Source organism: Neophocaena asiaeorientalis, unplaced genomic scaffold, assembly GCF_003031525.2.
Source record: "Neophocaena asiaeorientalis asiaeorientalis breed wild unplaced genomic scaffold, Neophocaena_asiaeorientalis_V1.1 scaffold47, whole genome shotgun sequence".
Lineage (NCBI taxonomy): Eukaryota > Metazoa > Chordata > Mammalia > Artiodactyla > Phocoenidae > Neophocaena > Neophocaena asiaeorientalis.
This window is the reverse complement of record NW_020175399.1, coordinates 392,476-464,564: the sequence shown is the minus strand read 5'-3', so window position 1 is coordinate 464,564 and position 72,089 is coordinate 392,476. Positions and strand designations below refer to the sequence as shown.

Below are 72,089 nucleotides of genomic sequence, written 5' to 3'. Positions count from 1 at the left end.
CCTCATTCATCATTTGTCCTGAAGCCAATTTGGAATGCTTCTTTCATGCCAGTAGCTCAGGTCGTGTTTAGAAAAGGACTTTGGAGAAAAAGACTCTCAGGGTAGGTCTGATGTTTGAGAGGGAAAGGCACTGCCATTTGGGCTGTAGTTTTTCAAACCCTTGACACCAAGGGACAAAGGTCACCCTACAGAAATCAGAGCTCGAATGAAAAGGAACCAGAAAAATGTATACAAGTGTGACAATTAGAATTTTTAAAAAGCTTGGGGTAGGGATAAGATAACCTAAGATGATTGGATACATCGGATACTTGGGCACGTGCATGTGTGTGTGTGTGTGTGTGTTTGTACTTGGTTAAAATGTAAAATGTATTTCCTGTTGTGTGTTGCAGTCTGTATTAGTTTTCTATTGCTATCTAAAAAGTATCACAAACTTAGTGGCTTAAAACAAAACACACATTTATTATTTTATAGTATCTGTGGATCAGAAGTCCAGGTGTAGCTCAGTTAGGTCCTATTCTTAGGGTCTCAAAAGGCTTCACTCAAAGCATTGGCTAGGGCTGCAGTTTCATCTGAGGCTGAACTGGGGTAGTATCCATTCTCAAGTTCACTCACGTTGTTGTCAGAATTACTTTCTTACAGCTGAAGGACTGATGCCTTCTGTTTCTTGTTAACTGTAGTCCAGAGATCACTCTTACCCCATAAAGGCCACCCTCAGTTCCTTGCTGTGTGGGAGTCACCAACATGCCCACTTGCTTCCTCAAAGCAGTAGAGACTCCAGCAAGATAAGTGCTACAATTTTACATAGGTAATGACATTAATCCCATGACCTTTGCTGTACTCAATTGTTTAAAATCACAGATCCCGTCCACACTCAAGTGAAGGGGACTACAAAAACGTCTGAAAATCAGCAGGTGGAGACCATGGGTGGGCTATCCTAGAGTTTGTCCACCACATAGTCAGAAAAGTTTGAAACGATTCCCCAGAGAAACTCTTGGACATATGTACTAAGAGAAATGGAACATCACTATTTGTAAAAGCTAAAACTTTTAAAAAACTCAACTGCTCACTGAAGGACTGAATATAAAAATGTATTCATAGATTGGGATATTTTTCAGCAGTGAAAATGAATGAACTACAGTTACAAGAAACAATATAAATAAATCTTTGGGGCATGATATTGAGCAAGAAAAGCAGCTCTCCCAAAATATCTATACCATGATTCCATTTATATAAAGTTTGTAAACATGCGAAAACAAAAATTGTATGCTTTAAATATACTATAAATGTGGGGGAAAACATAAAGGAAAGCAAGGAAATGATAAGCACAAAATTCAGGCTATTGGTTACCTCTGAGGAGGGAAGAAGGGAATGAAATCTGTCAGAGACTCCTGAGTTTTAAAGTGGGTAGAGAAAATGAGGGTATTTGAGGGGTATGTGATTCTTTCTTTCTTACATATATTTTATTTTAAAACTTATGTAACTATTCAATATTTAATGAAAACAATTTTTAGAACCCAAGTTCCAATTTGTTAACACAGCTGACAATTTTTTCTGGTAAAGTTTCTTTTTTGCTTTGAATGTAAGAGGATTAAAATTTTTCACAGAATGTTTTTTATTATTTCTTTTTGCGCATTTTCTACAACTCCATCTAAGAAAGACCAAAGAAACATACCTTTTTGTCACTATCTAAGGTTGACATTTAAGTATTTCAATCCTAGAATAAAGAGAAATAAAAACTGCATTTCTGGAGTATAAAGAAAATCTCTCCTGTTCTTTTCTTAAATCTCTACGTTCTCTGTATTTCCTGAGGTTATCAACAAGGCCCTTCTTGAGCTGCTCATGTTTTAGACAGTTTTGCTAACAGTTACATGAAATGGCTTAGCGGCATAAGTAGAATAATCATATATGTAAAATTTCATCAGCTCTGTGCTCATAGGAGATTTGTGCAATGGCAGAGAAGTACTTGAAATATATGTGAATTGAAATCCAGAGATTTACATATAAAATAACAAGATCATGAAAATGCACCAATCTGGAAGGTTAACATTATGCTTTACAATGAAAGCAAAAGTATCACGAATATTATGTGTATTATCAGCTGGGTACTCAAAACTGTGGTCAATCAGAGCATGAAAATGGAGAAAGCATTTTCCTGTTGAGTAGTCTTGAAATTGATTTTTGATCATTTCATTCTATGCTTCAGATAATGAAATAATCCTGTTTATTAGTGTTAGCTATAGTATTGTAAAAATATAGAATGGTCCTTGGAAAGAGAATTGAATCATGGAATCTTTTATCGAATGAAAAAGCAAACAAATAATTTTGTCCAAAAGCTATTTTTGCGATTCCAGTATACCGTCTGTGGAGGAAAGAGTTGACATAGCAGGCCTGAGACTGCTATCTTTAGAAAAGCCTAGTTGCAAGATTGGACCTTGGCTTGTGTCTGGGAACTTGGATCTGGGACCACTACTCCCTAACTGATAAGGGTGGCTTATTGTGCCTAAACTGTACAATGGGCTGAATCCTGCTTTCCTTCTGGCGGTGGGAAATCTTCGTACATGCTAGACAGTGGGTGACTACATGACCAGCCCCAATAGAAAACTGTGGCACTGAATCTTTAATGAGTTTCCATGGTACCTCACATGTGTTGTCACATTCAATGCTAGGGGAATCAAGCACCTCCTGTGTGACTCCACTTAGAACTCTTGGAAGTTTGTGCCTGGTTTCCTCTGGATTTTGCCCCATGCACTTTTCCCCTTTGCTGATTTTGTTTTTTATGATTTTGCTGTGATAAATCTCAGCCATGAATACGATTATATTTTGAGTCTTGAGTCCTTCTAGCTAATAACTTAAACCTGAGGGTGGTTTTCCAGACCCCCTACCCAATATGCTATTTTTATATTCTGAAACCCTGGTGTTTTTGTTAGCATGTTAAAAATATATGAGTTTTGGGGCTTCCCTGGTGGTGCAGTGGTTGGGGTCCGCCTGTTGATGCAGGGGACACGGGTTCGTGCCCTGGTCCGGGAGGATCCCACATGCCGTGGAGCGGCTGGGCCCGTGAGCCATGGCCACTGAGCCTGCGCGTCCGGAGCCTGTGCTCCGCAACGGGAGAGGCCACAGCAGTGAGAGGCCCTCATACCACAAGAAAACAACAAAACAACAACAACAAAAATATGAGTTTTGAATCATTTACATATTGCGATGTATCCAGAGAGATAATTATATGCTATATTAATATTTTGAATCAAACAAAAGTGAACTGAATTAGGAAGTGTTCAGCCATATTTCTCCCTTTTTAAAAGCTTTACAAAATATTTTGTTTTAAATTCCCATTTCCCTGGTTACTAAAGAGGCTGACAATCTTATGTTTATTAGCTATTTATATTTCCCCAGAGCTCAGAAATTGGGGTGGTGGTGGTGAAAAGACTTAGGTACACGAAAACAGGAGGAGGATGTGGTAAAGAGTTTAGGACAAAAAGATCAGAAAAGTTCCCAGGCTCAAACACCAAGACTTATCTTAAAGCCTAATCACTACATTTTTACCCTCAGACCCAGAATCTCTTGGTTTTCTAGCCTCCTTATCTCTGAAGTAGGAATAAGAATGGTACTAATCTTATAAGATTTTTAAGGTGCTTAAATAAATTAACACATGTAAAGTGCTCAGCATATAAGCACTGGCCTATAAGTTCTTAGTAAATGGTTATTATTATCATTATTACTGTTACTTCTCTCTATTTCTGACGCCTCTAACTAAGGCTAGACCCTCATCATCTTATGTTTGGATTACTGCAACAGCCTCCTTCTGACTTTCACCTCTTTTGTCCATCACTGCCACAATAATCATTCTCACTTCCTTTTTTCAGAACACCCAGTAACTCATTTCCTACTACATCAAGTGAAACAACCATCTGCCTGGCTTTCAAGGCACCTATTCTACCTTACAATCTTATTTCTCTCCATTTTTCAACATCAGTGATTCTGTATTCCTCTACATTAATGGTTCTCAAACTTGAGCATGCGTCAAAATCAATGGGATGGCTTGTTAATATGCAGATTTTGGGGAGCCCCACCCCTAGAGTTTCTGATTAAGTAAGTCTGAGTAGGGCTCAATATATGCATTTCTAACAAGTTCCCAGGCGATGCTGATGCTGCTGGTTTGGGGACCACTGTTTGAGAACCACTGCCTTACATGATCTCTCTACTTAGTTTTCAGTCTTTTTGCATTTTGTCAGTCCCATTAATTTATTCTTTTCTTCTTATGTCCATCCATTCTATTTTCCTTGCCTGGAATGTTCTCTCCTCCACTCTCATCCTGGTCTTAAGAGCTTATCCAGTCCAGTTCAAGACTCCATTGATCTCTCTGTTCTTTGGACTAGTATTGCTCAGTATAATCCATATTACACAGTTTTAATCCTTTATCTTATGCTAGTTGCTCTTATTTCATTCCTGTGACCATTATGTCCAATAATGTAAATATTTTATGGCAGGAATTATACTGTTTTTCTGCATCTCCCAAAGACAGAGCCTAGCACAAGACTAAACACATATAAGGTGTTTAATAATTACTTAACTGATTGATTTTTGTGGTCGGTTCATAAATTCTGATTCTGAGATCATATGCTTTTCATTATATCCATAACTAGGCACCAATGAAGGTAAATACCTCAGAGGTCCAATTTCTGCTTGCAGCCTTACATGCAGAAACCCAAAACAACTCTCACACCTGCAGAGTGAATTTTGCCTGTCACATCTTCCCAACTTTGTGTCTGTCTTAATGCACTCAGAACTACAGGGCAATGATTATTACAGAGACATTATATAGAAAAATGTGCATGATTGCACTCTTATACTTAATGGCAAATGGTAGCTGATTGTTTCATTCTGCCTTAGAGTGAGGAAGCATGCAGTAAAAAACAATTTGATGCTGGTTGCCACTTCTGAAGGCTTCAAATGCTTCCAATGTTTATGACTCTGGCAGACAGTCAAGAGACACAGCATTTTATTTTTCTCCATATAAGATGGGTTGCAGGGGCTTCCCTGGTGGCGCAGTGGTTGAGAGTCCGCCTGCCGATGCAGGGGACACGAGTTTGTGCCCTGGTCTGGGAATATCCCACATGCAGCGGAGTGGCTAGGCCCGTGAGCCATGGCCACTGAGCCTGTGCATCTGGAGCCTGTGCTCCGCAACAGGAGAGGCCACAGTGAGAGGCTCGCGTACCGTAAAAAAAAAAAAAAAAAGGGATGGGTTGCAAATTTATTTCCTTAGTCTATGTTGCTTTATTGAGCAGAAGATATGGCTACCTTTTCAGGTTCAGACAAAAAATAGACCTTGCTGAAGTTTATAGTTGCTTGGGGCTGTGGTTTTTACAAAATGTCATTCAATGTAAAATTAAAAAATATGTAAGTCAGTCATGAAGCTCAACAGTTTGCTTTTATATTTGACTGTCAGAAATGTTATAATACTCAACAGTGACTAAAGAAGGTGTAGCAATACCCCCATTCAATGCGTTCTCAATGGTTTCTGGATTATTTCCATACAATAATGTGGTTCCCCATTATCACAATGAGCCAGTGAAGCAATACCACTTTATCCCTCTGTTTTAGATACTAGAAAATTATGAATTTCAATGGCATTTATTTACTTGTTAAGTTTCAAAACATCAGGTATAAAAAATGCCTTGGAGTATATTACATATATAAGTAATTTCAATATCTTTAAAAACAACAGTAGCATGAAAATAGGAACCACTGCTGCTTTGTTTGTTCTTCTTAAAACTTTGGCTTTGTAGTAACTTAAAATAAGGGCTTTCTTCTACACTGTTCCCTAAAAACCTGATTATCAGCTCATGGGTCAAGGGATTGCAAAAGGCAGTGCTACAATATAAATAGTTCGCAACAAATATTTATATTTGTCAATGCAATCGTGCCCAACAGGTCATCTGGAACCCCAGTCCATGAATACAGTACTAAAATATTCTAGTATTGCTCTGTGGCTGCCTGTCTGGAACTGGAAGAATTGAGGAAGAGGGTTCTCCTCAGTTTGAAGCCACCTTAGAAGATTCAGTCCGGTACCATAGCTCAGAAAATCATATGGATTTATGAGTTATGTGTCCAAGTATACCTAGGTAAACTTAAATGTAGTCTTACAATCTGTCAAATAATATTTATAATATAAATTTGATATCTTATAAGAAGAAAGAGGAGAGATTGGTTCAAGATGGTGGAGTAGGACATGTGTTCACTCCCTCTTAAGAGAACATCAGAATCACAGCTAACTGCTGAACAACCATTGACAGGAAAACACTGGAACTCACCAAAGAAAGATATCCCACATCCAAAGACAAACGAGAAACTGCAGTGAGATGGACTTTGACAAGACTGGGGGAAACAGAGACTCCACAGTTGGAGGGCACACACAAAGTAGTGTGCACATCAGGACCCAGGGGAAAGGAGATGTGACCCCATAGGAGACTGAACCAGACTTACCTGTTAATCTTGGAGGATCTCCTGCAGCGGCAGGGGGGCTGTGGCTTGCTGTGGGGACAAGGGCACTGGTGGCAGAAGTTCTGGGAAGTACTCTTTGGCATGAGTCCTCCCAGAGTCCACCATTAGCCCTGCCAAAGAGTCTGTAGCCTCCAGTGCTGGGTCTCATCAGGCAGAACAACCAACAGGGAGGGAACTCAGCCCCACCCATCAGCAGACAAGCAGATTAGAGTTTTACTGAGCTCTGCCCACCAGAGTGACACCCAGCTCTACCCACCACCAGTCCCTCTGATCAGGAAGCTTGCACAAGCCTCTTAGATAACTTCATCCACCAGAGGGCAGACGGCAGAAGCAAGAAGTACAATCCTGCAGCCTGTGGAAAGAAAACCACATTCACAGAAAGACAGACAAAATAAAAAGGCAGAGAACTCTGTCCCAGATAAATGAACAAGATAAAACCCCCAAAAAACAATTAAATGAGGTGGAGATAGGCAACCTTCCAAAAAAAATTGAGAATAATGATAGTGGGATGATCCAGGACCCCAGAAAAAGAATGGAGGAAAGATTGAGAAGATGCAAGAAATGTTTAACAAAGACCTAGAAGAATTCAAGAACAAACACCTAGAAGAATTCAAGAACAAACAAACAGAGGTGAACAATACAATAACTGAAATGAAAAATACACTAGAAGGAATCAATAGCACAATAACTGAGGCAGAAGAATGGATAAGTGACCTGGAAGACAGAATGGTGGAATTCACTGCTATGGGACAGAGTAAAGAAAAAGAATGCAAATAAATGAAGATAGCCTAAGACACCTCTGGGACAACATTAAATGCACCAACATTCGTATTATAGGGGTCACAGAAGGAGAAGAGAGAGAAAAAGGACCCGAGAAAATATGTGAAGAGATTACAGTTGAAAACTTCCCTAACATGGGAAAGAAAATAGTCACCCAAGTCCAGAAAGTGCAGAGAGTCCCAACAGGATAAACCCAAGGAGAAACATGGCGAGACACATAGTAATCAAACTGACAAAAATTAAAGACAAAGAAAAATTACTAAAAGCAACAAGGGAAAAATGACCAATAACATACAGGGGAACTCCCATAAGGTAAAGAGCTGATTTCTCAGCAGAAACTCTACAAGCCAGAAGGGAGTGGCACAATATATTTAAAGTGATGAAAAGGAAGAACCTACAACCAAGATTACTCTACCGTGCAAGGATCTCATTCAGATTCGATGGAGAAATCAAAAGCTTTACAGACAAGCAAAAGATAACACAATTCAGCACCACCAGACCAGCTTTACAACAAATGCCAAAGGAATGTCTCTAAGTGGGAAACACAAGAGAAGAAAAGGACCTACAAAAACAAACCCATAAAAATTAAGAAAATGGTAATAGGAACATACATATTGATAATTACCTTAAATGTGAATGGATTAAATGCCCCAACCAAAAGACACAGGATTGCTGAATGGACACAGAAACAAGACTCATATACATGCTGTCTACAAGAGACCCACTTCAGACCTAGGGACACATACAGACTGAAAGTGAGGGGATGGAACAAATTATATCATGCAACTGGAAATCAAAAGAAAGCTGGAGTAGCAACACTCCTACCAGATAAAATAGACTTTAAAACAAAGAATGTTACAAAAGACAAGGAGGACACTACATAATGATCACGGGATCATTCCAAGAAGAAGATATAACAATTATAAATATATATGCACCCAACATAGGCGCACATCAATACATAAGGAAAATGCTAACAGCTATAAAAGAGGAAATCGACAGTAAGACAGAAATAATGGATGACATTAAAACCAATGGACAGATCATTCAGACAGAAAATTGATAAAGAAACACAACCTTTAAATGACACAATAGACCAGAGAGATTTCACTTATATTTATAGGACATTCCATCCGAAAACAGCAGGTTACACTTTCTTCTCAAGTGCACATGGAACATTCTCCAGTATAGATCACATCATGGGTCTCAAATCAAGCCTCGGTAAATTTAAGAAAATTGAAATCATACCAGGCATCTTTTCTGATCACAACACTATGAGATTCAAAATAAATTACAGGGGAAAAAACATAAAACACATGGAGGCTAAACAATACATTATGAAATAGCCAAGAGTTCACTGAAGAAATCAAGCAAGAAATCAAAAAAATACCTAGGAAAACATGACAATGAAAACACGATGACCCAAAACCTATGGGATGCAGCAAAAGCAGTTCTAAGAGGAAAGTTTATAGCAACACAATCCTACCTCAAGAGACAAGAAACATCTCAAATAAACAATCTAACCTTACACCTAAAGCAATTAGGGAAAGAAGAATTAAAGGAAACCCAAAGGTAGCAGAATGAAAGAAATCATAAAGGTCATAACAGAAACAAATGAAAAAGAAATGAAGGAAATGACAGCAAAGATCAATAAAACTAAAAGCTGGTTCTCTGAGAAGTTAAACAAAATTGATAGACCATTAGCCAGAATCATCAAGAAAAAAAGGGAGAAGACTCAAATCAAGAGAATTAGACATGAAAAAGGAGAGGCAACAACGGACACTGCAGAAATACAAAGGATAATGAGAGATTACTACAAGCAACTGTATGCAAATAAAACGGACAACCTGGAAGAAATGGAGAAATTCTTAGAAATGCACAACCTTCTGAGACTGAATCAGGAAGAAATAGAAAATATAAACAGACCAATCACAAACACTGATATTGAGACTGTGATTAAAAATCTTCCAACAAACAAAAGCCCAGGACCAGATGGCTTCACAGCAAATTCTATTAAACATTTAGAGAAGAGCTAACACCTATCTTTCTCAAACTCTTCCAAAATATGGCAGAGGGAGGAACACTCGCAAACTTATTCTATGAGGTCACCATCACCCTGATACCAAAACCAGACAGAAAGGTCACAAAAAAAGGAAACTACAGGTCAAAATCACGGATGAACATAGATAAAAATCCTCAAATAAATACTAGCAAACAGAATCCAGGAGCACATTAAAAGGATCATACACCATGATCAAGTGGGGTTTATCCCACGAATGCAAGAATTCCTCAATATACAAAAACCAATCAATGTGATACATCATATTAACACACTGAAGGATAAAAACCATATGATCATCGCAATAGATGCAGAAAATGCTTTCAAAAAATTCAAATCCCATTTATTATAAAAACTCTCCAGAATGTAGACATAGAGGGAACTTAGCTCAGCATAATAAAGGTCATATGTGACAAACCGACAGCCAACATCGTTCTCAATGGTGCAAAAGAGAAACCATTTCCACTAAGATCAGGAACAAGACAAGGTTGCCCACGCTCAACACTATAATTCAACATAGTTTTGGAAGTTTTAGCCACAGCAATCAGAGATGAAAAAGAAATCCAAATCAGAAAAGAAGTAAAGCTGTCACTGTTTGCAGATGATATGATACTGTACATAGAGAATCCTAAAGATGGTACCAGAAAACTACTGGAGCTAATCAATGAATTTGGTAAAGTAACAGGACACAAAATTAATGCACAGAAATCTCTTGCATTCCTATACACTAATGTTGAAAAATCTGAAAGAGAAATTAAGGAAACACTACCATTTATCATTGCCACAAAAAGAATAAAATACCTAGGAATAAACCTACCTAAGGAGACAAAAGACCTGTATGCAGAAAATATAAGACACTGATGAAAGAAATTAAAATGATACAAACAGATGGACAGCTATACCATGTTCTTGATTGGAAGAATCAACATTGTGAAAATGACTCTACTACCCAAAGCAATCTACAGATTCAATGCAATCCCTGTCAAACTACCACTGGCATTTTTCACAGAACTACAACAAAAATTTCACAATTAGTATGGAAACACAAAAGACCCCAAATAGCCAAAGCAATCTTGAGAAAGGAAAACAGAGCTGGAGGAATCAGGCTCCCTGACTTCAGACTATACTACAAAGCTACAGCAATAAAGGCAGTATGGTACTGGCACAAAAACATAAATACAGATCAATGGAACAGAATAGAAACCCCAGAGCCAAACCCATGCACATATGGTCCCCTTATTTTTGATAAAGCAAGCAAGAATATACAATGGAGAAAAGTCATCCTCTTCAATAAGTGTTGCTGGAAAACTGCACAACTACATGTAAAGGAATGAAATTAGAACACTCCCTAAAACCATACACAAAAATAAACTCAGAATGGATTAACGACCTAACTGTAAGGCCAACAAATCTTAGGAGACAACATAGAGAGAAGACTCTATGACATAAATCACAGCAAGATCCTTTTTGTCCTACCTCCTAGAGAAAAGGAAATAAAAAGTAAACAAATGGGACCTAATGAAACTTAAATGCTTTTGCACAGCAAAGAAAACCATAAATAAGATGAAAAGACAACACTCAGAATGGGAGAAAATATTTGCAAATGAAGCAACTGACAGAGGATTAATCTCCAAAACATACAAGCAGCCCATGAAGCTCAATATCAAAAAAACAAACAAACTCAATCCACAAATGGGCAGAAGACCTAAATAGACATTTCACTGATGAAGATATACAGATTGTCAACAAACACATTAAAGAATGCTTAACATCACTAATCATTAGAGAAATGCAAATCAAAACTACAAAGAAGTATCCTCGCACACTGGTCAGAATGGCCATCATCAAAAAATCTACAAGCAATAAATGCTGGAGAGGGTGTGGAGAAAAGGGAACCCTTTTGCACTGTTGCTGGGAATGTAAATTGATGCAACCACTATGGAGAACAGTATGGACACTCCTTAAAACCTAAAAATACAACTACCATATGATCTAGCAATCCCACTACTGGGCATATATCCTGAGAAAAACATAATTCAGAAAGAGTCATGTACCACAATATTCATTGCAGCACTATTTACAATAGCCAGGCCATGGAAGCAACTTAAGTGTCCATCAACAGATGAATGGAGAAAGAAGATGTGGCACATATATACAGTTGAATATTAGTCAGCCATAAAAAGAAACAAAACTGAGTTATTTGTAGTGAGGTGGATGGACCTAGAATCTGTCATACAGAGTGAAGTAAGTCAGAAAGAGAAAAACAAATATTGCCTGCTAACACGTATATATGGAATGTAAAAAAAAAAAAAGGTCTGAAGAACGTAGGGGCAAGACAGGAATAAAGACGTAGATATAGAGAATGGACTTGAGGACACGGGGATGGGGTAGGGTAAGCTGAGATGAAGTGAGAGAGTGGCATTGATATATATACACTACCAAATGTCAAATAGATAGCTAGTGGGAAGCAGCTGCATAGCACAGGGAGATCAGCTTGGTGCTTTGTGACCACCTAGAGGGATGGGATAGTGAGGGTGGGAGGGAGATGCAATAGGTAGGGGATATGGGGATATATGTATACGTATAGCTGATTCACTTTCTCATACAGCAGCAAATAACACAAGAATGAAAAGCAATTATACTCCAATAGAGATGTTAAGAAAATTAAAATATTAAAAAATCAAGGAAGCCACCACGATGAGAAGCCTGTGCACTGCAACGAAGAGTAGCCCACCCTCGCCACAACAATAGAAAGACGGTATACAGCAACAAAGAGCGAACACAGCATAAATAAATAAATTTGTAAAAAAAAACTTTTGCTTTTTAATCTGTAATCTAATCTGCAATCTTTTTTTCTGTGTTTAAAACAGTTTTAATTAAAGATAGCAATTCCACAAAAGGAGAGGATAAAGAAGGGGATGACAAGAAGTACTTGGTCTTAATAAAGCAATACAAGATAGATCCATTATCAAAGACCATTTAATTTTTAATTGAAATATGGTTGACATACAACATTATATTGGCTTCATATGTACAACATAATGATTTTATATTTGTATGTATTGTGAAATAATCACCCCAGTAAGTCTAGTTAACATCTTTCACCATACATAGTTATAGAATTCTTTGCTTGACATGAGAACTTTTAAGATTTACTCTCTTAGCAACTTTCAAATATGCAACACTATTATTAACCACAGTTACCATGATGTACATTACATCCCATGAGTTATTTATTTTACAACTGGAAGTTTATACTTTTTGACTCCTTTCACCCATTTTGCCCATCCCCCACCCCCTGCTTCTGGCAACCACAAATGTGTTCTCTGTATCTATGAACTTGTTTGATTTTTTTAAGATTCCACATTTAAGTAAGATCATAACAGTATTTGTCTTTCCCTGTCTGACTTATTACACTTAGCATAATGCTCTCAAGATCCATCCATATTGCCATAAATGGCAAGATTTCATTCTTTTTTATGGCTAAATAACCATTCATTGTACACATGTATTCTTTTAATGGCTGAATAACATTCCATTGTGTGTGTGTGTACATATATATGCATATATATACATATATATCACATTTTCTTTATCTATTTATCTGTTGATTGACACTTAGTTTTTCTTCTACATTTTGGCTGTTATAAATAATGCTGCAGTGAACATAGGGGTGCATATATCTTTTCGAGTTCGTGTTTTCATTTTCTTTGGGTAAATACCCAGAAGTGGAATTGCTGGATCATATGGTAATTCTATTTTTAATTTTTTGAGGCATCTCCATAGTGTTTTCCATAGTGGCTAAACCAGTTTATATTTCTACCCACAGTGCACAAGGGCTCCCTATTCTACACATTCTTGCCAACACTTGCCATTTCTCATCTTTTTGATATTAGTCATTCTCAGATGTGTGAGGTGATATCTCATTGTGGTTTTGGTTTGCATTTCCCTGATTATTAGTGATATTGAGCATCTTTTTATGTACCCCTTGGCCATTTGTATGTCTTCTTTAGAAAATATCTATTCATATCCTCTGTCCATTGTTTAATCGGATTGTTTGTGGGGTTTTGCTATTATGTTGTATGAGTTCTTTACATATTTTGGATATTAACCCCTTATCAGATATGTGATTTGCAATATTTTCTCCCATTCAGTAAGTTGCCTTTTCATTTTGTTGGTGGTTTCCTTTGCTGTGCAGAAGCTTTTTAGTTTGATGTAGTCCCATTTGTTTATTTTTGTGTTTGTTGCTTTGTCTGAGGACACAGATTCAAAATACTCTTGCTAAGACTGATGCTTTTGGTGTCAAATCCAAAAATTCATCACCAAGACCTATGTTAAGGAGCTTACCACCTATGTTTTCTTCTAGGAGTTTTATGGTTTCAAATCTTACATTCAAGTCTTTAATCTATTTTGAGTTAACTTTTGTGTATGGGTAAAACAATGGTCCAGTTTCATTATTTTGCATGTGGCTGTCCAGTTTTTACAACATCATTTATTTTAGAGACTGTCCTTCCTCCATTGTATATTCTTGGCTCCTGTGCTGTAAATTAATTGACCATGTATGCATGGATTTATTTCTGGGCTATCTATTCTATTCTATTGATCTGTGTGTCTGTTTTCTGTAACATAGCTTGAAATCAGGGAGCATGATGCCTCCAGCCTTGTTCCTTTTTCTCAAGATTGTTTTGGCTTTCAGGGAAAGGCCATTTAATTTTTAAAGATTCAAAATACCAAAAGCATAAATTGGAGTGTAAGAAAAAAATCTGTAAGCATGATTTAATTAAATATTTTACATTTATTTTCTCCCACAGTAATTAAGCATGAATTTTAAAAAGCATAAGAGCTGAGAAAAATAAGCACGTGCATCACACAGGGTTAGAGGAGCCAGCATGCAAAGTCTGTAAAAGGATGAAGTTCAAACAGGTCATGTCTAAAGTCCTTTCATGCTTTGACATTGTGTAGGGTGTGACAATGGTAATGAACCCAGCAAAGCAGTAGGTGCTCAACAAACTCTTATTGAACACATTGGGTAAAAATCATTAAGCGCTTGAGTTTGTAGCATAGGTTGTAAGTGCTGAAGAAATTCAGAGAGAAGGTTTGGAGAAGCAGAGAGTAAAGGGTTGGAATACCAAGAATATCTCTTCTGTGTTCAACTTTGAGTTTTGGGATAAATTCGTGAGATGGTTTCTAAAGGCCCAAAACATGGGTCATTATTTTATTACTTATTTTTGTGATTTTTATTCTTGGTATCTTTCTCCTCACTTGGTGAGAGGGATAAGGGAAAGGGAATGGAGGAAATATAACTTACATTTATGAAGAGGCTTCCATATGCTAGGAACTATACATATACTATCATATTTAACCTTCACAACAACCACCAGAAGTGGGTATTATTATTTCTGTTTTTACAGATGAAAAAAACCAAGCCACAGAGAGGTCTGGTAAATTCCTCAGGTTCATTTTCCTAGTATGAAAACAGTTCCAGGAATAAAAATCAGATCTTAGTAACTCCAAAACCGTTGTTCCTTCCACTACTATACCACTTCCAGTTAGCATGCTTTCTGAAGACATTCTTCTCACTTCATTTCAATGTGAATAACAACAAGGGTCCTCAGATAAAATTTTAGAGTTTAGGAAATAACCAACTCATTCACACGGATCTTTTATTCAATAAGCTTTATTCAAAACCTTTGGTGCCTTGAATATAATTCTTGAACCTCATCTTGAGCTCTGAAGATCCTTACATATAGAATAGATTCATTATCTGAGTTCCCCCAATACTATTTATCCAACTCCAAAGAAAAAATGGGGAATTCCCTGGCTCTCCAGTGGTTAGGACTCAGTGCTTCCACTGCAGGGGATCCTGGTTCCATCCCTGGTGGGGGAACTAAGATCCCACAAGCCACGCAGCGCAGCCAAAAAAAAAAAAAAATTAAAATGGCTTTCAAATCTAAGGGGAAAATAGAATCACTCATAATTGGATAAAATCAAACTAAAACCACACTGAGATACATTTTTCAACTCTCAGATTGGCAAAAATTAAAAAGTATGACAGGGGCTTCCCTGGTGGTGCAGTGGTTAAGAATCTGCCTGGCAATGCAGGGGACACAGGTTTGAGCCCCGGTCCGGGAAGATCCCACATGCCGCGGAGCAACTAAGCCCGTTCGCGACGACTGCTGAGCCTGCGCTCTAGAGCCCATGAGCCACAACTACTGAAGCCTGCATGCCTACAGCCCGTGCTCTGCAACAAGAGAAGCCACTGCAGTGAGAAGCCCTCACACCGGAAGGAAGAGCAGCTCCACTCGACGGAACTAGAGAAAGCCCACATGTAGCAACGAAGACCCAAAACAAACAAAAATAAATACATGTATAAAAAATAAAATGTATGACAACACATTCTGTTTGTTAGGTTGTGGGAAAACAGATATTCTGATATATCACTGGCGGGAATTCTAATTGGTACAACTCTTCTGGAATGAAATCTGACACAATATCTAACAAAACCATACATGCACTTTTAGTTTGACTGAGCAACCGTATTTCTAGGAATCTAATCTGAAGATACACCTCCAACAAAATGAAAATACGTATGTGCAAGATTGTTTATTGCAACACTTCTTTTGCAATTGCAAAATACTGGGAAACAACCTAAATGTTCACACATAGGAGAGTGGTCAAATAAACTATGGTATATCTAAACAATGAAGAACTGCATTAGTTATATATTTCAGTGAAATAAATTACCAAACTTAGTGGCTTTAAAACCACAAGTTTATTATTTCAAAGTTTCTCTGGGTCAGCAATCCTGGCATGTTTTAGCTGGGTCTTCTGCTTCAGAGACTCTTACAAGATGCAATAAAAGTGGGACTTACCTGAGGCTAAAGTGGGGAAAGATTCACTTCCAAGCTTATATGGTTGTCATCAGAATTCAGTTCCTTGTGGATTGTTAGACTGAGGGATTCACCTATTTGCTAGCTGTCAACTGGAAATTGTCCTCAGCAACTAGAGGCTTCCCACAGTTCCTTGCCTTGTGGGCCTCTCCATATGGTGGCTTCCCTCATTAAAGCCAACAAGGGAGAGACTCATTACAGTCTTCTAGAAAGACAGATGTTACAATCTTATTCAACATAATCATGGAAGCAACATCCCATCACCTTTGTCATATTCTATTGGTTAGAGGCAAGTCATAAATCATGTCCACATTCAAGAGAAGAGAATTACACAAGGACATGAGCATTAGGAGGCAGAGATCATGGAGTACCTTCAGAGTCTGTCTTGTTACAAATACTATGTAGCTGTAAACAAGTATGAGAAAGCTATGAATTGACTTGGCATGATTTCCAAGACATACTGTTAAGTGAATAAAGAAACGTATGAAAGAGTATCTATAGTATATTACCCTATGTGAAAGGAAATATAAGAAAGTCAATGTGCATTTGCTCACCTGTGCAAAAGAAATACAGGAAGAATAAACCAGAAACTAAATGGGGTTACTTACATGGGGTGGTTGTGAAAGGGGGGAACAGAATGGGGAAATGGGAATAAGGTAGTAAGGATGGGAGAAGTGACCCTTATCTGAGTATGCCTTTTATATAACTTTGACTCTTGGTACCATAGGAATGTTTCACATATCTCAAAAATAAATAAATAAATATTGAATAAAAACAATAACAAGTGTACATGACTATACTAAAATGCATGATATAATCACAATATAACTGAAGCAGGTGGGAAAAAAAGAACTAAGTATTATGGATTGAATTGTGTCTCTCCAAAAAGATATGTTGAAGCACTAACACCCAGTATCTTAGAATGTGACTTTATTTGGAAATAGGATCTTTAAACAGATAATCAAATTAAAATGAGGTCATTCCGTTGGGCTCTAATCCAATATGACTGATGTCCTTATAAAAAGGGGCAATTTGGACATAGAGACATATGCACAGAGGAAGACAATATGAAGAGATAAATGCAAAGGAAGAACACCATGTGAAGATAAAGGTAGAGATTGGAGTGATGCATCTAAAAGCCAAAGATTGCTAGCAAACCGTCAGAAGCTAAAAGAAAGCTATGGAACAGATTCTACTTCACACCCTTGAGAAGGAACCAACTCTGATGACACCTTGATTTTGGACTTCTAGCCTCTAGAACTGTGAAACAATAAATTTCTATTTTAAGCCACACAGTTTCTTGTACTTCGTTACAGCAGCCCTAGGAAACTAATACAGCAAGTAACTTTGTAAAACAGCATTTTGACTAGATGCTGTAAGGCTAAAGACAAAAAGAATTATATACAAATATTATAACCTACTTTGTAAATTTGTTTCTCACAGGGGAGAGATAATTATAGTTAGATTTCTTACAGCCAGAAGGAACAGTTAAAAATATAGATAGAGGGGAGGTTAGAATGAACAAAATATGTTGGATTGGAATCAGAGATGTCAGTATGAACTCATGTTTTTAAAGATAATAGATAGATAGCTAAATGCAGAAATAAATATAGATGTGTGTATTAGTATACATACATATATTTCCTATCTCTGTCCACTGAGAGGGCCCAGGAGTAATGAAATTCCATTAGCAGCAAGCACACCTAGAGCCCAAATCTTGCTTTCTAAATAACAGTCTCCCAAAGAAGGAACTGGACTTCTTAAGGAAGTGGTTGATTCCAGAATGGGAGCAGCAGAAGTATGAGATAAGCCTAGCACACTTTGGGTACCAGAAAATAAGGACATATTGAAATATAATGGGGGCCTATTGAAGGGGCAAGAAGCCAACATGAAGGAGTTCTTAAGGCCAAAGGTAGAACCATTTGAGCAACAAAATAAATAACGATAATATTGAATTATCAATCCATAAAATAGATATTAATGTATCCATACTGATATAAATAAACAATTGAATAATCAAATAAATAAATAAATGGGAGATGGGGAGAGCTCCTCCTTAGAGAAGAATTCCAATTAATAAACGTAGAAGAAATAAGAAAAATAGAAAATCACAATTAGACAAACATCACAGTAATAATTGTTGTACACAAGACACATTGATGCATGCTAAAATTAGCAGGTGAAAGTCTGAAGAAAAATAGGATATTTGTATAGTCTCAAGGTATCTGTACAATACACATACCACTTATATTTATTTCTATGGGGAAAATTAGTACATTTTCAGTGGAGAAACCCAGTAGATATCATCCTTACCAAGAGATCAAGGGTAACATCCCCAGCAAATAAAATGTGCCAACTTCATGTGGATATGATGTGATATGATGCATAACATCACTTCTGTGGTATACTTGCCAAAAATCTATAACTTTGATCTAATCAAAAGAAAATATCAGATGTGCTCAAATTGAGAGACATTCTGTGAAACAATTGACAAGTACTCATGAAAAGTGTCAAGGTCATGAAAGGAACTGCTGCAGATTGTAGCAGACTAAGGAGTATCAACAATTAAATTCAATGTGGGACCTTGACTTAGATACCAGAAAAGAAAAAGGGCATTCAAAGGAAAAAAATGTTATACCAAAGAAATTGGTATAACATCTGTAATTCAGTTAATAGCATCAAATTAACTATTAATTTCCTGATTTTGATAATTATGATCTGGTTATGTAAATTATTAATGTTGGAGGAACCTGGTGAAGGATATATGTGAATTCCTTGTACTATTCTTGCAACTTTTCTAGAAGTATAAAATTATTTTCAAATAAAAAGTTAAAAATTATTTTTTTCAGAAGATTTTCCCATTACTTAGCAGTGATACTGAGTGGGAACCATGTCAGTGGGAAAAAGGTTAATATATAATCATCTCTTCATATACATTAGCTCAACTTACCATTCCAACAATTGTGAAAATAATAGAACAAGGATTATTATTCACATTCTACAGATAATGAAATGAAGTCTCAGAGAGGTTAAGTGATTTAAAAGGTCATTCAGGAATTCTTCATCTAGCATGGCAGGGTATAATAGGCAGCATAATTCTTTACCTGATTACGACTAAAACTTCAGGATGAATGCATAAATCAGCTATCCAAGAACTCTGAGAAGAAAACAAAAGTAAACCAAAGTCAAAGAGATGCATGACAGAGCAGTGGCATGCACAGCTAAAATCTCAACTAAAAGCCCATATTTTGGGTCAGAGGAAATTGAAAAAAGGGACCTTGTGGGCCTGGAAGAGTTGAGATTCTGAGAAGGGAAAAACAAAAGACGAGAATCCTTTCATTCTGTACACAAACCTGTATAATCTTAGGCTTACTGTTAAACTGCACATAATTGGGACAGAACCAAAGCAGCTTAACAAAAGCCTTGAAAATAGAATAGTTTTAAACCATGGTCCAAGTCTCATCCTAACCCCTGAGTGATACATGCATGAGACAGAACCAAAGTAACATAGGAAAGGCCTTGACAATTGAACTGAGATTAGATCCATGCTCATAGAATGCAAGACAGAACTTGGAGTTTGAACATAACTGGGTTGATTGTCTATAAAAGAACAGCAAGAAAAATAACAATCTCCAGAGGATTAAAACATAATACAGAGTCTACACAACGTAATATTAAAAAGTTCAAGATATAATCCAAAATTATGCAACATAAAAAACCAGGAAAACATAACCAACTTTCAACATAAATTATAATCCAATAATGCCAATCCTGAGATGACCAAAATGTTGGAATAATCAGACAAAGACATTAAAGCAGATATTTTAACTATACTCTGTGAGATAAAGGTAAATACACATTTTTGGCAGAGAAATGGAAATTATAAAATAATAACCAAATGTAAATTTTAGAACTGAAAAATATAGTATCTGAAAAAAGAACTCACTAGGTGGACTCATTAGCATAATGGAAGTGACAGAGTAGAGAGTCAATGGTCTTGAATTTGTATCAAAAGAAATTAACCAATTTGAAGAAAAGAGGACAGTTTTGGGGAAAAATGAAGGCTTAGGGATCTATAAGACATATAAAAAGTTGAATATTTATGTCTTTGGGTCTCTGAGGTGAGGAGTAAGCAAGCAGAGAAAAAAATGTATGAAGAGATTATGGCTGAAAACTCCCTGAATTTTGTGAGTATATCTGTAGATTCAAGAAGCTCAAAAAACTCTAAACAGGATAAACTCAAAGAAAACCATGTCCACATCATAATCAAACTAGTGAAAACCACATATAAAAAGATATGGAAAGCAGCTAGTTAAAAAAGACACATTAGATGCAGTGGAACCATGATTTGAATAACTGGGCTTTTCATAGGGGCCACAAAAGAGTGGAACAATATTTTTAAAGTGCTGAAAGAAAAGAGCTGTCAATACAGAATTCCATATCCAGGGAAGATACTCAGAAATGAAGGTAAAATAAAGAAATTCTCAGGGGAAGAAAAACTAAGAGAAATCACTGATAACAGACCTGTTCCCAAAAATGCTAATGAAGATACTTGGGTTAAAGTGATATAAATGATACCAAAGGGATTTTGTTCTAAGACATCAAGGAAGAGCAAGGTAATAAATACCTAAGTAAATATTGAAACTATCTTTTCATTTTAAGATTTAAAAAATACACATGATGTTGAAAGCCATACTTATCATTTTATGGGGTTTTCAATGTATAATGATGTCAAACATATGACAACTATATATTTTTTAAAAGGTCAGTAATAGGTGGATGAAGTAATATGGCTGCAAGTGTTCTACATTTTACTAGAAGTGGTTAAATATTAACTCAATTTGACTATGTAAAGTTAGATATTGTAATCCTTAGGGAAATGATTAAAATACAAAGAGATAGAATTAAAAACACTAGCAATTTCCAGTCCAGCATGTAAGGAACTTGGAAGTAGTCACTCCATCCTAAAAACAAGTAAAATGCTGAATAAACTGAAAATTCAACAAGTCTTCTTAGATACTTTAGAGAAGTGAAGTCACAGGGCAAACCACTGCCCACCAAATTGGAGAGATGGATAGGTAAATCCAAAGAATCACAACTTAACCAGAGCAGAAACCCATGAGCAGAAAGCTATGCAAGAACCAGTACTGAGGTAGGAAAACCTGAACTATAATTGATGAACTGTTGGAGGCTCAATGTGGTTAAGTCTGATAGTTAAAAACTCCAGGGAGACACAGCCATGGGGTGGGAGGGCATGCTTTTGTGAGTTTTACCTCCAAAGGCCAAACCAAGTCCTCAAAATGAATACTGGAGAAAAATCCCCTCATAATTCCAGCAGGGGAAGGGAAAAGGTAAACATTTAAAAGTATGTCAGAGCATTCTGTTCTTCTTAACAAACTCTGCCCTCAAGAGAAACCTTTTTTTTTTTTTAACCATATTCTAAACTATTAAGGCTTTTTCAGAGACTAACTGACCTGAGGGAGAGAAAATACCCAACTTTAGCCCTCTCTAGCCTTCCATGTGGGGGAAGGGAAATACACAACTCCAGTCTACTTTAGCTATCCTGTCCCACCTAAGAGTAAGAGGACTGAGAAGCACTTGTGAAGTTAATTAACAGTGCACAGGCACAGGTTCACTAAATGACTGAGGCCTAATCATACGACTATAGATGCTTCCTCTCCCCCTACACCTCACAGCGCATTACTAACAGCCTATTTATAGCAGTTCCTTTTACCCACCACATCATGTTTGTCTATCAAGAAAAAATTACAAGGCACAATAAAAGTTAAAAACCCCACAGTCTGAAGAGACAGAGCAAGTGTCAGAACCAGACTCAGATATTGCAGGGATGTTGAAATTACCAAACCAGGAACTTAAAACAACTATAAGTATGCTAAGGGCTCTAATGAGTGAAGTCGACAGCATGCAAGAACATGAGTAATGTAAGCAGAGAGATGTAAATTCTAGGAAGGAACAAAAAATGCTAGAAATCAAAAACACTGTAACAGAAATGAAGAGTGCCTTTGATGGGCTCATTAGTAGCCTGAGTATGGCTGAGAAAAGAATCTCTGAGCTTGAGACTATATCAACAGAAAATTCCTAAACTGAAGAGCAAAGAGAAAAAAAAATACCAAAAAAGTAGAACAGAATATCTATGAACCGTGGGACAACTACAAAAGGTGTAACATCCACATAATGGGAATACCAGAAGGAGAATAAAGAGAGAAAGGAATAGAATATTCACAACTATAATGACTGAGAATTTCCCCAAATTAATATCAGACACCAGATCCAGCAAGATCAGAGAATTCCAGGCAGGATAAATGCCAAAAGAATTACTCCTAAACATATCTTATTAAAACTGCAGAAAATCAAAGATAAAGAAAAAATCTTGAAAGATGCCAGAGGAAAACACTTTAATTATAGAGAAGCAAAGATAAGAATTACATTCAGGGCTTCCCTGGTGGCGCAGTGGTTGAGAGTCCGCCTGCCAATGCAGGGGACATGGGTTCATGCCCCAGTCCGGGAGGATCCCACATGCCGTGGAGTGGCTGGGTCCGTGAGCCATGGCTGCTGAGCCTGCACATCCGGAGCCTCTGCTCCACAGTGGGTTCCCACATGCCGCAGGGTAACTAAGCCTGTGAGCCTGAGAGCAACTACTAGTAAGCCCGTGGGCCACAACTACAGAGTCCATGTGCTCTGGAGCCTGCACATCACAACTAGAGAGACCATGCACTGCAACTACTGAGCCTGTGCTGCACCACAACTAGAGAGAAGCCTGTGTGCTGCAACAAAGATCCCACGTGCTGCAATGAAAGATCCTGCATGCCACAACTAAGACCTGACACAGCCAAAAATAAATAAATAAATATTAAATATATATATAGGGACTTCCCTGGTGGTCCAGTGGTTAAGACTCCATGCTCCCAATGCAGGGGTTCTGTTCCATCTCTAGTCAGGGAACTAGATCCCACATGCCATAACTAAGAGCCCGCATGCCACAACAAAGATCCTGGGTGGCAACAAAGATCCCATATGCTGCAAGTAAGACCCAGCACAGCCAAAAATTAATTAACTAAAAATATATATGTATATACATACAAAATAATTAAATTTAGATATTTTTTTAATAAATTGAGGGACTTTGTTGCCAGTAGGTCTGCCATGTAAGAAATGTTAAAAGAAGTTCTTCAGAAAGAAGGAAAATAATATAGGTCAGTCAGAAAATCAAATCAACATAAAGAAATGAAGAGCACTGAGAAAGAATAGTGAAAGTAAAATAAAAACTTTATTTTTCTTCATCTTGATTCATTTAACAGACAGCAGTTTGTTCAAAATAATAATAGAAAAAATATTCCAAATGTATGATGGAATGTATAAAATACATTTTATGTGTGTGTGCATATATATATATATATATATATATATATATGAAAGAAATGACAGCAATGATATATGAGATGGGGGTAGTTTGAATTATTTTGTTATTAAGGGACTCACACTACTAATGAAGCACTACAGTGTCATTTGAAATTGACCTTGGATTAGCTGTAAATGTTTTTTGCAATTTGTAGGGCAAGCATTAAAAAAGGTTAAAAAAATTTAAAAATTAGTATAACTGGTAGGCTAACAAAGGAGAGAAGTAGATTCATATAAAATGCTCAATTAAAACCAAAAAATTAAGAAAAAGATTGAAAGACAAAAATAGGAAAAAAAGAACAAGGGAAATAATAGTAAACAATAACAAATACGGTAAATATTAATCCAACTATATCAATAATCACTTTAAAAATCAGTGGTGTAGGGCTTCCCTGGTGGCGCAGTGGTTGAGAGTCCACCTGCTGATGCAGGGGACACGGGTTCATGCCCCGGTCCAGGAAGATCCCACATGCCGCGGAGTGGCTGGGCCAGTGACCATGGCCACTGAGCCTTTGCGTCCGGAGACTGTGCTCCAAAACGGGAGAGGCCACAACAGTGAGAGGCCCGTGGACTGCAAAAGAAAAAAAATATCAATAGTGTATTTTGTATCCATTCAGCCAAACTGTGTCTTTTGGTGGGAGCATTTAGTCCACTTACATTTAAGGTAATTATCGATATGTATGTTCCTATTCCTGGCTAAGGTTGGTTCAGTGGGTTGTGTAGGCTTCCTGATGGAGGGGACTAGTGCCTGTGTTCCGGTGGATGAGTCTGAATCTTGTCTTTCTGGTGGGCAGGTCCACGTCCGGTTGTGTGTTATTATGATTTTAGGCAGCCTCTCTGCTAGTGGGTGGGGTTGTGTTACTGTCTTGTTAGTAGTTTGGCATAGAGTGTCCAGCACTGTAGCTTGCTGGCGGTTGAGTGAAGCTGGGTGTTGCTGTTGTGATGGAGATCTCTGGGAGATTTTCGCCATTTGATATTACATGGAGCTGGGAGGTCTCTTGTGGACAGGTGTCGTGAAGTTGCCTCTCCCACCTCAGAGACAAGGCACTGACTCCTGGCTGCAGCACCAAGATACTTTCATCCACATGTCTCAGAATAAAACGGAGAAAATGTAGAAGGAATGACAGAAAGAAAGAGGATAAATGAAAATAAAATAGAGTAAGATAAAATAAAGTTATTTAAAAAATAACTATTATGAAAAAAATATTTATAAGTAAAAAAAAAAAAAACGGACAGATAGAACCCTAGGACAAATGGAGAAAGCAAAGCTATACAGACAAAATCTCAAATCAATCAATGTGATACACCATATTAACAAATTGAAGGAGAAAAATCATACGGTCATCTGAATAGATGGAGAGAAAGCTTTTGACAAAATTCAACACCCATTTATGATAAAAACCCTCCAGAAAGTAGGCATACAGGGAAATTTCCTCAATATAATAAAGGCCATACATGACAAACACACAGCCAACATAGTCCTCAATGCTGAAAAATTGAAAGCATTTTCACTAAGATCAGGAAAAGGACAAGGTTGCCCACTCTCACCATTCTTATTCAACATAGTTTTGGAAGTTTTAGCCACAGCAATCAGAGAAGAAAAGGAAATAAAAGGAATTCAAATCGGAAAAGAAGAAGTAAAGCTGTCACTGTTTGCAGATGAAATGATACTATGCATACAGAATCCGAAAGATGCTACCACAAAACTACTAGAGCTAATCAATGACTGTGGTAAAGTAGCAGGATAAAAAATTAATGCACAGAAATCTCTGACATTCCTATACACGAATGTTGAAAAGTCTGAAAGTAAAATCAAGAAAGCAGTCCAATTCACCATTGCAAAAAAGGAATAAAATACCTAGAAATAAACCTACCTAAGGAGACAAAAGACCTGTATGCAGAAAATTATAAGACACTGATGAAAGAAATTAAAGATGATACAAATAGATGGAGAGATATACCATGTTCTTGGATGGGAAGAATCAACATTGTGAAAATGACTCTACTACCCAAAGCAATCTACAGATTCAATGCAATCCCTATCAAACTACCACTGGCATTTTTCACAGAACTAGAACAAAAAATTTCACAATTTGTATGGAAACACAAAAGACCCCGAATAGCCAAAGCAATCTTGAGAACGAAAAGCGGAGCTGCAGTAATCAGGCTCCCTTTCTTCAGACTATACTACAAAGCTACAGCAATGAAGACTGTATGGTACTGGCACAAAAACAGAAAGATAGATCAATGGAACAGAATAGAAAGCTCATAATTCAAAAAGTGTCATGTACCAAAATGTTCATTGCAGCTCTATTTACAATAGTCCGGCGATGGAAACAACCTAAGTGTCCATCATTGGATGAATGGATAAAGAAGATGTGGCACATATATACAATGGAATATTACTCAGCCATAAAAAAAACGAAATTGAGCTATTTGTGATGAGGTGGATAGACCTAGAGTCTGTCATACAGAGTGAAGTAAGTCAGAAAGAGAAAGACAAATACCATATGCTAACACATATATATGGAATTTAAGAAAAAAATGTCATGAAGAACCTAGGGGTAAGACAGGAATAAAGACACAGATCTACTGCAGAATGGACTTGAGGATATGGGTAGAGGGAAGAGCAAGCTGTGACAAAGTGAGAGAGAGGCATGGACATATATACACTACCAAATGTAAGGTAGATAGCTAGTGGGAAGCAGCCGCATAGCACAGGGATATCAGCTTGGTGCTTTGTGATTGCCTTGAGAGGTGGGATAGGGAGAGTGGTAGGGAGGGAGACGCAAGAGGGAAGAGATATGGGAACATATGTATATGTATAACTGATTCATTTTGTTATAAAGCAGAAACTTTACACACCATTGTAAAGCAATTATACTCCAATAAAGATGTAAGAGAAAAAAAGATAGAAATTGTCAGAGTGGAACAAAAAACAGGACCCAACTATATACTGTTCAGAAGAAACCTAGTTTAAGTATAAAGACACATATAGCTTAAAAGTAAATGGATGGAGAAAAATATACCATGCTAACGCTAATCAAAAGAAAGCAGGAGTAGCTATATTAACTTCAGACAGTGCAGACCTCAGAGCGAAGAAAAGTATCAGGGAAAGGGGGCATACATAATGATAAAAATGTCAATTCTCAGAGAGTGTCCAAGAATGTGGAGTTAGGAAGACCTTGAATTCACCTCCTCCCATGGGCACACCAAAATTACAACTATTTACAGAGCAACTGATTTTTTAAATTTTTTTTTATTGAAGTACAGTTGATTTACAATGTTGTGTTATTTTGTGGTGTATAGCAAAGTGATTCAGTTATACATATATATGTATATTCTTTTCCATATTCTTTTCCATTATGGTTTATGACAGGGTATTGAATATTATTCCCTGTGCTATACAGTAGGACCTTGTTGTTTATCCATACAGAGAAACTACTGATGAGAAAGACCACTAGCAGAAAAGTCCTGCTACAAATAAAGATATAAAGAAGGAACCACAATTAGATGGGTAGGAGGGGTGGTATAGTCATGATCCATACCCCCAGGTGGGTAACCCACAAACAAGAAAATAATTACAATTGCAGAGGTTCTCTCCAAGGAGCAAGTGACCCCAGACCCACATCGGGCTCCCCAGCCTGGGGGTCCTGCAGTGGGAAGATGAGTCCCCAGATGTTTTGCTTTGAAGGCCAGCAGGGCCTATTTTGGGGGAGCCAGAGGGCTGTGGGAACTAGAGATTCCACTCCTAAAGGGTACACAGAAAATCTCACATGTTCCAGGACCCAGGGTATAAGCAGTAATTTGAAAGGAGCCTGGGTCAGACCCACCTGCTAATCTTGGAGAGCTTCCCAAAGAGGCAAGAAGAAACTGGAGCTCATGCTGAGGACATAGACACTGGAGGCAGCCATTTTGGGGAGCTCATTCCACCAAGAGGACGCTGGTACTGGCAAATGCCATTTTGGAATCCTCCCTCTAGCTTATTAGCGCTGGGACCTGGCCCCGCCCATCAGAATTTCAGCACCAGTAATGAGATGTATTAAACCAAGCAACTAGCCAGGCAGAGACACAGCCCGACTCGCCAGCAGGCCTGTTGCCTTAAGACCCCCTGAGCCCACAGCCCACCCTGAGACTCAGCATCCACCAGAGGGCCCAGGACCCGGCCCTGCACACCAGTGCACCTGCACTCGCCCGAGGACCCCCAGTTAGATCTTTTTCATCTTGTATAACTGTAAATTTATACCTATTGAACCGCTCCCCATTTCCTTCTCTCATCCCCTGGAAATCACCATTCTAATCTCCATTTCTATTAGTTTGACTATTTAAAATACCTCATGTAAGTTGAATCATGCAGTATTTGTGCTTCTGTGAATGACTTATTTCACTTAGCAAAATGTTTTCCTCCCCCATCCATGTTGCAACAAATGGTAGGATTTCCTTCTTTTTAAAGGATGAATAATATTCCATTGTATGTATATATCACATTTTCTTTATCCATTTGTCTGTCAATGGACATTTGGGTTGTTTCCAAATCTTGGTTATTTTGAATAGTGCAGCAATAACTATGGGAATGCAGATACCTCTTTGAGATCCTGATTTCAATTCTTTTGGATATATATCCAAGAGTGAGATTCCTGGATCCTGCAACTCAATAGCAAAACAAACAAACAAACCTGATTTAAAAATAGGCAAAGGGGGCTTCCCTGGTGGCGCAGTGGTTGGGAGTCCGCCTGCCAATGCGGGGGGCGCAGGTTCGTGCCCCAGTCCAGGAGGATCCCACGTGCCGCGGAGCGGCTGGGCCCGTGGGCTGTGGCCGCTGGGCCTGTGTGTCCGGAGCCTGTGCTCCACAACGGGAGAGTCCACAACAATGAGAGGCCCGCGTACCGCAAAAAAAAAAAGGCAAAGAATTTGAACAGACATTTCTTCAAAGAAATATACAAATGGCCAACAGGTATATAAAAAGGTGCTCAACATCACTAATCACCAGAGAAATGCAAACCAAAACCACAATGAGATATCACCATGTACTAGTTAGGACAGCTATTATCAAAAAGACAAAAGATAGCAAATGTTGGTGAGGATGTGAAGAAATTGGAACCCTTGTGCTCTGTTGGTGGGAATGTGCATATTATTTTATACAATTGCTTATTAAGTTCATTAAGAAAAGAAAGGAGAAAATGCATTAATAATACATGTTATAATTGCATAATTACCTTACTGGTGCTTTTTGTTTGTACTTGTGGATGCGAATTACCATCTGGGGATCGCTTGCTTTCAGCTATAAGAACTTCCTTTAGCATTTCTTGCATGGTGTGTCTTCTAGCAATGAATTCTCTCAACTTTTCTTTTTCTGGGTAAGTCTTTATTTCCTCTTCATTTTTGAACAATAGTCTTGCTGGATATAGGATTATTGTTTAAACAGTTTTATTTCTTTGAGCACTTTGTTTTTAAAGAATCCTCTTGTTTATTTTAATTTTTCTTTCAGTTTTATTGAGATATAATTGACCTACAGCACTGTATAAGTTTAAGGTGTACAGCAAAATGATTTGACTTACATGCTTCATGAAATTATTATCACAATAAGTTTAGTGAATATCCATCATCTCATGCAGATACAAAATAAGAAAATAGAAAAAAAAATTCCTATTATGAAAACTCTTAGGATCTACTCTCTTAATAACTTTCATATATAAAATAGAGTAGTGTTAATTATATTTATCATGTTGCACATAAAATCCCTAGTACTGGAATCTTATAACTGGAAGTTTGTACCTTTTGACCACCTTTATCCAATTCCCCCTCCCCCCAATCCCCTCTAGTAACCACAAATATGATCACTTTTTCAATGATTTTGGTTTATTTTTGAAGTGTAATTGACCTACAACACTATGTTAGTTCCTGTTACACAACATAGTGATTCGATATCTCTATACATTTCAAACTGATCACCATGATAAGTCTATTATGCTATGTCACCATTACAAAGATATTACAGTTATTGACTATATTCCCCACACTGTATGTAGCCATATATATATATATATTATATATATATAATTATTTTAAGTTGCTGATCTCTTAAGTTCAAACACATTTTAACAACCTTGCATTTTTACTCCTCCCACTGACAATTACTGTTTTTGACATCATATTTTACATCATTTTGTTTTGTGTATCACTTAATTACTCATTGAGGATACAGATGATTTTACTACTGTTGTCTTTTAACCTTTCTACTAGCTTTATACACTGCTGATTTACTACCTTTACTATATATTTGCCTTTACTAGTGAAATTTTTCCTTTCATCATTTTCATGTTTCTAGTTGTGGCCTTTTCTTTTTCGTTTAGAGAAGTCCTGTTGACCTTTGTTGTAAAGCTGGTTTGGTGGTGCTGAACTCTTTTAGCTTTTGCTTGTCTATAAAATTTTGATCTCTCCATCAAATCTGAATGAAAGCCTTGTCAAGCAGAGTATTCTTGGTTGTAGATTTTCCCCTTTCATCCCTTTAAATATATTGTGCCACTTCCTTCTGGCCTGTAGAATTTCTGCTGAAAAGTCCTTTCTGTTGATAGCCTTATGGGAGCTCCCTTGTATGCAACTTGTTGCTTTTTCCCTTGCTGCTTTTAATACTCTCTTTATCTTTAATTTGGGTCATTTTGATTACAATGTGTCTTGGTGTATTCCTCCTAGGGTTTATCCTGCCTGGGACTCTCTGAGCATCCTGGACTTGGGTGATTGTTTCCTTTCCCATGTTAGGGAATTTTTTTAGCTGTTATGTCTTCAAATGTGTTCTCTGCCCCTTTCTATCTGTCTTCTCCTTCTGGGACCTCTGTAATGTGAATGTTAGTATGCTTTGTTGTGCCAGAGATATCTTAAACTGTCCTCATTCCTTTTTTTATTATTTTCTCTTTTTTCGGTTCAACTTCAGTGATTTCCACTACTCTGTCTTCCAGCTTTCTGATCCCTTCCTCTGTATCACTGACTCTATTGTTGATTCTTTCTAGTATATTTTTCATTTCATTTATTGTATTCTTCATCTGTTTAGTTCTTCTTTATATTTTCTAACTCTTTTTAAAAAACTTCTAACCTCTCACTCCATTAATCCAATCTTCTCCTGAGTTCTTTGAACAACTTTATGATCATTACCTTGAACTCTATTGAGCACGTTGCCTATCTCCACTTCACTTAGTTCTGTTGAGGTTTTATTTTGTTCCTTCATTTTGAACATATTCCTCTGTTGCCTCATTTTGCCTAATTTACTGTTTTTATTTCTATGTATCTGGTAGGTTGGTTATGTTACCCGATCTTGGAGAACTGGCCTTTTGTAGGAGACATCCTATGTGTCCCAGCAGTGCACTCCCTTCTGGTTACCAGAGCTACATGTTGTAGGGGTGCCCCTTATTTGGGCTGCATGAGTCTTTGTGTTGTGGTGGGCTGACTACTGTGGGTGGTCTGGTAGGTGTGGCTGGTAACCACTCAGGTTTGTTGCCAGGCCCTGCCTTGTGTGGAGGCTGCTGGCCCTGGTAGATGGGGCCAGGTCATAAGGGTGCTTGTTGTGGGGCCCTGGAGGGTCCTAGGGCAAGTGCTGGCCCACTGGTGGGCAAAGCTAGGTTCCTAGGTCACTGGTTGCAGGGCCTTGGGGGTTTTGGAGCTGTTGTTGTCCCTCTGGTAGGCAGGGCCATTTCTTGACACATATGGCTGTGGGGTCCAGGGTGCCCTGAAAATGGTGTTGAACAGCTGGTGGGTGGGGCCAGACTCAAGGTTGGCTGGCTGAGGGGCCTAAGGTGTGTCAGAGCTGGTGCCAACCTGTTGGTGGGTATGCTGGGTCCTGGGGATCGTAGGGCTGGTGCCCACCCCTTGGTGTGTGAGGCCAGATCCTGGGGCTAGTGTTGGCCCATTAATGGGCTGAGCCAGGTCCTGGGGTCTCTTGCTGTAGGGCCCGAGGTTCTTGGAGCTGGTGTTGGCCCACTGGTGGGTGGGGCCAAGGCTCATGGGTGTCCCAGGGCTAATGCCAGCTCACTGGTGGGTAGAGCTGGCTCCCCAGGGTCTCTGTCTTCAGGGTCCTGTGGGTCCTGGAGTTTGTGTTTCAGCCTGCTGGTGGGCAGGGTCAGAGGTCAGGTGGTCCTAGGGCTGGTGCCTACCCACTGGTGGATGGAGCCAGGTCCCAGTATCCCTGGCTGCAGGTCCCTAGTAGTCCTGGAGCTAGTGCTGGCACACTGGTGTATGGCACCAGGTTCCAGATCAACTATGGGTTCAGGGGTGCTTAAGGCAGCAGGCCTTTAGTTGCTTGGTCTGAGGCATCCTAGTACTGGCGATGACAGGCTGGTAGGCAGGGCTGGGTCTTGGTGCTAATAAGCTAAGGGGAATATTCCAAAATGGCACTTGCCAGCACCAGTGTCCACGTGGCAGAATGAGCTCCCCAAAATGGCTGCCACTGGTGTATATGTCCCCAGGGTGAGCTACAGTTGCTTCCTGCTTCTCCAGGAGGCTTTCCAAGATCAGCAGGTGTTCTGACCCAGGACCCTTTCAAATTACTGCGTCTGCCCTGAGCCCCAGAGTGGGTGAAATTTTGTGTGCCCCCTTTAAGAATATCCCACAGCCATCCGGCTCTCCTGAAAGTAAGCCCCACTCACCTTCAAAGCCAAACATTCTAGGGGCTCATCTTCCTGTTACAGGACCCCCAGGCTGGGGAGCCTGATATGGGGCTCAGACCACTTGCTTCTTAGGGAGAACCTCTGCAGTCGTAATTATCCTCCTGTTTATGGGTCACCCACATGGGGGTATGGGTCCTGATTATATCACGTCTCCACCCCTCCTACCTGTCTAGTTGTAGTTTCTTCTTTATATCTTGTAGAAGATATTTTCTTCTAGCCTTCCAGTTTTTCTCATCAATAGTTGTTCTGTAAGTAGTTATAATTTTGCTGTGCCCATGGGAGGAGGTGAGCTAAGTGTCTTCCTACTCTGCCATCTTGGACACTCCCCCCTCTTGGGGAGCACTTTGAATATGTTATCCCACTGCCTTCTGGACTTCATTGCTTCTACTGAGAAGTCTGCTGTTAATATTATGGGGGTACCCTTCTACGTGACATGTGGTTTTTCTCTTCCTGATTTCAAGATTGCGTCCTTGTCATTGATGTTCAGTATATTTACTATGATATGTCTGTTTGTGGGTCTCTTTGCACTTAACCTTCTTAGAGGTTGCTGTGTTTTCAGGATGTATAAACAATTCTGGTGCTTTCTTCAGTAAATGTGAATTTCAGTCATTCTATCTTCAATTTTTTCTTCTCCTTTCTCTTCCTCTCCCCTCTTTCTTGCATTTCATTTATGAGTATGTTGGTGTACTTAATGGTATCCCACACTTCTCTGAGGCTCTGTTCATGTTCTCTTCAAGTTTTTCCCCCTCTGTTGTTCAGCATGCACAATCTCTATCAATAACTCTTCAAGTTTATTGGTTATTTTTTAGGCCAGTTTGAGTGTACTGTTGAGTCCCCATAAAGATTTTTTTAAATTTTACTTATTGTACTTTTGACTTCAATATTAATCTGGTCACTCTCACAGGTAGTTTTTGTTGCCTGTTTTTTCCCAAGTGTATAGGTCATATTTTCTTGTTTCTTTGCATGCCTTGTAATTTATTGTTGGAAACTGAACATTTTGGATATAGCAACTCTAGGTATTGCTATCCCTCCCCAACTTGTTATTTGCTTCTTTATTTGTTTAGAGACTGGTTGAATTTTTTTAGTGAAGTCTGCTTCCTCCTCCATCTTCAACACTGTTAAGTTTCTGGTTTTGCTTCTCAGGGGAGCACAGCTTCGTGTGTGCCACAGTCACCTTGGAATAACAGTAGTAAAGACAGTCCCCGAATTATGATTTTTCCACTTTACAATAGTGTGAAAGTGATACACATTCAATAGGAACTGTACTTCAAATTTTGAATTTTGATATTTTCCTGGGCTTGTGATATTCAGTACAATACTTTCTCATGATGCTGGGAAGCTGCAGCAAGCTGCAGCTCCCAGTCAGCCACATCACATGAGGGTAAACAACCAATGCACTTACAACCATTCTGTACCCACACAACCATTCTCTTTTTCACTTTTATTACAGTATTCAATCAATTACATGAAATATTCAACACTTTATTATAAAATAGGCTTTGCGTTACATAATTTTTCCCAACTGTAGGTTAATGTAAGTGTTCTGAGCACATCTAAGATAGGCTAAGCTCATGCTCTTTAAAGCAGTAGACATTGACTTCTTTCTTGTGGGGTGCTCTAATTTCAGAGAACCTCTAAAGTCAACAGAAATATTGTAACAGAAGCCAAATGCAATATGAAACAGGGTGCCAGAGTATTTCATCTCAGCAATAATTGAGGATTGTGTCAAGACTTTTGCAAGCAGGTACGTATGAGATCATAGTCTTCTAACTTCCTTTTAACAAATCAAAGCAGAACACATTTAATTAATCTTGTCATTCCAACTCACTGATAACTAGGTTTGATACTGCAATTTGCAAAGTAGAAGTCTAAACAGCTACAACATTGCTTCTTTCCTTTTGATTGTTTTGACAGTTTGAAGCATCAGGTTTACACAGGTAGTATGATAGTGGGATTGTTTGGAATTATACTTCTTTCCATCATAGGTTGTATGCCTTTGGAAACAGACTCTGAAGTAGAGATCTGTGTGCAAGAAGTTTAATATGGAGTGATTTTGAGAAACACACTTGGGAATAAAGGAAGCAGAATTGTAGAGAACAAAGTTGCAACAGAGGACTCAGACAACTTCATGAGAAGCTCTGAGGTTGGGACGGCCTTTCAGAGATGTTTCAAATTGAAGCAAGGGGTCTGAGTCTTTGTATCCTCACATGGAGCTGTCAGTGGATGCAGGCTTCCCCTGGAGAGGAGAAAGGGGTGTAGCACTGTGTGGAGGCAAATTCCTCAGCATAGGACAGTTCCTGTAGAGGGAATAAGTTGTGAGCTTGGCAGGTAGCTGCAGGAATGAGTGCCTAAGTCCTTCACAAGGGGGTGAGGGTGACACACTACAGTATTCACACTTTCCTTCCTTTATATTGGTTTTCTCCCAATTCCCCACACTACCACCTCCAACTGGTTTCTTTAACTCATTCCTTGTCTTACTCTTTGCACTATTAAGCCTGTAGCAGGGTTCAGCAGAATTGCACTCTCTTTCTTTTTGGTTTTGAAATATGGCTTTTGTTAATTACTTAAAATCTTCAGGCAGGAAGAAGTGAGGGAGACTGACCAGCAGCCAAAAGCCAGGAGCCATAACACCTCAGTTCTTTATAAAAACTTTTATTGTGGTAAGAACACTTAACATGAAATCTATCCTCTAAACAAATTTTAAGTGTACAGTACATTACTGTTGACTATAGGTACAATGTTGTACAGCAGATCTCTAATGCTTATTCATCTTACTTAAATGAGATTTTATGCCTATTGATTAATATCTTTCCATTTCCCCTCCCCCCAGCCCAAAGTAACCAGTCTTTGATTTTATGAATTTGACTATTTAAGATACTTCATACAAGTGGAATCATGTAGTAGTTGTCTTTCTATGTCTGGCTTATTTCACTTAGCATAATATCCTCAAATTGCATCCATATTGTCACATATTACAGATTTTTCTTCTTTTCTAAGGCTAAATAGCATTCCATTGAATGTATATGCCACATTTTCTTTATCCATTCATCCACTGACAGACACTTAGGTTGTTTCCATATCTTGGCTACTGTGAATTATGCTGCAATGAACATGGGAGTGCTAATATCTTTCTGAGATACTGATCTCAATTCTTTTGGATATATACCCAGGAGTGGGATAGCTGGATGATACAGTTCTATTTTGAATTTTTTTGAGAAACATTCATATTTTTTTCCATAGCAGCTACACAATTATTCATTTCTACCAACAGTGTGCAAGGGTTCCAATTTCTCCACATCCTCACCAACATTCGTTGTCTTTTTTTTTTTTTTTGCAGTTCACGGGCCTCTCACTGTTGTGGCCTCTCCCATTGCAGAGCACAGGCTCCGGACGCACAGGGTCAGCAGCCATGGCTCACGGGCCTAGCCGCTCTGCAGCACGTGGGATCTTCCCAGACCGGGGCACGAGCCCGTGTCCCCTGCATCGGCAGGTGGACTCTCAACCACTGTGCCACCAGGGAAGCCCTCTTAGCCCAGTTTTAAATGGGGTTATTAGCTTATTCAGTTGTATGAATTCCTTATATTTTGGAGATTAACCCTTTATTAGATATATGCTTTACAAATGTTTTCTCCCATTCCACAGATTGCCTTTATTCTGTTGTACAGGAGCTTTTTAATTCAATGTAGTATGACTTGTTTACTTTTTGCTTTTCTTGACTGTGCTTTTTGTGTCATATCCATGAAATCATTGCCAAAACCAATGTCATGAAGCTTTTCTCCTATATTTTCTTCCAGGAGTTTTACATTTTCAGGTCTTATATTTAAGGTTTTTTAAATTTTATTTTTTTATTGAAGTGTATAGTTGTTGTACAGTATTATATGTTACAGGTGTGCAACATAGTGATTCACAACTTTTAAAGGTTATACTCCATTTATAGTTATTATATTGGCTATATTCCCCATGTTGTACAATATATCCTTGTAGCTTATTTTATTAAAAACATTTAAGATTTAATCCATTTTCAGTTGGCTTTTGTGTATGGTGTAAGATAAGTATCCAATTTCATTCTGTTACATGTGAATATCTAGTCTTCCCAACACCATTTGTTGAAAAGACAATCCTTTCTCCATTGTGTATTCTTGGCATCTTTCTCAAAGATTTGTTGACCATATAAGCGTGGGTTTATTTCTGCACTCTCTATTCTGTTCCATTGGTCTATATGTCTGTCTTTATGACAGTGCCATACTGTTTTTATTACTGTAGCTTCATACTATATTTTGAAGTCAGGAAGTGTGATGCCTCTAGCTTTCTTCTTCTTTCTAGGATAGGCTTGGCTATTCATGGTCTTTTGTGGTTCTATATGAATTATAAAATTGTTTTTTCTATTTCTCTAAAAATGCCTTTGGAATTTTGATAGGGCTTGCATTGAATTCGTAGATTTCTTTGGGGAGTATGGACATTTTAACAATATTAAGTCTTACAATTAATGAACACAAGCTGCCTTTTCATTTGTTTGGGTCTTGTTTAATTTCTTTCATCAATATTTTGTTGTTCTCAGTATATGAATCTTTCACCTCCTTGGTTAAGTTTATTCCTAAGTATTTTATTCTTTTTGGTACTATTATAAAAAATGATTATTTTCCTAATTTCCTTTTCAGATAGTTTGTTGCTAATGTATAGAAATGCAAATGATTTTTGTATGTCGATTTTGTATCCTGTAACTTTATTTAATTCATTTGTTACTTTTGTTTTTAAAGGAACCCATGGTCATTTTTTTAAAAATTTATTTATTTTCTTTACTTTTATGGCTGTGTCGCATCTTAGTTGTGGCACGTGGGATCTTTCGTTGCAGTGTACAGGCTTCTCTCTAGTTGTGGTATGCAGGTTCTCTAGTTGTTGTGCACGGTCTCCAGGGCACATGGGCTCTGTAGTTGTGGCACGTGGGCTCCAGAGTGTATGGGCTCTGTAGTTTGCAGCACATGGGCTCTCTTGTCGAGGCACGCAAGCTCAGTAGTTGTGGCGCATGGGTTTAGTTGCTCCATGGCATGTGGGATCCTAGTTCCCCAACCAGGAATTGAACCCATGTCCCCTGCATTGGAAGGTGGGTTCTTTACCACTGAACCACCGGGGAAGTCCCCATTTGTTAGTTCTAATAGTTTTTTAAAAATGGTGTCTTTGGGGTTTTCTATATATAAGATCATACCATCTTGCAAACGGATAATTTCACTTCTTCCTTTCCAATTTGGATAGCTTTTATTTCTTTTTTTGCCTAACTGCTCTGGCTAGGACTTCCAATACTATGTTAAATAGAAGTGCTGAGAGGTGGGCATCCTTGTCTTGTTCCTGATTTTAGGGGAAAAGCTTTCAGTTTTTTACCGTTGAGCATGATGTTATCTGTAAGTTTTTCATATATGATCTTTATTATGTTGAGGTATTTTCCATCTACTCCTAGTTTGCTGGAAGTTTTTAACAGGAAACTGTTGAATTTTGACCAATACTTTTCCTGCATCTATCGATATGGTCATGTGATTTTATCCCTTATTCTCTAGATGTGATGTATTATTTGATTTTAGCATATTGAACCACCCTCACATTCCAGAGATAAATCCCACTTAGTCATGGTATATGATCCTTGTAGCTTGCAGACACCATAGCTCCCACTCCTGCCCAGTACAGAGCATGTGGACAAAAGGGCTGAGCTCTCTGCTTCCCCCTGGGGAGGGAAAGAGTCAAGCTCTGTGTACAATGCCCCAACTTCTCCAAGACCTCACTTCCAGAGTACTGACCTCTGTCCTGCCAGTCTCAGCCAGGTCCACCATAGTCAAGCAGTCTGGGGGGAGAATGGAAATGGCAGCTTGGGCTGGAAGACACCATAGGTCACCCTGCTGGCTCACCACAAAGTGACCTGACAAAAACCACAGCTGCCTCCTTCTCCCTGGGGAGGGAAATGGTTGATAGAGGACCCCAGAATCTTGGGCTGGGCTGATTGGTAGGAGTTGTCTCCTGTACAAGTCAGTGTGAAGACCAGGAGAGGTGCTTACTTTGTATAACACAAAGGTATCAACATAGAGAATCAATAAAAATGAAAAATCAATCAAAGATGTTCCAAGCAAAGGAACAAGATCAGTTGACAGAAATCAACCCTAATAAAAGGAAGCTATATGATTTACCTGACAGAGAATTCAAACTAGGTGTCACAAAAATGCTCACTGAGGTCAAGAGAATTGTAAGCAAGAATTGCAACAAAGAAATAGAAAATATTTTTAAAGCCAAATATAAATTAAGGAGCTAAGGAATGCAATAATTAAGTGAAAAAAATCACTATAGGGATTCAACAGCAAACTAGATCAAAGAAAGGATCAGTAAACTTGAAGACAAGTCATTGGAAATAATCCAGTCAGAGTAACGAGAAGAAAAAAGAATGAAAAAAGTTAAGAAACGTTAAGGGACTTATGGGAGACCATCACAACATCCAATATACACATTAAGGGAGTCCCAAAAGGAGAAGAGAGAGAGAAAGGACCAGAAAGGTTATTCAAAGAAATAGTGACTGAAAACTCCCCATATCTATAGAAGGAAACAGATATCCAGATGCAAAAGTCCCCAAATCATCAAATAAGATGAATCCCCCCCAAATCCACAATGAGACATTTTATAATCAAATTGTCAAAAGTCAAAACAGAGAAATTCGAAAGCATCAAGAGCAAAGTGACTGGCCACATACAAGGGAATCTCCATAAGACTATCAGTGGATGTTTCAGCAGAAACCATGCAGACCAGAAGCGAGTAGGATGACTTATTCAAAGTGCTGAAAGACAAAAACTGCCAAGAATACTATATGTAGTAAAACCGTCCTTCAAAAATAAAGGAGAGATAAACACTTTCCCAAACAAAAGCTGAGGAAGTTCATCCCCACTATACCTGCCTTATAAGAAATGCTATAGCCAAGATATAAAAGCAACCTAAGTGTCCATCAACAGATGAATGTAGCAATATAAAGATGTGGGGTATACACACACACACACACACACACACACTGGAATATTACTCAGCCATAAAAAAGAATGAAATTTTGCCATTTGCAACAACATGGATGGACCTGGAGGCTATTATGCTTAGTGAAATAAGTCAGGTAGAGAAAAACAAATACTGTATGTTTTCAAATTATATGTGGAAGATAAAAAATAAAACAAATGAACGAATATAACAAAACAGACTCACAGATACAGAGAACAAACTAGTGCTTACCTGTGGGGACAGTAGTGGGGGTGGGGCAAGGTAGGTGAAGGGGATTAAGAGGTACAGACTACTAGTTATGAAATAAATAAGACACAAGGATGTAATGTACAGCACAAGGAAAATAGCCAATATTTTATAGTAACATTATATGGAGTATAACCTATAAAAATATCAAATCACTATACTGTACACCTGAAACTAATATAATATTATAAGTCAACTATACTTCAGGAAAAAAAGTGCTAAAGGATGTCCTTCAAGTTGAAACAAAAGAGTGCTAGATAGTAACATGATAGCATAAGAAATTATTAAACTCATTGGTAAAGGTAAATATTCAGGCAAATAAAGAACACTATTACTGTAATGGTGTAGGTAAATCTATTTTAATTCAAATATAGAAGTTAAAAGAGAAAATTATTTTAAATAGCTATAATTAAAATATGTTTAAAGATACATATTAGGAACGAATGTAAATTGTGACAACAGTAACTTAAAGTGGGAGAGAAGTTAAAATGTAGAGTTTTTGTATGTGATTGAACTTAAGTTGTTAACAACCTAAGTTAGACTGTTATAAGATATCTTATGTAAGTCACAAGGTAACCAGAAAACAAAAATACCTCTAGAATTTACACAAAAGAATAGAAAGGAATCAAAGCATGTCAATACAAAAAATCAACAAAACACAAAGGAGACACCTCAGTTCTTAATATATCATTTTTACAGGTTCTCTTTTATACTTTTTATACAAGGTAAACTCTTTTATAGAAGATGGTATTATCTTTTATACAAAATCTGCCTGTCCTTCCCCACATATCTGCCAGGAATTGTTTAAGATCTACAGGGGAGGTTTTGTATTCACAAGTAAACTAACTTCATAAGGCTGTAAATATGTATTTGAAAAGTGATTCAAACATTTTTGAATCTATGGGGAGTAAATGGTGAAGAAGAAATGATATATATATCTGAAAAGATATCCAAATAGACATTTTGAGGTCATTGGGAACCACAGAACAAAGGTAAGGTATACATCTGAAAGGTGATACAGCTATTCATTTTGAAAGCAAAGTGAATCACACTATTTTCTCAGAACATTGGCTATTCTTTTAATTAATAGATTTTTGTTCACAAGAAATTACAATGCAATGGTGTAAGCATCACCAAGTCAACTTCAGTTAGAGAACTGCTGGAGTTTATGGCACAAAGGGATTGTCAAGGAGTTCATCAGAGTACTAAGCATTAATAGAAAACTATATCAGAATTCCCCAGCTCAGTCATAAAGTACAATTTTGGGTTCATAGGTTAAATCTGGTATTGCAGGTGAGATACTATATAGTACAAGCAAAAAGTATGGTGTACAGTAGAGGAATATAACCTGGGCTACTCTAAGGACCTGGGTTATAGAAACAAATTGACCTGATCACACTTAGGTTCAAATCCCTGCTCCTGCACTTATCACCTGTGTGACATTATCCAGATACTCAATCTCACTACATCTATTTTCCTATCTATAAAATGGGGATAACAAAATAGAGCCTACCTCCTAAGGTTGTTGAAAGGCTTAAATGAGATAACTAAAGCATACTGCATGGAAAATAGAGTTTAGTATTAATAATTTAATAATAAATTAACTCTTCTGCCTTCTCCTAACTCTACTACTTATGATGTGACTATAAATTAGGTTCCCAAGTTTCAATTTTCTCACCTGTAAAACAGGAATTGTAATACTGAGACCAACTGCTCCACAATGTCGAATGAGATAACCTATATAAAAGTGTTTTGTAAAGGCACTGTGTAGACGCATGTGAAGGATATCTACTGATACATGCAATTGGTTTACTGCTTCCCATAAATCTTAGGGATCATCTCAAATTTATAACTCAAAACCTAAAATGAAGTTTACAGTCATCTCAATGATTACAGGAGAATTTTCCAGCTTTTTGCTTTATCTGGCTTTGTACCTCCATCAAAAAGTGGGAAGCAAGAGAGCTATATTCACAGTTGTCAGTTCTGCTGTTAGTATCTTTAGCGTAGGTTTCCATGCTGCCTAACATTATCTTTTGGTTTTCAAAGATCCATATTATCCATGACCTCCATGCCCTCTACAACCATGGAGAATTCTAAGATCTTCATTCATTTTTCTTTGTATCTGTTCTAGCACCTAGAAACATGATTGGCAAATAGTAAGGACTCAACCAATATTTGTTAACTAAATGATTTCATGAATCTGTAGGTATGTGTAAAAAAGACTGGGTTTAAAGTGAAAAGACTGGGGTTTCTTCTCTGCTTTTCTCCATTTTGGATGTGTGACCTTGGAGAAGTCACTTTAGGAAAAAGAATTACATAGTTATCATCTATAAACGGGGCTTGGTAATCCTCAAACTTTTTTTTGAGAATGTATAGAAGGTCTTTGTAGGTTATAAACCACCAAATTTAAGGTGTTATCATTAATCATCAGTGAATTTTACTTCAATAGCATCTTAATTAAATTGACTAGATAAATAGATTTGCTAATGATTATTGGTTAATATAGGTAAGTATATGCATGGGTGTTTCTTATAAGAATGAAAACACAAGACACACTGGTGGTTGTACTGTTCTAATTCATATTCTGTGGCACTGAGAACAAGGTCATTTGCCTGAAGAAACACTAGACAAAAATGACTTCAGTACAGTTTTGGTCCTGGGATGTCTCACAATACCATTTTAAATTCATTACTGCATTTAAAGTACTGATAATGAAAAATACTGTATTTCATTGTTTTCCTTAGAGTATTCATTGGCAAAGTAGCCATTTAATTGCTCCTGCCCACTTCATGTTATCAGATTCAGCTTTTAAACCCAGAAATCCTTTGAGTCACATTGTGTGCTAGGAGAAAAGATGCACAGGCTTTCAAAAATGAGTGGGATTACAGTTTAAGGCTGCAATTTTTATCATCCAATCAAATTTAAACTCTCTATAATTACAGCTAACAGTGTACTGACCTAGAGGGTAAGACACAAAGCAGAGAATATGGGAGAGAAAAAAGGGAGAAAATACCATTAATACTGATACCAAAACAAAAACCAAACAAACAAAGAAAAAATGGAAAAGAGAGCCAAATCAAGGCTCAAGTCTCACCAAAGGCCTCAATATTCCTGTTATCCGTTATTCATATTTGTTTGAATCTCTGCATATGCTGGTTATATTCTGGTGTGGAACAAGGAATTTTAAGAATTGGCTTTTGGAAGGCAAAATAGAATTACAGAATGTCAAAATTGGAAGAACATTTAGGGGTCAAATAGTTAATGCATCTCATTTATGGATGGACAAAGTCAAGTCCAGAGACAGGAGGGAAATTGTTAAATACTGCTCAATAATTTTTTAGTAGAATTAGCAGGCTTCTGATTTTGTAGCTCTTCAAAAAGGGAGCCTGTAAGCCACTGTTCTCAAAAAGTACCATTTAAAAAAAAATCAGAATTGTTGGGTTACGTGTTAAAAATAAAGATTCTTGGGTCCCATCTCAGATCTACTGAATCAGAATCTCAAAGGTAGGCCACGACAACCTGCATTTTAACAAACTTTATAATTGTTCTAACACACAAAGGTGTTGAAAAGCACTGCCCTAGACATTCTTAGCTCAAGCCTTTATACTATATCCTCACGCTAAAAAAAAAAAAAAGTGTCTTTCCAAGTATTTAAAAGAAGCAAAGCGGTAGTGGGTCTGAAATGCTGTCAGAATCCTCATGGTAACTGTACAGTGTAGGGTCCAACCAATAAAGATAAGGAAAGCTCTAGTAGTCAAGCACACTTGGGAAGCTGCAGCTGGTACAACAGTCTAGTAGAGGGCAGGCTCTTCAGCATGCTGCTAGGCATTTTTAAACTTCCTTTTTGGGCTACACAGACAAGCATACAGTAGATGCAGTTACTGAAGTTTAACTTTTCTGCCAGGACACAAAGTCTGAAAACATGGGTCTTTGTGTGTCATCATTTTAGCACTCTCCAGCCTTAGTTTTCTCCCGGATCTATCACTCACTCAAAGTTCTGCAGGCAGAATCCCTAGAGGCTCCCGGGAGACCCGGAAACCAAATATCCCTGGCCTCTCCTTGTCTGCCAAGTTCGGTGTGGGACCCCCACGCAGCCGGGGCAACGCAAAGGGTTAACAGGCCGTTCGCTGCAGAGTGGCAGGGAGCGAAGCCAATCGAGTGTCTAGGCGGGCTGTAAGTCTGGTGTGGGCGGGGCCGGGACGTAATGTGCGAAAAGGAAGCGGTGGAGGCCAAAGGGGTGAGAGGGCAGCGGCGGTTAGAGGTTGCGAGGAGGCGGGGCGACCGGGAGAACATAGGAGCTTTGGTCCGTTCTCCCTGCTCTCCTTCATCCTTAGGGGTCGGGGACGGCCTGGTGCCTGGTGTATGGCCACGGAGTTACGGTGTCTGGACTCCATGCCCTGTCACAACCAGCAAGTAAACTGTGCCTCGACCCAAAACCCCGAGCTGCAGCAAGCTGGCGAACTGATCCCGGACCATGCCGGGGGAAACAGCGACTTCGCGGGCAAGCTGACTCTCCTCAGGGGGAGAGTAAGCTCTTCTAGCGTACCGGCTGAGCGGGACTCTCAGGCCTGCGGCGGCGCCACCCTCAACTCAGAGAGCAACGGTGGCACTGGCAACTCTGACGCGCCAGCCAGCGACTCCCTCCTAGGGGACTGCGAACTCTCCCGACAGATTGGGGCGCAGCTTAAGCTCCTGCCAATGAATGATCAGATCCGGGAGCTGCAGACCATCATCCGGGACAAGTGAGCCAGAGCGGAAGGGGAAGGGGAGGTGGAGGGTCTCTCAGGGGTTGGGCGGGGATTGGAAGTAAAAGGGCGAAGGTTCTTGGCCTAGGGAAGCTGGTCTGGAGATTTCGGCAGGGCATTTTCTTTGCGGGGCGGTGTCACTTGACTCAGGCCTCCTACCCTCTTTCCCAGTACCTGTGTTTAACATCGCTTTGTGTAGTTTGGAAGCATTTTAGGTAACCTCCTGTTTCCTCTTTGTCTCTTAAGAGCGGAATACTCAGTCATTCCAGTCAGGTAAACGTGCTGATCTGCCCTGTGCCTGTTCTCGTGGGCAGTAACCATTTATGGGTTGTAGGTTTACCACGTGAACAGACACAGGGCAGAGAGCGTAGCCCTTTCACTTCATACTGTTTAATAGACTCCCAGTTTGTTTCCTTGTCTCCATTTCTCTCTTCTACGTGTACCCACACATTACTGAACAATTAATCTTCTTAATATACTGCTTTGATTCGCTAACTACCGTACTCAGCAGCCTTGTTTGGCTTCTCTGAGCCTACCAAATAAAGTCAGGATCCTTAGCTTGACATTAAGGCCCATCTTCGTGGTCCCTAGGAACTATTCTGAAACATCCCCACTTCTCCTCGCATCTCAAATTCTCTTTACTCCTCTGCACGTTCAAATCCTACCTACTCTTCAACATTTATCATTAAATGTCCACCTCTGCCAAGAAGCTTTCCTTCAATCATTCTTCCTCACTGATCTTCCCTGGCCTTTTTAGTGCAAGATTCACCTTCTGTTTTGTGTATTGTTGTTCGTTTCACTCTTATCGCACTTGTTAGATTTTAAGCTCCTTGAGGGCAGAAGTTATATCTTTTACATTTTTGAATTCCAACTATGCCTTGCAAGCAATAGTCATTCAATTACTAAAAGTTCTTTGTAGCTGTTAAAGTTATATTTATGAAAGTATTTAATGGTTTTTAATGAATTAATATTGAAAACTGTGGTCACATGAACCAATAAATGAAGTAGTGATCTTAAAAAGTAGGAGACATAGGCTTGGTAGTTGTGGTGGGGGGAACTGAAATAAGACTTAATCTGTAAAACAAAGAAAATAGGATGATTCTTGTTTCTATAGAGCAAGAGTTACTGACTTTGTGTCTTGGACCTGTGCTGTCTTGGACCTTGTGCTGTACCTGTAGATGGGCTTCTGGGCTTTAGCAAACCCTCAGAAATTATCTGGGAAATGTTATTTGTATGTGCATTTTTAATGATTTTTTAAAATAGCATTTTTATTTTTTAGTATTTTTAAAATAAATTTATTTATTTTTGTAAATAAATACAAAAATATTGCATTGGGTCTTGGTTGCTGCATGCAGGCTTTTTCTAGTTGCGGCGAGTTGAGGCTACTCTTCGTTGTGGTGCACGGGCTTCTCATTGCAGTGGCTTCTTCTGTTGTGGAGCATGGCTCTAGGTGCACGGGCTTCAGTAGTTGTGGCACACGGGCTTAGTTGCTCCATGGGCATGTGGGATCTTCCCAGGCCAGGGCTCGAACCCATGTCCCCTGCATTGGCAGGCAGATTCTTAATCACTGCACCACAAGGGAAGTCCCATAACATCTTTATTGAGCTATAATTTACATACCATACAATACACCTTTTAAAGTGTACAATTCAGTGGTTTTCAAGTATGTTTATTGCTTTGCAGCCACCACCACACAATTTTAGAACATTTTCATCAGCTCAACAAGAAAACCCACACCCATGAGCAGTCACTCCCCACTTCCCTCCAACCCACCAAGAGCCCTAGACAACCACTAATCTACCTTCTGTGTCTATTGATGTGCCTATTCTGGATGTTTCATGTAAATAGAATCATATGACATGTGGTCTTCTGTGGCTAGTTTCTTTTATTTAGCATAATGTTTTCAAGCTTTATCCATCTTGTATCAGTACACCATTTCTTTTTTGGCTGAATGATATTCCTCTGTATGGATATACCACATTTTGTTTATCCATTCATCAGGTGATGGACATTTGGGTGGTTTGGTTTCCATTTTTTGGCTATTATGAATAATGCTACTATGAACATTTGCATATGTGCTTTTTTATGGGGTGGGAATTCCTTCGCTTTCATTAGATTTCACAAAGGGGTCTTCCTGACCATGTAAAAGTGAACAGTTGCTATAGAACTTGGAGAGGGCATGACATTCAGCATTCATATATGACAGTATCAATACCTGATTTTACTGCATTACTCAGAAAAGCCTGGGTGGTGTAGTAAACCTGGGTGTAAGCAAAATATTTTTTTTCTTTTTTTTTTCCTGAGTTTGGAAGGAGACAGCAGGATCCAGAGTCATCTTAGGCAAGATGTTTAGCATCTCTGTGCTTCAGCTTTATCATTTGTAAAATGAGGATGTTCCTAATATCTCATGAAGCTCCTGGGAGGCTAAAACAAGATACTGTCTGTGAACATTTGTTGTGAACAGTATGCATATTTACGGCATTTCAAGCCTTTATGTTTAGATTTGTGCATGGTTCAGATTGTATCCGTAAGTGCTGGTTTCTTAAGCTTTTGGGAGACAGTAAAAGGAATTTAACTACAGAGAATGCACATTCTTATTTTAAAAAATAGCACTGAAAGATCCTAGATTATTTTTATCCTGCTATGATACAGAATAGAAAAACTCACTACAGTTTTTAATAACTAATTGATGCTTATTTAGGGTGGAGACAGAGTTTTAGTTTTGTTTCTGTTAATCAAATCTGTTAATGGAGGCCTCTGTTCCTTTATCTTAAAAAATTGGCATCCCCTCACACAAACAGGACCTGTTTTATCCGGGGCTGGTGTGGAGTGCTCGTGGTTAGAGGAGCTATATTTACAGGGGTCTAGTTATGGAAGGTGCCATCAGTTATCAGTCTGTCTTCCTTGTACCCTTATGCTCTTCTCTATTTTGATGTGACATCATATATGTGCACTATGGAACTGTCTGATGATAGAGGCCATTGAAGTACTTGTTATTCCTTTTATTGTTCCTGGTCCTTAGTGTCTATCTAGTGAAGGGATTGCTTTCTGAATTGACTTTGGCATGGGGAAATGGGGTTGAGCCAGAGAACTGCATGTTGTTGTAAATACATAAAGCAGGCAAGATTGAGAACATTGGACTTATTTAAAATATCTTTTTACTTATTTTTTTGAAATGTGCTGTATTTGCAGCATAAAATGTTGGTGGTATTATTGAATTTCAAGGAAATGTTTTTTTCTCTATTTGAGTATGCAGTAGTCTAAACATCAAATGATCAGATAATTTACTCTGTCACACAGGGGTCACTCATGAACTCAGGAAGAAATGACTGCTTCATTTGGAGTTTTTGTTGTTGCAGTGGATTTAAACCACACATCCTTCCCTTTCTGCCTCCTTTATATACTAAACCCAGCAAAATCTGAGTGTAATGCACTGTTCCCTTGAACACAGTTCATGACCTCATATATAAGGCAGTGCAGTGTATCTAAAAGATCATCTCCTATCCCCAGTTTTTGTTTTCTTTCGTTTTCTGAAACATTAAAGTAAAGCTGTTTCATGAGCTATTGAATGTTTCCTGTATATTTGCCCTCAAAGGGGTTTCACCATGGCCTCAGCAGGCAGCTTGGATGAAAGTTGAGCCATCTTAGAGTATTTTAGTCCATGAAATAGCGCTAAAGAAAGAACACATTCATTCTTGTGATTTTTTTTTTTAAGTCACCTGGTGGGGAGACAATTAACCTCAGGATGGATGAACATCCTGTGCAGCCCTAATATGAGCGCAGCCTGATGTGATTTGCGTCATTTGGCTAGGTAGTGTTCTTAACCAAAGCTGTACATTTGAATTGCTTGGGGAGTCTTTTTTTTTTTTTTGGAACCCATCCTTAGAGTGGAGTAGTAGAGTAGTCTTGGGTGGAACCTGAGCACTTGTAGCTTTTCAAACACCACAGGTTATTGTGCTGTGCTCAGGCTGGGCCACTGCCCGCAGGAGAATGGCCATTCTCCCTTGCATGGTGATTTGGCTAGTTTTGGATTTAGGGTATAGGCTGAGCCAAGGATTCTAAACTAAACAGAACCAGCCTAGAGAACCTGGCCTGGTATCACCCTGAGACTGGAGGAATCTCAGAAGTGTTCCCTTCAACTTATACAAAACCAAAATGTCCACCACAGAAAACACTATGACTTACAAGTTATTTATCAATAAATCATGGACATGGTTTTGGTTTTCCATGTGAATTTTCTAACTGGCTTTTAGGCCAGGAGTGAGGAAGTCGACTTTTTATACATACCTCTGTTATAATATTTATTGGGCATATCCTAGTAATCTCTTACCAGCTAGTCTGGACTCTGGGGAGGCAGAAAGAAAGTGTGGCCTGGCACAGTACCTGGCATATAGGGGAATTAATGTTCCAATCATTATAAAAATTAATAAATCAACTTGAATGACTGAGGCCTGGGTTCTAAAGGAAAATGATAGCTTCTCTTCTTTTTCTACCTGATCTCGAATGTTTACATTGGACTCTGCTTTGAGGTGCAAATAAATAACTAATGACACTATTTTATGAGATTCTTAAGAAGGTGCCGAAGATCTGTGGCCCTGATGACTTGCACCTGGCAGGTAGTAAAAGCTATTTTCATTTTTGTTTGTTGTTTGTTTTGGTTTTCACATCAGATTAGGTTTGCTGCAAGTACTTCACTGCATTTTGTTTTTTTTTTGAGGGGGAAGGAAGGAGGAGGAAAATCATTTATAAATCATCTGCATACAATGACAGACTGAGCTTAGAGCTTCTTTATTTTAATGATCACATAACAAAGTAGCTATGGAAGTAGCGCTTGTGTTTTCAGAGCTTCCACTAAACATTAACTCAAAGTGAAACATTCCTTTGGTTTAAACCTGCCAGAAAAGCTTATATTTTTTACTTCCCTTTAAACTGTTGCTTAAAAAAACAAACAAACAAAAAAACCAAGAACATATTAGGGCTAAAACTGAGTCCATTTAGTTCTTCCTCCTTAGCTTAGGTTGCTAGATAAATACAGGACACCCAGTTAAATTTGAGTTCAGATAAACAATGAATACTTTTCTTAGTATATCCTAAACATTGTATGGGACATACTTCTGAAATACAAATTTAACTGGGTGCCCTGTATTTTTATTTGCTAAATCTGGCAACTTTTATGCCCAGACTTAACTTCTCCCACCCCCAATGCTAAAGACAATCTTTGTGTATAATCCTCATTTTCAAAAATGAGACCTAGGACAGCAGAAGCAAGAGTAACTACAATCCTGCAGCCTATGGAACAAAAACCACATTCACAGAAAGATAGACAAAATGAAAAGGCAGAGGACTATTTAGGAACAAGGAATGAGATAAAAAGAACAAGATAAAACCCCAGAAAGACAACTAGATGAAGTGGAGATAGGCAACCTTCCAGAAAAAGAATTCAGAATAATGATAGTGAAGGTGATCCAGGACCTTGGAAAAAGAATGGAGGCAAAGATCAAGAAGATGCAAGAAATGTTTAACAAAGACCTAGAAGAATTCAAGAACAAACACCTAGAAGAATTCAAGAACAAACAGATGAACAATACAATAACTGAAATGAAAAATACACTAGAAGGAATCAATAGCAGAATAACTGAGGCAGAAGAATGGATAAGTGACCTGGAAGACAGAATGGTGAAATTCACTGCTATGGAACCAATAAATAAAAAAGAATGAAAAGAAATGAAGACAACCTAAGAGACCTCTGGGACAACATTAAATGCACCAACATTCACATTATTGGGGTCCCAGAAGGAGAAGAGAGAGAGAAAGGACCCAAGAAAATATTTGAAGAGATTATAGTCAAAAACTTTCCTAACATGGGTCAGGAAATAGCCACCCAAGTACAGGAGAGTCCCAGGAAGGATAAGGAGAAACACGCCAAGACACATAGTAATCAAATTGACAAAAATTAAAGACAAAGAAAAATTATTAAAAGCAACAAGGGAAAAATAACAAATAACACACAAGGGAACTCCCATAAGGTTAACAGCTGATTTCTCAGCAGAAACTCTACAGTCCAGAAGGGAGTGGCATGATATATTTGATGAAAGGGAGGAACCTACAACCAAGATTACTCTAGCTGGCAAGGATTTCCTGAAGATTCAATGGAGAAATCAAAAGATTTACAGACAAACAAAAGCTAAGAGAATTCAGCACCACCAAATCAGCTCTACAACAAATGCTAAAGGAACATCTCTAAGTGGGAAACACAAGAGAAGAAAAGGACCTACAAAAACAAACCCAAAGCAGTTAAGAAAATAGTTATAGGACCATACATAACAATAATTACCTTAAATGTGAATGGATTAAATGCTCCAACCAAAAGACACAGGCTCGCTCAATGGCTACAAAAAGACCCATATATATGCTGTCTACAAGAGAATCACTTCAGACCTAGGGACACATACAGACTGAAAGTGAGGGGATGGAAAAAGATATTCCATGAAAATGGAAATCAAAAGAAAGCTGGAGTAGCAATACTTGTATCAGATAAAGTAGACTTTAAAGAATGTTACAAGAGACAAGAAGGGACACTACATAATGATCAATCCAAGAATATATAACAATTATAAATATATATGCACCCAACATAGGAGCACCTCAATACATAAGGCAAATGCTAACAGCTATAAAAGAGGAAATCGACAGTGACACAATAATAGTGGGGGACTTTTAACACTTCACTAATGGACAGATCATCCAGACAGAAAATTAATAAGGAAACAGAAGCTTTAAATGACACAATAGACCAGATGGATTTAACTGATATTTATAGGACATTCCATCCAAAAACAGCAGATTACACTTTCTTCTCAAGTGCACACGGAACATTCTCCAGGATAAGTCACATCTTGTGTCCCAAATCTAGCCTCGGTAAATTTAAGAAAATTAAAATCATATCAAGCATCTTTTCTGACCACAGCATTATGAGATTAGAAATAAATTACAGGGAAAAAAATGTGAAGAATACAAACACATGGAGGCTAAATGATACGTTACTAAATAACCAAGAGATCACTGAAGAAATCAGAGGAAATAAAAAAATATTTAGAGAAAAAAATGACACCTAATTCAGTACTACTTGGATTTAAATTAAATTGTTTTTTAAGTTATGAGTCAGAGGTTTTAATTTAATCATTTGAAAAGGGTGTATTCTTGTTTTAACCTTAATTACATACTCTTTACAAGCCACATTATAATAGCAGCTTCTCCATCTTGAGAAGGAAAATTTTAATGATGTTTTATGTGCCTGCCAGTCTCTTTATTTCATTATTTGCATTGTATTTACATGCCAGTCTGATTGACAGGGAGAGAACTATCATTAAAATACACCTAAAAACTGGTTACCTTTTAGTAAACGTTCCCTTATTAGAGCAAAATATAGATAATGGCTTTACTCAGGGACTTAAGAGAGCTTCAGTCTGGGAAGAACCTTGGAATACTTCACCTCTGTAAGCCTCACTACTTTCTTCACTAAAGAGGTGGTAAGAATAGAATCTACATTTTAAGGTTATGTGAGGATTAGACCAGGTAATGCATGAAAAGTGCTTAATACTTGGCACCAAAGAAGCTTTTAATAAATGATGACCTGTGGGAACGAAGGGAGTAATATATGTATAATATTACATACCTGCTGTAACTTTTGGACCTTTTAAGAAAAGCCTTCTAAATAAATCTTGTACACTTGGGTGGGTGTGTGTGTGTACAGTTATTAAATGAATTTTCTTTAAAAAAGAAGAGGAGAGGTTGTCAAGTTTATTCTGAATAGAGAGAAGTAGCAGATAGTGATCAAATGGAAGTTTCTGCTGTAGAAATTGAAGTGTAATTGCCCCAGGAGAGGATGTCTTCCAACACACTAGAGAATCCCTCTAGTGGTGGTGATGATGGTGGTGGTGATGGTGGTGGTGGTAGTAGTAATAGCAGCAGCAGCAGTAGTAGTAGTGAGGTCTAGTAAGAAGAGGCGAGAGGATCTCTACTTGAAGTCTTAATTTTTTAATATTATAAAGACATTCCTCTCATTCCATATGTTATGGATGATAAGTAAATACCTATTAGCCTTTCGGAAGAAAGGTCAGAGATTTCTCTTGATTTCATCTTCGTTGGGGTTTGCTATGGGATGTACGTGTTTTAAAATATATAAATATACAATTGCTATAGCCTCTCTGGAAATTTTAAAGTGCTTTATAGACGGTCTTAAGTAGGGAAGAGTCTGGTTTACCAAATCCACATTAAAATGAGGATTTGGCTTCTGGTATGATTCTCATTCTTTTCTTGTTTCTGTGTGAAGATCATTTTTAAAAAAATGGCTACCTTTGGCTTTCATTTTGTTACTATAGATGTGTGACACATTTGTTGGGGGGAGTGTCAAGAAAAGTATATTCTCAGATATGGTTAGGTCTGCATTGTTAATCCTGTATGGGGTTTGCACAATCTAAAAGATACTCTGCTTAACATTAGTTAGATTTCTATGCTCTGAATTATGAGCACCTGGATCTCACTGTTTAAATATTTGAATATATTTTAGAATATTCCAGGGATGTGTGTCAGTGTGTGTGTTTCTTTGTGATAATTTTGCATTAGATATTATTTGGGACAGTTATCAGATACAAGATGATTAAAATCTCTTTCAAAACTTTGTTTCCAGTATGATAGATTTTTTTTAAAAAATGGTTTTGAGACAAAAGTGAATAGAGTTATGATTTGAAATAAAGTATATGGAGTTAATAAGACCTGGGGTCTGGTTTACATTAAAACATCTTTATTAACACATACTTTAGTCCAGTGTTGGGCCTAAAGTAGGGGTCCAAAGATTATGTGCAACACGATTGATCCAACAAGCAAATATCTGTTTTATGAAACTCTAGTGTTAACAGTGTAAGGGATATAGATGTGGATATTGCAGACCACTGTGGGTTTTTTGTTGTTGCTGTTGTTTGTTTGTTTTTTTGTTTTACATCTTTATTGGAGTATAATTGCCTTACAATGGTGTGTTAGTTTCTGCTTTATAACAAAGTGAATCAGTTATACATATACATATGTTCCCATATCTCTTTCCTCTTGTGTCTCCCTCCCTCCCACCCTCCCTATCCCACCTCTCTAGGTGGTCACAAAGCACCGAGCTGATCTCCCTGTGCTACGCGGCTGCTTCCCACTAGCTATCTATTTTACGTTTGGTAGTGTATATATGTCCATGCCACTCTCTCACTTTGTCACAGCTTACATTACCTCCTCCCTATATCCTCAAGTCCATTCTCTAGTAGATCTGTGTCTTTATTCCTGTCTTACATTTAGGTTTTTCATGACTTTTTTTTCCTTAAATTCCATATATATGTGTTAGCATATGGTATTTGTCTTTCTCTTTCTGACTTACTTCACTCTGTATGACAGACTCTAGGTCCATCCACCTCATTACAAATAGCTCAAATTCGTTTCTTTTTATGGCTGAGTAATATTCCATTGTATATATGTGCCACATCTTCTTTATCCATTCATCAGATGGTGGACACGTAGGTTGTTTCCATCTCCTAGCTATTGTAAATAGAGCTGTAATGAACATTTTGGTACATGACTGTATTAGAATTATGGTTTTCTTAGGGTATATGCCCAGTAGTGGGATTGCTGAGTCATATGGTAGTTCTATTTGTAGTTTTTTAAGGAACCTCCATACTGTTTTCCATAGTGGCTGTACCAATTCACATTCCCACCCGCAGTGCAAGAGTGTTCCCTTTACTCCACACCCTCTCCAGCATTTATTGTTTCTAGATTTTTTGATGATGGCCACTCTAACTGGTGTTTGCATGAGCTGCTTGTAAATTTTGGAGATTAATCCTTTGTCAGTTGCTTCATTTGCAAATATTTTCTCCCATTCAGAGGACTGCCTTTTGGTTTTGCTTATGGTTCCCTTTGCTGTGCAAATGCTGTGTAGTTTCATTAGGTCCCGTTTCTTTATTTATGTTTTTATTTCCATTTTCTAGGAGGTGGGTAAAAAGGGATCTTGCTGTGATTTATGTCATAGAGTGTTCTGCCTATGTTTTCCTCTAAGAGTTTGATAGTTTCTGGCCTTACATTTAGGTCTTTAATCCATTTTGAGCTTATTTTTGTGTATGCTGTTAGGGAGTGATCTAATCTCATACATTTACATGTACCTGTCCAGTTTTCCCAGCACCATTTATTGAAGAGGCTGTCCTTTCTCCACTGTATATTCCTGCCTCCTCTATCAAAGATAAGGTGACCATCTGTTCGAGGGTTTATCTCTGGGCTCTCTATCCTGTTCCATTGATCTATCTTTCTGTTTTTGTGCCAGTACCATACTGTCTTGATTACTGTAGCTTTGTAGTATTGTCTGAAGTCAGTGAGCCAGATTCCTCAAGCTCCGCTTATCTTTCTCAAGATTGCTTTGGCTATTCAGGGTCTTTTGTGTTTCCATACAAATTGTGAAATTTTTTCTAAATGTGTGATAGAATTCACCTGTGAAGCCATTTGGTACTGGGCTTTTGTTTGTTGGAAGATTTTAAATCACAGCTTCAATTTCAGTGCTTGTGATGATCTGTTCATATTTACTATTTCTTCCTGATACAGTTTTGGCAGGTTGTGCATTTCTAAGAATTTGTCCATTTCTTCCAGGTTGTCCATTTTATTGCCATAGAGTTGCCTGTAGTAATCTCTCATGATCTTTTGTATTTCTGCAGTGTCAGTTTTTACTTCTCCATTTTCATTTCTAATTCTATGGATTTGAGTCTTCTCCCTTTTTTTCTTGATGAGTCTGGCTAATGATTTATCAATTTTGTTTATCTTCCCAAAGAACCAGCTTTTAGTTTTATTGACGTTTGCTATCGTTTCCTTCATTTATTTTTCATTTATTTCTGATCTGATCTTTATGATTTCTTTCCTTCTGCTAACTTTGGATTTTTTTTGTACTTTTTACTCTAATTGCTTTAGATGCAAGATTAGCTTGTTTATTCGAGATTTTTCTTGTTTCCTAAGGTAGGATGGTATTGGTATAAACTTCTCTCTTAGAACTGCTTTTGCTGCATCCCATAGGTTTTGGGTCATCGTGTCTGCATTGTCATTTGTTTCTAGGTATTTTTGGATTTCCTCTTTGATTTCTTCAGTGATAACTTCGTTATTAAGTAGTGCATTATTTAGCCTCCATATGTTTGTAGTTTTTACAGGTCTTTTTCTGTAATTGATATCTAGTCTCACAGCGTTGTGGTCGGAAAAGATACTTGATACGATTTCAATTTTCTTAAATTTACCAAGGCTGGATTTGTGACCCAAGATATGATCTATCCTGGAGAGTGTTCCATGAGCACTTGAGAATAAGGTGTATTCTGTTGTTTTTGGATGGAATGTTCTATAAATATCAATTAAATCTTTCTTGTTTAGTTTATCATTTAAAGCTTGTGTTTCCTTACTTATTTTCATTTTGGATGATCTGTCCATTGGTGAAAGTGGAGTGTAAAAATCCCCTACTATGAATGTGTTATGGTCGATATCCTCTTTTTTTTTGTTACATCTTTATTGGAGTATAATTGCTTTATAATTGTGTGTTAGTTTCTGCTTTATAACAAAATGAACAAGTTGTACATATACATAAGTTCCCATATCTCTTCCCTCTTGCGTCTCCCTCCCTTTGACCCTCCCTGTAGCACCCATCCAGGCGGTCACAAAGCCTCGAGCTGATATCCCTGTGCTATACGGCTGCTTCCCACTGGCTATCTACCATACGTTTGGCAGTGTATATATATATACACTATATATATAGTGAGAGAGCCTCTCTCTCGCTTTGTCACAGCTTACCCTTCCCCCTCCCCATATCCTCAAGTCCATTCTCCAGTAGGTCTGTGTCTTTATTCCTGTCTTACCCCTAGGTTCTTCATGACATTTTTTTCCTTAAATTCCATATATATGTGTTAGCATATGGTAGTTGTCTTTCTCTTTCTGACTTACTTCACTCTGTATGACAGACTCTAGCTCTATCCACCTCATTACAAATAGCTCAATTTCGTTTCTTTTTATGGCTGAGTAATATTCTATTGTATATATGTGCTACATCTTCTTTATAAATTCATCCAATGATGGACACTTAGGTTGTTTCCATCTCCAGGCTGTTGTAAATAGAGCTGCAATGAACATTTTGGTACATGACTCTTTTTGAATTATGGTTCTCTCAGGGTGTACGCCCAGTAGTGGGATTGCTGGGTTATATCGTAGTTCTATTTGTAGTTTTTTAAGGAACCTCCATACTGTTCTCCATAGTGGCTGTACCATTTCACATTCCCACCAGCAGTGCAAGAGTGTTCCCTTTTCTCCACACCCTCTCCAGCATTTATTGTTTCTAGATTCTTTGATGATGGCCATTCTGACTGGTGTGAGATGATATCTCCTTGTAGTTTTGATTTGCATTTCTCTAATGAATAATGATGTTGAACGTTCTTTCATGTGTTTGTTGGCAGTCTGTATATCTTCTTTGGAGAAATGTCTATTTAGGTCTTCTGCCCATGTTTGGATTGAGTTTTTTGATTTTATGTTATTGAGCTGCATGTGATGCTTATAAATTTTGGAGATTAATCCTTTGTCAGTTGCTTCCTTTGCACATATTTTCTCCCATTCTCAGGGTTGTCTTTTGGTCGTGTTTATGGTTTCCTTTGCTCTGCAAAAGCTTTGAAGTTTCATTAGGTCCCATTTGTTTATTTTTGTTTTTATTTCCATTTCTCTAGGAGGAAGGTCAAAAAGGATCTTGCTGCGATTTATGTCATAGAGTGTTCTGCCTATGTTTTCCTCTAAAAGTTTGAAAGTTTCTGGTGTAGGATTGTATTGCTATAAACTTTCCTCTTAGAACTCCTTTTGCTGCATCCCATAGATTTTTGTTCATCGTGTCTTCATTGTCATTTGTTTCAAGGTATTTTTTGATTTCCTCTTTTATTTTTTCAGTGATCACTGCGTTATTAAGTACTGTATTGTTTACCCTCCATGTGTTTGTATTTTTTACAGGTCTTTTTCTGTAATTGATATCTAGTCTCGTAGCATTGTGGTCAGAAAAGATACTTGATACAATTTTAATTTTCTTAAATTTACCAGGCCTGATTTGTGACCCAAGATATGATATATCCTGCAGAATGTTCCATGAGCACTTGAGAAAAATGTGTTTTCTGTTGTTTTTGGATGGAATGTCCTATAAATCTCAATTAAGTCCATCTTTTTTAGTGTATCAATTATAGCTTCTGTTTCCTTATTTATTTTCATTTTGGATGATCTGTCCATTGGTGAAAGTGAGGTTTTAAAGTCCCCTACTATGATTGTGTTACTGTCGATTTCCCCTTTTATGGCTGTTAGTATTTGCCTTATGTATTGAGGTGCTCCTATGTTGGGTGCATAAATATTTACAATTGTTATATCTTCTTCTTGGATCAATACCTTGATCATTATGTAGTGTCTTTCTTTGTCTCTTCTAATAGTCTTTATTTTAAAGTCTATTTTTCCTGATATGAGAATTGGTACTACAGCTTTCTTTTGTTGGTAGCTTGCCCATTTCCTCTTCATTTGTTAGGTCTGGTGGGTTTTTATATTGCTCCTTCACCTGCTGTGTGTTTTTCTGCCTTTTCATTTTGCTTATCTTACTGTTTTTGGGGTCTCCTTTTTGCAGGCTGTGGTTTCATAGTTCCCGTTGTTTTTGGTATCTGTCCCCAGTGGGTAAGGTTGGTTCAGTGGGTTGTGTAGGCTTCCTGGTAGAGGGGAGTAGTGCCTGTGTTCTGGTGGATGAGCCTGGATCTTGTCTTTCTGGTGGGCAGGTCCACGTCTGGTGGTGTGTTTTGAGGTGTCTGTGGACTTATTTTGATTTTAGGCAGCCTCTCTGCTAACGGATGGGGTTGTGTTCCTCTCTTGCTAGTTGTTTGGCATAGGGTGTCCAGCACTGTAGCTTGCTGGTTGTTGAGTGAAGCTGGGTGTTGGTGTTGAGATGGACATCTCTGGGAGATTATCACCATTTGATATTATGTGGAGCTGGGAGGTCTCTTGTGGACCAGTGTTCTGAATTTGGCTCTCCCACCTCAGAGGCACAGCACTGACTCCTGGCTGCAGCACCAAGAGCCTTTCATCCACACGGCTGGTTGCAGGTATTGATGTATATTCCCACCTTGAGATATTCCACTACTTTGTCTAAGTTGCCTGCTCCGGCAGCACGGAGGAAGCTTGCATTGCTGTCAGACATTTTTCACCCTTTCAGTCCAGAAATTGTGCTTGAAGTGTTTGCTCAGAAATCCCAAATGATGCTGCTGGTTGATGTGGATAATTTAAACATAAAACCATAACCCAGAATGAGAACTGTGACAGCCCCTGGTCACAAACCCGTGCGGTGTGACTGTGGGTTTTTAAGAAATGCAACCAACTTACTGTATTCTAACTGTACTTTAGTTTCTAAATTGATTTAAGTAAACAGTATCCATCTGAAGCCTGTCAAAAACATCAGGGGATAAGTTAGTAATTACTGTTTGTAGTGGAATGACCTGGAGCAGTGACTGCTTTAACTGGAAGTCAAATAGCTATGAAGGGATAACAGTTCACATTAGGTTCTCATAGTGTGTACCTTTTTTGGAATGTAGAGAAGTACTTATCATCCAGAAGTTATCAGATGAGGCTGATATTTTTGAGGAGAGTGTGAAGATGTTACAATGTCTGTTTCTAAAGTAAAATAATGAATTTGGGCAACTCTGATCAACTAACTTAACTTTTCTATGTAATATATTTGTGTAACTGTTTAAAAATTAAAGACAAACATTTCAGATGTGTTCTCAAGATATACTATTGGTTATTTCTTAAGACAAATCCAGACTTATCTTCTCTATTGAAAAACTGTGTTCTGGCTACTTAGACAAGTTTATGTAGGTCTAGCAAATGGGGAAGTAGGCGTCAGTCTTTTTTTTTTTTTGGTAGTTCGCTGACTTTTACTTCTTTGACAAGCATGTTGTGAAGGTTAATTATAGAAATGAAAGATGAAAGTGTAATATTATTAGTATAGTTTCATTTGAAAACCACAGTACATAAAGCCTGTTTTAAATGGGCTGTCTATGTGTAGGTGTGTGGATAGAGTTTTTTGAGTTTAGGGAGTATTTATATATAAAGAATACAGACTTAGGGATTTTGGAAGATGGCAGAAGAGTAAGATGCGAGATCACCTTCCTCCCCACAGATACACCAGAAATACATCTACATGTGGAAGAACTCATACAGAACACCTCCTGAACGCTGGCAGAAGATCTCAGACCTCCCAAAAGGCAAGAAACTCCCCACGTACCTGGGTAGGGAAAAATAAAAAAGAATAAACAGAGACAAAAGGATAGGTACAGGACCTGCACCATTGGGAGGGAGATGTGAAGGAGGAAAGGTTTCCACACACTAGGAAGCCCCTTCGTGGGCAGAGACTGCAGGTGGTGGAGGGGGAAAAGCTTCGGAGCCATGGAGGAGAGAACAGCAACAGGGGTGCAGAGGGCAAAGTGGAGAGATTCCCTCACAGAGGATCAGTGGCGACTGGCACACACCAGCTCAAGAGGCTTGTCTGCTCACCCGCCGGGGTGGGCAGGGCTGGGAGCTGAAGCTCGGGCTTCAGTCAGAGTGCAGGGAGAGGACTGGGGTTGGTGGCATGAGCACAGCCTGCAGGGTGTTAGTGCACCACGACTAGGTGGGAGGGAGTCCGGAGAAAAGTCTGGACCTGCCGAAGAGGCAAGAGACTTTTTCTTCCCTCTTTGTTTCCTGGTGTGGGAGGAGAGGGGATTAAGAGCGCTGCTTAAAGGAGCTCCAGAGATGGGCGTGAGCCGCGGCTAAAAGCACGGACCACAGAGACGGGCATAAGATGCTAAGGCTGTTGCTGCCGCCACTAAGAAGCCTGTGTGTGAACACAGGTCACTATCCACATGCCCCTTCCGGGGAGCCTGTGCCGCCCGCCACTGCCAGGGTCCTGGGATCCAGGTACAACTTCCCTGGGAGAACGCATGGTGCACCTCAGGCTGGTGCAACATCACGCCGGCCTCTGCCGCTGCAGGTTCACTCCGCACTCCGTACCCCTCTCCCACGGCCTGAGTGAGCCAGAGTCCCCGAAGCAGCTGCTCCCTTAACCCCGTCCTGTCTGAGCGAAGAACAGACGCCCTCCGGCGACCTACACTCAGAGGTGGGGCCAAATCCAAACCTGAGCCCCGGGGGCTGAGAAAACAAAGAAGAGAAAGGGAAATCTCTCCCAGCATCCTCAGAAGCAGCAGATTAAAGCTCCACAATCAGCTTGATGTACCCTGCATCTGTGGAATACCTGAATAGACAACGAATCATCCAAAATTGAGGAGGTGGACTTTGAGAGCAAGATTAATGACTTTTTCCCCTTTTCCTCTTTTTGTGAGTGTGTATGTGTATTCTTCTGTGTGAGATTTTGTCTGTATAGCTTTGCTTCCACCATTTGTCGTAGGGTTCTATCCATCCTTTTGTAAAATTTTTTTTCTTAAAAATTATTTTTTATTTTAGTAACGTTATTTTAGTTTACTTTATCTTCTTTCTTTCTTTCCTTCCTTCCCTCCTTTAGACAACAAATCATCCCAAATTGAGTAGATGGACTTCGAGAGCAAGATTCATGATTTTTTCCCCCTTTTCCTCTTTTTGTGAGTGTGTATGTGTATGCTTCTGTGTGAGATTTTGTCTGTATAGCTTTGCTTCCACCATTTGTTGTAGGGTACTATCTGTCCATTTTTTTAATGTTTTCTTCTTAATAGTTATTTTTTACTTTAATAACTTTCTTTTATTTTATCTTACTTTATTTTATTTTACTTTATCTTCCTTCTTTCTTTTTTCCTTCCTTCCCTCCTTCCTTCTTCCCTCTCTCCCTCCCTCCCTCCCTCCCTCCTTTCTTCCTTTCTTTCTTTCTTTCTTTCCTTCTTTCTATTTCTACTAATTCTTTCTTTCTACATTTTCTCCCTTTTATTCTGAGCCGTGTGGAAGAAAGGCTCTTGGTTCTGCAGCCAGTAGTCAGTGCTGTGCCTGTGAGGTGGGAGAGCCAACTTCAGGACACTGGTCCACAAGAGACCTCCCAGCTCCACATAATATCAAATGGCGAAAATGTCCCAGAAATCTCCATCTCAACACTAGCAGCCAGCTTCACCCAACGACCAACAAGCTACAGTGCTGCACACCCTATACCAAACAACTAGCAAGACAGGAACACAACCCCACCCATTAGCAGAGAGGCGGCCTAATATCATAATAAGTTAACAGACACCCAGAAACACACCAACAGACGTGGACTTGCCCACCAGAAAGACAAGATCCAGCCTCATCCACCAGAACACAGGCACTAGTCCCCTCCACCAGGAAGCCTACACAGCCCACTGAACGAACCTAAGCCACTGGTGACAGACACCAAAAACAAAGGGAACTTCAAACCCGCAGCCTGCAAAAAGGAGACCCCAAACACAGTAAGATAAGCAAAATGAGAGGACAGAAAAACACACATCAGTTGAAGCAGCAAGATAAAAACGCACCAGACCTAACAAATGAAGAGGAAATATGATCTACCTGAAAAACAATTCCGAATAAGGATAGTAAAGATGACACAGTAAGATAAGCAAAATGAGAGGACAGAAAAACACACATCAGTTGAAGCAGCAAGATAAAAACGCACCAGACCTAACAAATGAAGAGGAAATATGATCTACCTGAAAAACAATTCCGAATAAGGATAGTAAAGATGATCCAAAATCTTAGAAATCGAATACAGAAAATACAAGAAACATTTAACTAGGACCTAGAAGAACTAAAGATGAAACAAGGAATGATGAACAACACAATAAATGAAATTAAAAATACTCTAGATGAGATCAATAGCAGAATAACTGAGGCAGAAGATGGGTAAGTGGCCTGGAAGATAAAATAGTGGAAATAACTACTGTAGAGCAGAATACAGAGTAAACAAGATGGACTTAATTGATATTTATAGGACATTCCATCCAAAAACAACAGAATACACATTTTTCTCAAGTGCTCATGAAAGATTCTCCAGGATAGATCGTATCTTGTGTAACAAATCAAGCCTTGGTAAATTTAAAAAAATTGAAATTGTATCAAGTATCTTTTCTGACCACAGCGCTATGAGACTAGATATCAATTACAGGAAAATATCTGTAAAAATACAAACACACAGAGGCTAAAAGTACACGACTTACTAATGAAGTGATCACTGAAGAAATCAAACAGGAAATCAGAAAATACGTACAAACAAATGACAATGGAGTCACGATGACCCAAAACCTATGTGATGCAGCAAAAGCAGTTCTAAGAGGGAAGTTTATAGCAATACAGTCCTACCTTAAGAAACAGGAAACATCTCAAATAAACAACCTAACCTTGCACCTAAAGCAATTAGAGAAAGAAAAACAAAAAAAACCCAAAGTTAGCAGTAGGAAAGTAATCATAAAGATCAGATCAGAAATAAAAATAAATGAAGGAAACTATAGCAAAGATCAATAAACCTAAAAGCTGGTTCTTTGAGAAGATAAACAAAATTGATAAACCATTAGCCAGACTCTTCAGGAACAAAAAGGGAGAAGAGTCAAATCAATAGAATTAGAAATGAAAAAGGAGAAGTAAAAACTGACACTGCAGAATTACAAAAGATCAGGAGAGATTACTACAAGCAACCCTCTGCCAATAAAATGGACAAACTGGAAGAAATGGTCAAATTCTTAGAAATGCACAACCTGCCAAGACTGAATCAGGAAGAAATAGAAAATATGAACAGACAAATCACAAGCACTGAAATGGAAACTGTGATTAAAAATCTTCCAATAAACAAAAGCCCAGGGCAAGTTGGCTTCACAGGCGAATTCTATTAAACATTTAGAGAAGAGCTAACACCTATCCTTATCAAACTCTTCCAAAATATAGCACAGGGAGGAGCACTCCCAAACTTATTCTACAAGGCCACCATCAGCCTGATACCAAAACCAGACAAGGATGACACAAAGAAAGAAAACTACAGGCCAATGTCACTGATGAACATAGATGCAAAAATCCTCAACAAAATACTAGCAAACAGAATCCAACAGCACATTAAACGGATCATACACCATGATCAAGTGGGGTTTATTCCAGGAATGCAAGGATTGTTCCTTATATGCAAATCAATCAACGTGATATACCATATTAACATATAGAAGGAGAAACACCATATGATCATCTCAATTGATGCAGAGAAAGCTTTCGACACAATTCAACACCCATTTATGATAAATGAAAAAAATGTCATGAAGAACCTAGGGGTAAGACAGGAATAAAGACACACACCTACTAGAGAATGGACTTGAGGATATGGGGAGGGGGAAGGGTAAGCTTTGACAAACGAGGGAGAGTCATGGGCATATATACACTACCCAACGTAAAGTAGATAGCTAGTGGGAAGCAGCCGCATAGCTCAGGGAGATTATCTCGGTGCTTTGTGACCACCTGGAGGGGTGGGATAGGGATGGTGGGAAGGAGGGAGACGCAAGAGGGAAGAGATATGGGAACGTATGTATATGCATAAGTGATTCACTTTGTTATAAAGCAGAAACTAACACACCATTGTAAAGTAATTATACTCCAATAAAGATGTAAAAAATTAAAATTAAAAAGAAGAATACAGGTCTATAGTCTTCCTATTGCTCAATTATGGTCCATATTTTAGAGAGTATCTGTAATAATGATAGAACTGTGGTTACTCTAAGAAACCTAATGCCATTTGTGTCAGGGGTATTTCATTGCTTTTCCCTGTCAGAGAAAGTAAATGAAGCCTGAAAAAGAGTCATGATTAATCGTATAGTGAGATAATATATGCTTGCATATGCCATTTCGATGCTGTGTTGGGGAATATTTTAGGTATGCTATGGATAGGCTGATGGGTATTTTTAAGTACATAAACTGTAAATCTATCAGATCATTTAACTTACATGAGAGAAAGAGGAGGAACAATGCTAGGTTTTTACATACAGAAAAAATGTCAGTCTTATAAACATTCTTCTTTTGGCTGGTTAACAGTTTGTGGGTAGGCGCAACCCTCGATTATTATTACCTGGGTACCTCAGGATCTGAAAGTACTGGCCAGAAGGAAGTGTACAGGAAGTAGGTAGAAAGATGTATGGAATAAACTATTTGATTGAAAAACAGGCAAAGGAAAAAGTTATCAGTAGTTTGAGAAAGAGGTCTTGGAAATTAGGTTATGTCTTGTTGAAAGCAATGGCAGAAACAGAGGATTTACTTGTTTGTGCCATTCTCATTCCAAAAAGGATTAGAGACAAAGTATCAATAGATAGGTTACTTATGCTGGTAATAGGGTTTTAGATCAAGGTGAATGGTGCGCGAGAATGGGGAGAACCTGGTTTTCTAACTGCAAAGTTTTTTTCTTAACTTGAGCTCTGGGCTTGCTGCCATCTTCCAGGGGGAACTTGTTCATCTCCTGATTGAAGAGTATATACTTGGGCAGTTCCGTGGGAGACTACATGATCTTTTCAATTCCTCTCTCTAGTGTTAATATCAAATGAGCATTTTCAATAATATTTACCAAGTCATTCCATTTAGGTTCCTGTATCCTAGTGAAAAATGTCATGTCTCAATAATAGTCTGTTACAGGTAAGCCTTTAAGCTTTTAGCATGTAATACGTTTTAATATCAGAGTTACTATATATATTAAGTAATATTTCACTTTAAAGCTCTAATCTAGACTAAAACTTGTACTTTTTTTTTAGGACAGCCAGTAGAGGGGACTTCATGTTTTCTGCGGATCGCTTGGTAGGTGGATGGAGGCTTTCCATTTTCATTTCACTGTTGTTCCTAGTGATACAATCGTAGTAGGCCAAGGGGCTTTTTTGTTCTAGAGCATTCTGGGGTCAAAAGCGATTGTACCAAGTAACCCACATCTTGCTAGACTTTGCAAGTGTTGTTTCTACTGTTGCATTAAAGCTCTGCCTCAGTCCCATTCACCTCAAAGCATTGTCCATGAACTAATTCTCTGTAGTTCTGAGGTACCACTTACTACCTTTCAAGTGGATCTTGGTAACCTGATCCTGAGGCTTAAATGCCTCCTCTTAGGGCAGTGAAGTGAAGTAAATTAAATGGAAATCAAAGATGTAAAAGACCTAGTAGTTACCCTTGTGGGATCCATTGAATGCACAAAAACTAATACCTAGCTTGTAGTTTACATGGGGTTGGATATCTATTTTGCCTCTTCTTTTCTGTAGTATCCTCACACGTGAAATACTAAGTTGTACTGTCTATGCTCAGGGACTTGCTGTTAAGAATTGACCAAGCCCAATTCTGTTTAGCTAGTGTCATCTGAGAGGATCTCAGGCCAAATTGGGCTGTCTTGGGTAAGCCCTGTTTACTTCTTGTGTTTATATCTAAATTTGTTCAGTGCTTAGAATGAGGTTGACACATATTCTGCTGTGGTTATTAGTATTCATCTGTTCATGAAATATACATTGAACTCATGTGAGTCAGACACTGTGCTAGACTGTGTTGTGGGGGGAGGAGATACAGTGGTAAAGCATATAGCATGGTCCCTGATATTGTAGGGTTTACAATCTAAATACTGTTCTCAGTATTTAGTTTGGAAAAGAAAGAAAAGTGACTTATTAAGCTTATAGTTATAATCAGATAGTAGAAGATATATTATTAAAGGGAATGTGATGGTGTTGGTGGGGGGAGGCATGAAACTCTTTATTTACCTTTTCCCTAGGGAAATCTTTATTCCAAAAGAGTGTAGACAACTCCTGTTCCATTTTTGACTTTAAGTATTCTTGGTTCAAAGGCCACTTCTATTTGAGCTTCCAGGGCCAGTAATAATCCTTGGACTGCATCAAGATAAATGTAGTTGATATTCTTGGAGTGATAGGTTATTCTGTCTTTATGCTTTTATCAAACCAAAGGGACAGGTTCAAGGCAATTGTGTCAGTGGCTGCTGTGGGGAAAACAGAGGTCTTGGTGTTCACTGGTAGAAAATGATTGCTCTTTCTTTTGCTCTCCTTGTTCCATTTTTCTGGAGAACATAGGAAGTAAGTTCATGGTTATTGTAAAATGCTTGCCTGGAAGGGCAAGTATTATATCTTAGTCAAATGAGATAATAAGGACCCAGGGCATAATTCACCTCAGGGGATGGTAATTAGGACCTGTCTGTTCTCTGCAGTTGGATTTGAAGGTCCTGATATTGGGGGTGGGGGGTGTGGAGGGTCAGTTGTGATTGTGGTAGGGACAGGAGCTGTTGAGGTTTCTAGTGTTGAGGATTTCTAGTACACTGTCTCTTCTAGCACAAGGGTCCTGTTATAGTGGACATTAATTCTATCCTGAATTTGTCACGATTGGCTCTCCTGGCGCTCAGATCTTGAGTTCTTTATATTTTAGTCATCCTTCTTCTGGTTTTATATTCTCCTGTAAGGCTAGGACACACTAATTTCTGTCCCAGAGTTGCAGGAGATGGGCAGGAGGTAAGACTCTTTAGAGGAGTGTTACTAGGAGAACTAGGCTCTTCAAAGAAAATGATCCTCTTCTTCCCTTGTACTTTTTGCTCATAAGAAACATTAACCTCCACAGAAGGTGGTGGCTAGAGGTGAGTATGCACACACACACAGTATTCATGAGCTTCCTTGACCCTCTGGTGCTGCAGGTTGACAAAGTGCTGGCCCATTTAGCATTGATCATTTTAATGGCAGCAGGATGTTTTGTTGTGATAACAGAGCATGGGGCCTGACATTTCTCCCTGATGTTCCTGATTCTCAATCAGTAATGTAATATTGATTGGAGAAAATGTGCTTTGCAGACTCAGCACTGCCTTTTTGTAATGGGCTCTGGGTAGTCATAGAAATACCATAACCGGTGGGTTTTGGAGGCTATTCCTAGTAGTTGTGATGGATTCTTTCCTCTGTACCACATATTAAGATCATTAGGAGCCTTTTTTTTTTTTTTAAGCTGGGAAGTCCCAATGCATTCGACTGGATCCTTCTTCAAGTTCAGTAAATTGGTTCAGCCCCATTCACTCATTTATTTCCTCCTAAGAAATTCAGGCTTTATTTTGCATTATGGTGGGCCTTTGTTAAAAAGTATCTGACTTGACAATTTCAGAGTACTAAACAAGGCAAAGAAGTTTCCAGTGAGCACTATTTCTAGAGTAGCCAGAAGTATATTACTTCCAAGTGTTCCTGCCATGACTCTTGGCACTTGCTGTAGTTTTGCATTTCTCATAGCCTGGACTGACTGAATGAGAATCAGAAAGCATACTTGAGCCTTTTAGTGGCAATCATGTGCCTAACCGAGGTTGGATACCTAGCAGCAAGCAGCCTGGCATTTGTTTCTATCTCTGTATCTAACACATGATAGGGGCCCCCTTCCTACTTCCATAAGCTAAATCCTTGCCTCGTATGTTACTGACTTTTTGCCTAGTTTTCAGCTCCTGAGGCTTACAGCTAACAGGAGATTCTTAGCAAGTTCTCAACTTATTCTTCTTTTGACTCTCTAGATCAGACTTGTTGTGGAAGAGGGATTGAATCAGCTACCATATAAAGAATGCATGGTGACCACTCCAACAGGTAACCAGGGCTGTTACTCTCATATTCGCCTCATAAAAATTCTGAGATAGAATTGGGGGAAAATGGAAAAAAAGCAGTCTGAGTAAATCAGTATGCAAAATGAGGAGTCTATGTGGAGCTGTTCTTTTAAACAACTTAATAAACTTGGAGACATTTAGCAAAGAAATTTATGTGGATGACCTTTTGTTAATGGCTTGCTGGTCAGTTCAAGTTAAAGGTTAATAAATATTCTTCAGCATGCAGGTGTTGCCTTTGATGATGGTACATTGGGACCAGAGCTAAGAATTGCTGGCAGCTTATCTTCACCTCTGTAGGGAAGCTTCTGGTGCTAACAAATGGGTGGGCTGGTTTGGCATTGAAACTCCAGGTAAAAGGATGAAAAGTGAAAAAAAAAAAGGAAAACTAAAAATGATGAGGATTAGAGAAGGGGCTTTGTTCTGCTCTAATAGAAAGAAACCAAGGATCCCTATTTTAGGGATTTGAAATTCTGATTTGGTTCTTTAGTAAATAATGGAAGCTGTTATATCCAAAGGTTGATTTTATGAAAATTGGGGGCTGAATTTGCTGCATCATAATTGATACAAATTCAGGATGAGACCAAGGCATGAACATGTCTTGATAATTACTTCAACCTTTCTCTTCTGCTTTTTAATGCAGAATGGAGGCTCATAAAAAGGGACCGGAATGAGGAGGCTCTCTGCTGTGGCTCACAGTGGGGTCCCAGTTTGAATTGATGGGCTTTCTAGCATTCTTGGAGTACAATTCTTGTCTGAATTCAGTTTGAGGAACATGTATGTGAATATCATTCTATCATAAGGCCTGTTCCCTGTCGATGAAGTCTACCTCTCCCAATTATTCCCACAGGTTTTTTATGAGAATTAAAAAGTAAATATGAAAAATCATGGCTCTTCTTATTACTTTCACAGGGAACCTAAGATGTTATACAGTATGTCTGGACAAGAGTTGCTCTGTACCCATCTGCTTTAAAGCTTAGTTACTTTATTAAATAAGTAGGTCTCTCCAATGATGAAAGATAAATTCTTCGGTTTTATTCCCCAACAGGGTACAAGTATGAAGGAGTGAAATTTGAGAAGGGAAACTGTGGGGTCAGCATAATGAGAAGCGGTAGGTTTGCATATGTGTGACTTTGTCTCTGCGTGCATAGATGCAGTTGCTATTTTCCAGGAGAGAGGCGGTCTTGTCTGTCACAATTGCAGCCTTCCTTAGCTTAAATCTCACCACCTGTGTTGTCTATCCTCATGGTGCCTTGGAATCATAGCCTATGTGTCGCCGAGTTTGGCTAATTTTAACTGCAGAGCATCTTCCCTAGTGGCCTATCCCCATGGGCAAGCCAGCTTTGAAAGATTCAGAGGAGGGTGGGAGAACAAGAGGATGCAATGATGCTATCTATCTTGGAGAGAACAGGGCAGCTTGAATTTTGAGGGAATACAGCACAAATTCAGGCCTGCAGAACAACTAGAGAAAATCTTTGTTCTGTTTTTTTAATTTCTTTTGTGAGGAACAGTCCTACCCTGTCAGGAACTGGACTGAATGGCTTGTTTAATATTTTTAGTTTTATATTTGATGGGTATGTGACTATGTAGGCAAAAGAACTTAACTGTGATTAACTCTAGGTATTTCCAATTGCTAGTCTTATAAATATTTGTGTTTGAGTCCAACCGATTATCCTTCTAAACCAACCTTTGTGCAGCAAAATCACATGCCTGTAATTAGGACCTATACCTGTTACATGGGGATGATTATTTCCATTCAGCAACTTAATTCCTTAATTATTCTTTGCACAGGATCCAGGGTATGGTAGAAGCCCCACTTGCTTGCATTGGAAGCAGATTTTTTTTTTTTGCCATACCATGCAGCATGTGGGATCTTAGTTCCCCCACCACGGATCCAACCTGTGTCCCCTGCAGTGGCAGCATGGAGTCTTAACCACTGGACCACCAGGGAAGTCCCCGGATTTTTATTTCACATATAAACATTCCCTTTTCTTCTCTGGCTATGAAGTTCTGTTTGTGAACAATTGAATATCTCCAATAAAATAGGAGCTTTAAGCTCCCTTTTTTATAGAAGGTAGCTCTTAAGCAACGATAGGATTTTCAGGACAGTGGTGTTCAACCTTTTAAAACTGGTGAAGACAATGGAGATGGGCTTTTAAGGCACAATTTCTTCTGTTTTAGTCCAGCTTCTGCCCTAAAGGCAGCAGCATGGTCCTCACACCCCTAGTGTATACAGGATGACCTTGGGGGTGATGCATAGACAGGGTGTTTTTAACCTTAGTAGCTATTGGTTGATTTTCATACCTAATAGAAAGAAATTGTTTTTATATTTTCACTAGTGATATAAAGTTTCCTTTTAAAATAAATGTAAAAAAACCAGTTAATTTAAAGAAAAATATTAAGTAAATAACCATACAAGTAGAATTTTGATGTGACCTAAAATCTTGACGATGGTATGAAAATGGTTGACTTTTGGCAAACACTTCCTTAAAGGAATTCAGACTCAAAAATAGCTCTGTGTTCAGAAACCAAGGGTGTGGTGGTGGTGTTGGTTGTGATTCTCTAGGGGAGAGAGGGAACATATATTACTTTGTCACTGTTTGCCAATGAAGCCTCTGCCATTGAAGTCATTGCTGGGTCTAAGTGATATCTCTTGACGCCAGCTTAATCTAAATGGAGAGCCTTTGGTCTGTAGCCCCCATTCTTCCATAAATATTTATATTTTTGCCAGATGAAAGGAACACAGTTTCTTTAAAATAATAGGACTAAAATGTTCCTGATATTAGAAAAGTTCAAGGAGCAGCTTAATAAAACACTTTATTTACTGTAATCATGGAAGCACGACAGCTCTAAAACTTGCAAGCCAGCAATAAAACTACCGTATCCTAGTTTCATTGACCTGAATTAAGTGTAAAATATGAGCATATCCGAAGTAAAAGCTGTTAGCTTAAGAAGAATTGCTTCCATTTTGACAATGTCTTTATTTATTGTATTAATAACAGTCAAAAACTCTGCTTTGGCCTATTCTTGGACTTTCACTGTATCTCCTCCTAATCCCTCTTTCCTTCTTTTTTATTTCTTTCTTCAAGGTGAGGCAATGGAACAAGGTTTACGAGACTGCTGTCGATCCATACGAATTGGAAAGATCCTGATTCAGAGTGATGAGGAGACACAAAGAGCCAAAGTATATTATGCCAAGTTCCCCCCAGACATTTACAGGAGAAAAGTCCTTCTGATGTATCCGATTCTCAGTGAGTGGCTTGTGTTTAGTTTGTAACCTTTGGTTAGGGTTTAAATTCAACTTAGTGCCTGCCTTCTAGGTACCCTTATATAAAGGCGAAAACCGTTTCTAAATGTGTTTTTTGTTTTTCTCAAAAACCATTCTTTAGAAAACCATTTCTAAATGTGTTTTTTGTTTTGATTTGGAGTTGCCCTGGGCAGTTCTCTGGGGAATTCTTATTGTGTAATAAGAGAATACACATTAGTCAAACTTTATTAGCTCCAAAAACTTCTATCTTAAAATTAGCACATTGAAGCAAAGGATTTAATGAGGCAAAATATATAGAACACAGAAAATACATTGAAATATGTCCCTTCTCTAGCCTAATGAGTATAGCAATGATTTTCTCAAGGATTTATCCTCTTTGGAGGTAATTTTTTTTTTCCTATTCTAGTCTGTTTCCTAAGCTTACTCATATCCTGGGGTTAGGGGTGGTAGGTGGGTGTTATATTTGATGTCTCAAATACTGAACGAATTTAGGGCTTGTTGTGCATTTGAAAACTGAAAAGTATATGGGTTATGTCTGTTATTGAAAATAACATCATTGATAAAAAACAGGCACCTTCAAATGAAGCTTTGTCTTGTAGTATCTTTTTTTTTAACAACTTTATTGGAGTGTAATTCCTTTACAATGGTGTGTTAGTTTCTGCTTTATAACAGAGTGAATCAGCTATACATATACATATATCCCCATATCTCCTGGGCTTTTGTTTGTTGGAAGATTTTTAATCACAGTTTCAATTTCAGTGCTTGTGATTTGTCTGTTTATATTTTCTGTTTCTTCCTGAATCAGTCTTGGCAGGTTGTGAAGTTCTAAGAATTTATCCATTTCTTCCAGATTGTACATTTTA

At 38.4% G+C, this 72,089-nt stretch overlaps 1 protein-coding gene across 1 annotated transcript; it reads left to right on the top strand.

Moving 5' to 3' along the window:
• The first annotated feature begins 43,813 nt into the window (after window positions 1–43,813).
• On the top strand, window positions 43,814–71,235 carry UPRT (uracil phosphoribosyltransferase homolog). Its single transcript, XM_024766424.1, has 5 exons — window positions 43,814–44,311; window positions 65,113–65,155; window positions 67,875–67,944; window positions 69,007–69,069; window positions 71,048–71,235. The coding sequence occupies exons 1-5, from the start codon at window positions 43,932–43,934 to the stop codon at window positions 71,233–71,235; spliced, it is 744 nt and encodes a 247-aa protein (XP_024622192.1). The 5' UTR covers window positions 43,814–43,931.
• The last annotated feature ends 854 nt before the right edge of the window (window positions 71,236–72,089 follow it).

Coding starts and splice junctions, on each gene's coding strand:
- UPRT (XM_024766424.1), top strand. CDS start 43,932: ATGGCCACGGAGTTACGGTGTCTGGACTCCATGCCCTGTCACAACCAG. Junction 65,156..67,874: donor TGTTTTCTGCGGATCGCTTG/GTAGGTGGATGG, acceptor TTGACTCTCTAG/ATCAGACTTGTTGTGGAAGA. Junction 67,945..69,006: donor CATGGTGACCACTCCAACAG/GTAACCAGGGCT, acceptor ATTCCCCAACAG/GGTACAAGTATGAAGGAGTG.